The sequence below is a fragment of the Rattus norvegicus genome, chromosome 15 (genome assembly GCF_036323735.1).
Source record: "Rattus norvegicus strain BN/NHsdMcwi chromosome 15, GRCr8, whole genome shotgun sequence".
In the NCBI taxonomy this organism is placed as follows: Eukaryota; Metazoa; Chordata; class Mammalia; order Rodentia; family Muridae; genus Rattus; species Rattus norvegicus.
In genome coordinates, this window is record NC_086033.1 from 22,073,173 (window position 1) to 22,144,543 (window position 71,371).

General features: G+C 46.1%; 1 protein-coding gene and 2 long non-coding RNA genes across 11 annotated transcripts; 2 read left to right on the forward strand and 1 right to left on the reverse strand.

Moving 5' to 3' along the window:
- Window positions 1-25,018: 25,018 nt before the first annotated feature.
- Bmp4 (bone morphogenetic protein 4) lies at window positions 25,019-39,973 on the reverse strand. Of its 9 annotated transcripts, none has more exons than XM_006251751.4 (4): window positions 39,955-39,973; window positions 28,631-28,755; window positions 27,202-27,581; window positions 25,019-26,198 (listed from the first exon to the last, which is right to left on the reverse strand). In XM_006251751.4, the coding sequence occupies exons 3-4, from the start codon at window positions 27,572-27,574 to the stop codon at window positions 25,345-25,347; spliced, it is 1,227 nt and encodes a 408-aa protein (XP_006251813.1). In that variant the 5' UTR covers window positions 27,575-27,581; window positions 28,631-28,755; window positions 39,955-39,973; the 3' UTR covers window positions 25,019-25,344. The 9 variants fall into 9 exon arrangements, with proteins under 9 accessions (XP_006251813.1, XP_006251810.1, XP_063130065.1 ...); XM_006251748.5 differs by lacking the exon at window positions 39,955-39,973 and adding an exon at window positions 31,756-32,099; XM_063273995.1 differs by lacking the exon at window positions 39,955-39,973 and adding an exon at window positions 31,965-32,041 and having other exon boundaries at window positions 27,202-27,528.
- LOC134481955 (uncharacterized) lies at window positions 30,177-30,724 on the forward strand. The gene is made up of 2 exons (XR_010057900.1): window positions 30,177-30,363; window positions 30,474-30,724. It is a non-coding gene; the product is annotated as an uncharacterized LOC134481955 (long non-coding RNA).
- Window positions 39,974-40,061: 88 nt separating the features above from the next.
- Window positions 40,062-51,405, forward strand: LOC102548186 (uncharacterized). Its single transcript, XR_005493906.2, has 5 exons — window positions 40,062-40,201; window positions 46,922-47,063; window positions 50,004-50,147; window positions 50,274-50,377; window positions 50,491-51,405. It is a non-coding gene; the product is annotated as an uncharacterized LOC102548186 (long non-coding RNA).
- The last annotated feature ends 19,966 nt before the right edge of the window (window positions 51,406-71,371 follow it).

Below are 71,371 nucleotides of genomic sequence, written 5' to 3' on the forward strand. Positions count from 1 at the left end.
GTCTTTCTAGGACCATGGGGAAGACTTGAGAAGTTCCCCGTCGGGAAAGGGAAACCAAGTCCATGCAGCTGCATGATTAGCAGGGGAGTCTGGTCATGTCCTTCACATGGATTTACGAGGCTTTCTGCTGACATGAAGTATGTTCTTTACTGAATTCCTCAAGTGAAGCAAAACCGCACGTATCTAGTTCTGAAGCAACACACTGAGTCACTGGTTTACATAGCAAAATGTGAAATAGTCATTTGCAGGCCTGGGGCATACCTGTGAAGTGGACTGAACCGTAACAGCCATCTGGGAAAAGAAGAAAAGAAAAAAAAAATTAATGAAAAAGAAAACTCGTATTTAATTTTTTTTTCCATCTAAAACTCAGCTTAGAAACTCTCCTAACAGTCCCCACTAGTGGAAATAACTCCTGAAGCTTTTGCAGAAAGGACACAGTGCAGCGTGATTTCCCTCAGAACTCTAGCCACTCTGAAGCCACTTGCTATGGCCCTGTAGTCCTGCCTGTCTTGTGGCACCTGGATGTGAAGGTCACATAGGCCTGGTCTCTTTCTGTCACCATTGCGTGGAATTAGTTGCCAAGCTCCCAGCAACTGCTGCTCTGGTCAGCTAAGCCTTGGGTCTAGCCTCCTTCCCGTTCTCACTGTCATGACGGGAGTTCTGGCTTTTCTGATCACTGGTAAAATGCATGCACCCTTTCTAGCTGGGTTTGGGATATCAACGCTTTCCCTGCACACCACATCCAGACGAATTCCCTCAGAATTCCACTCAACATCACACCTTTAAAATCCTAAAGGCTTCCCTACCCACCTCATTTATAGCTTTCTCCTTCCTAGAGTTTATCCTCGAGATAAAAGCATTGCTAGCTAGTCTTCAAACTGGCCTTATCTTTTCCTACCTATACACCCAGGATACCAGTCCCCACTTAGGAAAACTTTACCATGAAGAACTACCCAATTTTGGTTGCTATGACCAAAAATACCAAAAATGGGAGTGGTTTTATCTTCGGGTTTTACTGCTGTGAATAGACACCATGACCAAGGCAGCTTTTATAAGGACATTTAATTGGGGCTGGCTTATAGGTTCAGAGGTTCAGTCCATTATCATTGAGGCAGGAGCATGGCAGCATCCAGGCAGGCATGGTGCAGGAGGAGCTGAGCTCTACATCTTCATCTGAAGGCTGCTAAGAGAAGACTGACTCCCATGTGGTTAGGAGGAGGGTCTTAAAGCCCATGCCCGCAGCGACACACTTCCTCCAACAAGGCCACGCCTCCTAATAGTGCCACTCCCTGGGCCAAGCATATTCAAACCATCACTAGAGGGAAGATTCACCTTGGCTCGTGGTCTAAAAGGTCTCAGTCCATGGCTACTCAGCTCATGGACTCGATGCCCCTCAGAATGTGGTGGAGCAAAAAGGCTGGGATGAGATGCTCTCATCCAAGGCCTGGGTACCACAGAGCACATGGCCTCTTCTCATCCACTAGTCCTACGCCCTACCTTTCAATATAGCCCAATGACGCTACCTGAGTTATGAATCCATCGATGGAGTCAGCCGTTGACAAGGCTAGTGCTCTCACACTCAAGTCACCTGTTAAGAGCACTAAGCCAATTGTTTCTCGTTGGCATAAAATCTAATTGCCACTTAGCTTGATGGTCTGTGTTCAATCCCCAGAACATACGTGGAGGTAGGAGGAAATGACTCACGTGGATCTGACCCATCATACATGCATGGCGTGGCATACACACTATAACACACACACACATACACACACACATACATACACACACATACACACGCGCGCGTGCACACACACGCACACTATAAATAAATAAATAAATAAATAAATAAATAAATAAATAAATAAATAAATAAAAATTCTTTTTAAACAAATCACCTATGAACTGTTCTCTTTCAGAGTACGAACCAGTAACCCAGTGGATTTTTGGAGTTTGAATATGTGCCTTTTAAAAGTACATCCTACCAGGTGGTCCGATGTATTTCCGTGATTAAAATAACCAGAGGAAAAACCTGAGCAAAGAGCTCAAAGACAGATCCCAGAGGAAATATCAACACAGATATTTCCGTAGGGAAGCGGCTGTTCACACCCAGGGACGCAGGGGGCCACTAAGATGCCCTGAACTAAAGACAGAATTCACTCCATGATGATCTCAGCCAGGGCAGGTTCCATGGAGTTAGGGTCCAAGCGCAGGGAGAAGACAGGTTGGAGAAGGTAGAGAATTAAAGCAGGGCAGGGAGGAGGTGGGGCTAAAAGGGCTTGTGGTCTCCGGGGCACCAGGCTTTCGCCACCCGCATACCTCACTCACAGGAAATACCATCTAAAACACTAAAAAGGGGCATCTTTCACAATTCCAAAATAATCTTCAAAACAGAGACATCACCTTGATTTGATTACTTTCACTAATTCCCAAAACTCCAAGTACGCCCTTCCGATATGCCAGACACCCACTGTGTATACCCTCTGTGTATACAGAGAGGACATGGTACGTTTGTCACATACTTATTAAATGGCTGTGACCAACGTGGGCCTGAGGGACGTAGCAGGTCCTTGATAGAAGTGGAATATCTCCAGGGTCTACACTGTAGAGCCCAAGTCTACCGGTCATTTGTTCTAAGAGAAAGTCACTCAAGATGGCTTAGTGGTTAAGAGCACTGACTGCTCTTCCAGAGGTCCTGAGTTCAATGCCCAGCAACCACATGGTGACTCACAACCATTTGCAATGGGATCTGATACCCTCCTCTGGTGTGTCTGAAGACACCGACAGTGTACTCACCTACATAAAGTAAATAAATATTAAAAAAAAAAAAGTTAAGAGCAATAAAAAAAAAGTCACTCGAGACGTGTGGGGTATGATTGTCCAAAGATGTTTTGGGCTTCCTGGTGGTTCCTGTCTACAGATGTGGATGTGTCTTCTCCTGAAGCCACACAGACAGGATAAGACACCCTAACCAGGCAGCTACTTCAGGACTCAACAGCCTGACCAGTCCGTAGGACAGTTCCCAACACCTCTCTGTAGAATCAGCCAGCAGCTTCAGAGACCCAACCTGTCCTCAGCTGGGAGAAAGTTCTGGCCTTCCCTTTGCCTGGAACCACAGGAAGTGGGTAGACAGCGCTCCTGGAGACTTCCTGAAACCACGGAATCACTTTAGCTTGGAGCCCGAAGAGTTTTTCTACCATAATTCAGCAAGGTCTGAAGAGAGGGAAAGGACTTTAGGTAGGATCCTCTTCCAGAGGAGGGGGCCCTCCGCACCTGACTGGGGTCACCTGGCCACTAGGGGGCTTTAGCGACACACCGAACGACAAAAGGAGCAGGTGGCGTGCTCATTTGCTCTATGGAACACAATTTTCTTCTCCACCGAATGGAATCCGCCCAAATTCCGAAGGCCTCATCTCGCCCGCTAAAGATGGCAGTCTAGCTTCGGCTGTGGGGTTAGCGTGGAGCCGTACAGCAGCATTAGCGTAAAGAATTATGGTGAGCAACATTTCCAAGGGACTACCGCAGGAAAGTCACCGGCCCTGAGGAGCAAATCCGGAGGATGTGAGGAGAGGTAGCCAGGAGCTAGCTGCACCCATCCCTGCTTTTCAAAAGGACAAATGCGGCTAAGAACAGAGATTTAGAAAGAAACTGTGTGGGGAAGATGCGTAGGTCATCTCTGGGGAATTCACTACTCCCGGGCATAGCCTGATTCCCAGGCATTTAGAGCTAAGACTCTTGCTTTATAAATGAAATCCAGGCAAATCTAAGTGCTTACTTTAAAAACATCCTTTCCTAGATGTTCAAAAGAGAACAAACTTAGGCTCTGCCATTAAATGGGCCTGGAAACTATTAATGTATCAATGGTCTTAAATGGAAACATTTCCTATAAATACATAAGCTCCAACCCAGTTAACTAAAAGTAACTTTCCCCTCCTCAAAGGATTTCATACTTTATAACTATCAAGTAGCTGACCATACCTTTAGTCAACCCTTCAACCCCCAATACGCCTAAAAAACTTTCTGATATCGTTTAAAAAAAAAAAAAAAAAAGGTATTGCGCAAACTTCGTTATTCACTCCAAGTCTTCAAAGTTCCTCCAACTTAAGGGCAATTCCCCTTTCTTCTCAGTTTTTAAATTCTCTGCACTGTGAGCTTTCCCTTCTTTAGTGAGGCATGCACATAGATAGAAATACACGGAACAAAACAGCAGTTGTTCAGTGTGTGAGACCAGCTGTAACGATGCAGTGTTTCTAGTCCAAATATTTTCATCTAATTAGTACCGCAGAGCAGCTAAGCTGCTATGGCCCTGGCCTCACTCAACCCAACCCACTCTACGGGTGGCCCTAGGACATTTCTTCAGGGTTAATTTTAGGTTTCTACCCTTGATTATCATCTTCAGGCATAACATTATGAAGTTGTACTTGCTACACACACACACACACACACACACACACACACACATACATGTAACCATATGCATATACACATGTACACATACACATTCCCACACTTGTATACGCACACACCGTATTACTGCTCCTTTGAGCAGCTCAATAAAATGTTTTCAGGGTTGTTCATACAAAATATATGTAAGTAACTTTAAAATATTACTAAGTCAAGACAAGAATACCTATGGAGATTGCAGGTGAAATTTGTTTCTGTTTTTGTTGGGAGGATTGTTTGGTTGGTTTTGTTTTGGTCTGAGACTCCTCTCAGTATGTGTTCCTGGTTGGCCTAAGACTGACTGTGTTGACCAGGCTGGCCTTGAACTCACAAAGATCTACCTACCTCTGCCTTTCAGGTGCTGGGAGCAAAGACCTGTGCCATCACACCTGGCTGTGAGGTAGGTCTGTTTGCTATATAGTTTGCCAGGGCTTTGATAACAAAGTACTGTTGTTAAACAACAATGTTTTACTTTCTCATAATCCTACAAGCCCAGAGTCTAAGATCAATGTGTCAGTAGGGCTATATTTCTGAGGCTTCTCTCCTTGCTTGTTGTACTGGCTGGTTTTGTGTATCAACCTGACACAAGCTGGAGTTATCACAGAGGAAGGAGCCTCGGTTGAGGAAATGCCTCCATGAGACCCAGCTTTAAGACATTTTCTCAACTAGTGATGAAGGAGGGAGGACCCAGCCCCTTGTGGGTGGTGCCATCCCTGGGCTGGTAGTCTTGGGCTCTATAAGAGAGCAAGCTGAGCAAGCCAGGGGAAGCAAGCCAGTAAGTAACATCCCTCCATGGTGTCTGCATCAACTCCTGCTTCCTGCCCTGGGTGAGCTCCAGTCCTGACTTCCTTTGGTGATGAACAGCAACATGGAAATGTAAGCTGAATAAACCCTTTCCTCCCTGACTTGCTTCTTGGTCATGATGTTTCTGCAGGATGTTCTTCTCCTCCATCCCCCCATGTATTGGTCTGTGTTCAAATTTTCTATGTTATAAAAATGTCGGTCACTTGTATTTGCCAATCATAGGACATTGTTTTATCTTAATTAATTGCTTTGGAAGGGAGCTGGGGATTGAACCCAGGTCCTCATATATACTAGGCTAGCACTCTATCCATGACTTGTGGACCTATGCTCAAGACATTATTTTAACTAATTTATTTAGTGACACTGTCTAAAGAGAGCCTTATTTGAGGTATGGTGGTTTAGAAGCCACATGTATGAATTTTGGGAGCTAGAACTCAGCCTATAATACTTGTCTTTGATGAATATGTGACATATTCCTAATTTGTTGGAATATTGACCACTATTGGAATGTTCGATACTTGTTAAGGTGAAACTTACAATAAACTAATATCCTAAATGCAAGAATCATCCTATACATAAAGTCAAAATATTTAAGTAAGCCAGCAGTTCTCATAAAATTAGGTGTTAAATGAGATTCTCAGTAAATGACTCAGAAGCACTTTTTACCCAAACTTTGTAAGATTACATTTTCTTGTAATAAAGATATCACACTGAAGAAAATTAGTCTCTACATTAAAACACAAAATTTTTCTAAAATAGTAAAAATTACCCCACGCCCTTCTTTCCACCCTTATCATTGTGAATACCTGAACATTCAGCCATCTCATCTCTCTGGGCCATACATATAAACACCATACAGATGAATGCATACACACACACACACTCACACACACACACACACACACACATACTCACACACACTCACACACATTCACACTCACATTCACACACTCATACTCACACACATTCACACACTCTCACACTCACACACACTCACACACTCACACATACTCACACGCACTCACACATGCATATATACACACTCACACTCACACACTCACACTCACACACTCACACACTCCTACTCACACACACATTCACACACACTCTCACACTCACACACACTCTCACACATACACTCACAAACACACACACTCACACACCATTCACACATGTGTGTGCAGACACACACAGTTTAATAGGAATGGGATTATTTTACATAGTAGTTTTCAACATTGGTCTATCCACCAGACAATACACATACTGAAATATTTTTCCATGCCAATGTGTAGTCGTGGCTCAACCCATTTTTAATATGGCAACATACAGTTCTGTTGTTTGAATGCACAACGCAGACTCTGAACCAGTCTATAACTCTTACTTCTTTTCCTCAATCATCGATGATGTCATGCTAATTCATAGTCATATATATGTGACCGTACACATGCATCTGAGATAAATCGGTAGAAGTAGAATTGTAACCTGTGATGACTCACGCAGGCTACCCTCCAAACACTTCAATTGATACCACATCATGTGAAAATGTCCGCCTGTCCACACTCCGGCCAACAGATCACTAGTCTTTAATCTTTGCTAAACCAAGGTCGGTTTCAACAACTCATGCTCCCGTCCCTTGCAATTCTAGTTGTGTTTTCTACTGACATTCACCACCTTGTTTACACGTTAAATAACGTGTTTATTTTTTTTTATTTTCACCACCAAGAGATGTTATTTCTAAACCATTCAGAAAAACGGGCAATCAAAAGATCATAAAGTACTTTAGGAGCCTAAGTAGAACCTCTTCCTCTACAGTACAACTCCCTAACTTCGTCCATGATAACCTATGACCTGCCCACAAAAGAAGTAAGCCAACCAAAATCTACCCTCCTGCTATTTTAAGTTAGCTGGCCATGGAGCTGAATGCTAGGGGATCACCAGAGGTTTGTCTTGCTATCACCGGTCATAGTCACGAGGGTGTGCAGGGTGCCGGAAAGGTGGCCCAGAGGCTAAGAGCACTTGTTGCTACTGCAAAGGATTCTAGTTCAATCTCCAACACCAACATGGTAATTCACAATGTAAGTCAAAGGGATCCAGTGTCCCCTCCTGACTTGTATGGAGACTAAGCACACACATACGATACACAAATGCATGTAGCCAAAATGCTCTCAAATAAAATAAAATATATAAATCTAATTGAAAAAAGGAAAACTGGGGTGTGGTGGTACATGCTTCAATTCCCAGCACTCAGGACGCAGAGGCAGATGGATCTCTCTGAGTTGCAGACCAGTCTGGAGTTGGAGACAAAGCAAACTGTGGGACAGCCAAGGCTACACAGACATACTGTCTCAAAAAAGAAAGAAGAAAGAAAGAAAGAAAGAAAGAAAGAAAGAAAGAAAGAAAGAAAGAAAGAAAGAAAGAAAGAAAGGAAGGAAGGAAGGAAGGAAGGAGAAAGGAAGAAAGAAAGGAAGAAAGAAAGAAGAAAAAGAAGACATGGAGGGCAGGTTTCAAAGCTGTCTAAGTCTTAAAGTAGCAAAAGGAACAGCTTGAGCCAAGCGTGAGCCCACTTACTTTTGGTTGAGTTCGAGAGAAAACAGCTAAGGAGAAAGATATGAATAAATAAGTTTGGACAATAATATTTAGGTGTAGCACACATGACGCACGTGGCTTCCTGACTGTGTGTGCTGGGAGGCCTGGAAAATGACAGGGTACTTTTGAACGTGTTTCTTTTCCTGCAGATGGATTTAGTTAGGAATTGCAAACGGATTCCTTTGAGGACCAAACGGTTACCGGAAGTCTGGAGACGAGGTGAATGAGTGCCCCACCTTAAAACTCTTCAGAGTTGGCACTTGCTTCAGATAGATGGTGTTTTTAAGGCCCGGTTCTATCTCTGGCTTGCCGAAGTCACACCTGCTTTATGACTCCGGTGATACTAAGAACTGATGTTTGTCTTGGTATTGAGACAATGTCTGAATGCACATAAAACACACAGAGAGCTTTCCGTAAGTTAACGCTTATCTCCGCCACTGTGTCATTCCAGTGGGCTGGCTTGTGAGCCTCACAAAATTCATGTGTTGAAGCCCTAAGCCTCAGCACCTCAGAATAGGACTCCATTTGGACATAGGAGGCAATTAAGTTAAAGTGATATTTTTACAGGTTGAGAATGACGTTTAGGAAGAGGGCACCTGCTTAGCAATTGCAAGGCCCAGTGTTTGGTCCACAGCTGTACACACACACACACACACACACACACACACACACCACACATACACTCACACACATACACATACACACACAGACACACACATACACCACACACACGTACACATACACACACACCACACATACACTCACACACATACACATACACACACAGACACACACATACACCACACACACGTACACATACACACAGACACACACATACACACACTCACTCATATACACACACATACACACACTCACACACACATACATACACATACACACATACATACATATACACACATGCACACGCACACACACACACAAAGGAGAAGGGGTAGGAGGGGAAGAAGAGGATGATCAGGAGGAGTAGAAGGAAGATGATGATGATGAGGAGGAGGAGGAAGAGGAGGAGGAGGAAGAAGAGGAAGAGGAGGAGGAGGAGGAAGAGGAGGAGGAAGAAGAGGAAGAGGAGGAGGAAGAGGAAGAGGAGAAGGAGGAGGAGGAGGGAGAGGAGGAGGAGGAGGAGGAGGGGGAGGAGGAGGAGGAGGGAGAGGGGCCAAAGGAAGAGCACCATGAGGAAGGAGGGGTGGGGAGTAGCAGAGGAAGGAGCAGGAGGCAAACACAGAACCTTTATCATAGGCACTTAGCCTAATCTAATGTGTATTCTTTTAAGAAAAGGAAATTTAAACACACACAGAGTGCAGAAGACTCATCCACAGGGTCCAGATCGATCATGTGAGAGCAAAATAAGAGAGGTGATCTGTGAACCAAAGACAGAGGCCTTTGAAAAATTGTTCCTGATAATATCTTGCTCCTAGACTATGGCCTCCGCAAATTAATTTCTGTTCTTCAAACCACCCCTCTGTGCTGTTTAGTTGTGGAAACCCTAGGAAACGAATATAGCTGTGATGGCTGTGTATGTCAGTGCCCTCAAATAGACCAGCACCTCCTCCGGAGTAGAGGCTAAACTCAGTGCGCTCACTTCCTCACTCAGTCCCAGTGCATGGAGATAGCCACTCAACAACACAGTGAGTGAATGAGTAAAAGAGTTTTCTACAATTGTTTAGCTGTTCTGACTTGGCAGCCAATGTGTTCTAGGGCATTCCCCTCTACCACTAACTGCAGGTTTGACTGAGAGGCTCATCAGGTAGACTGGTGGAGAAAAAAATCAAGCTGTCTGCAAGCATGACAAACTGTGCAAAGGGGAAAAGTATGCTGGACATTTCGTTCAGAGAGACCGGATACTAGGAGAATGCTATGCTGGCCTTCAAGTCTCAAGTCACATTGGAAGCAGCTATGTCTCCCTCACCATAGTAGGGGAGAAAAAGCCAATATCTTCTTTGGAGTCAAAGCCCCCACCCATTACCTACAGGTGAAAAAAACTGTTCAAGCACACCAAGGCATGAAGTGCTCGCCTCAGGCTTCGGCCATTGATCTGCCGCTGTGCAATTACCTAGACTCTATGCCATATTTTCCCAATTTGTTGAGAACTATATCATGTGGGAAAGAATTAAAAGGTTTACTAAGGTCAATACAAACATAATTTATTGCTTCCTCTCCGTCAACCAAGCTCATCTGCTCAGGTCTGTGACCAGTTAGTTAAGTTGGTTTTAGCATTGTCCGCTCAAGGGCAAGGTCAAGGTGTCAATTTACCAAATCTGTTCCTCACCTTCTGTGGCACACTCACAGACCACTGCCCTAATAATTCAGTATTCTTTGGATCTCAGAAGGAACCTGGAGAACAGACCCACCAGGAACAAGCCATGGAAGCCAAGGTTGCTGGCAGGCGTGCTCCTCTGGAGTCCATGCCGGGTCTCACAGGTCGGAAGCTCCTGAGAGGCTCGGTCTTAGTGAGCTTGGGTTGCTATGGCAACCAGCCATATATGTGTATGAGAATGGCGGGGTGGTTTACTTACAGCTAAAGCTCAGGACACCGACAAAGCTGGTGTCTAGAGAAGACCATCTTCCAGGTTTTCTGACAAACATTTTTATTAGGTCCAAGAGGAAGGAAGGAAGGAAGGAAGGAAGGAAGGAAGGAAGGAAGGGGAAGGGAAGGGAAGGGAAGGGAAGGAGGGAGGAAGGGAGGGAGGGAGGGAGGAAGGGAGGGAGGGAGGGAGGAAGGGAGGGAGGGAGGAAGGAAGGAAGGGGAAGGGAGGGAGGAAGGGAGGGAGGGAGGGAGGGAAGGGAAGGAGGGAGGAAGGGAGGAAGGGGAAGGGAGGGAGGAAGGGAGGGAGGGAGGGAGGGAAGGGAAGGAGGGAGGAAGGGAGGGAGGGAGGGAGGAAGGAAGGGAGGGAGGGAGGGAGGAAGGAAGGAAGGAAGGAAGGGGAAGGGAGGGAGGGAGGAAGGGAGGGAGGAAGGGAGGGAGGGAGGGAGGGACGAAGGAAGGGTGGAAAGGAGAGAGAGGAGAAAAGGATAAGGGCCTCTAATCTCTTCCTCCTTTTAAAAAGTTGCTAATCTCATTCTTTTTTTTTTATATTTATTTATTATATTTATATGAGTACACTGTCGCTGTCTTCAGACACACCAGAAAAGGGCATCAGATCTCATTACAGATGGTTGTGAACCACCATGTGGTTGCTGGGAATTGAACTCAGGACCTCTAGAAGAGCAGTCGGTGCTCTTAACCGCTGAGCCATCTCTCCAGCCCGCTAATCTCATTCTTATTGTGGAAACCCCACACCAATTCCATCTGAACCTCATTAGCATCTGCCCTTGTGGATTTAATGTGGACCATCATGGGTTAGGACCCGAAACTTACAAATAAAGAGCAGGACCTAATCAGAAAGCTTTTAAGACAGGCTCACGTTTCAGGTGTCCTACAGAAGCTTAGATCGAAGACAAACTCGAGGATTACTTGAGGATAAACTCGAGGATTTAGGCATACTAAAGCTGAACCGTCGGGCTCATTAATTTCCTACTTAAAGACACATTTATTATCTCATTTAAATATCTCATCAGCTAACTCTGGATTTCTCAGAATGTTTGCCTCACACTCGGAATGATATCACCCTAGGCTGCTCTTCATCAACACCTGCCAATTTGGGTCTGCCATATTGATTATGCACAAATTCTTATGTGTGTCCATTCGCTTTCCTGCCATCCCCCCATCATATCTATTACCTTTTCTAGTCTCTAAATCACAGTGACCAAGTGTTAAAAAAAAAAAAACCCAAGTACCCTAGTTATTTATTATCACTTAGTCTATCCATCAAAGGAAACATCTGGATCGTCTCCTCCTTGACTCCTCTCTCCTCTAATATCATTCTAACTTCCTGCCTAGAAGAATCATGGTTTTCATGAATCTCCTCTTAATCTGGCCTGGTCCCCCATCATGAGGCATTCCAAAGACAGTATTCAGAAGTGCTAATTTTGAAGCATGTAAACACTGTAGATTATTGTTCTGATTGATGTGAAGTAAGGCCATAGAGCTGGGAGTCCAGCTCAGTTGTAAAAGACTAGCATAAAATACATACAACTGCGGGATAGTCCGCAGCAACACCCTGAACTAAAGAGCGCAGCGACCAAGCCCGTCTTCAAGGGCTCTGGGCTTCCCTTAGTCAATTACTTTGTATGTAGATGACCCAAGAGTCACTGAGGCCATTTTCTTTTTCTCTAGCCTAACAGGAGAGCCAGACTTCTCGCGCTCAAAGTGTCATTTTAAAAGGGAAATTAATTGGCACGGTTTTAAAAAGACAGGTATGGAGCCATCAAAACATTCTAACAAAATGTCAACACAGTTGAAGATCGGCTCGGACGTGTTTCGATGCCGCGGAGGGAGAACCTTTTGTTCTGCAGGCCCACTATGAAAGGTGCTTAACCTAACGAAAACCCTTGTGGATAACAGACTGTCAAGTTAAGCATCTTTTACAAGAAAATGACAGCATAATATTAAGGATACTCTAGGCATCTCTTTTAATTACAAAGAAAGGTCATTCTCGAATAATAAATAAATAAATTCTAAATTAAAACAAAGGGCCGAGAATCCTGTTCCCTGTGCTCTGTATACCACATAGACTACAGGGTGAGGAACCCTCATGATATTTTTCAGAGTAGGTTCCATTGAAAACATGGTACAAAGGTTTCTGCATGTAATATCATGTAGACAAGTCAAGGATGTCATGAATATTTTTACTCTGAGGCTTGAATTGTATGCGTTTTCCGCCTTCAGGGTCCAAAGAGTCTCATAACACAGCACACAAGGATTGTTTTCCCATCAAAATTATGGGTAAGTAGTGATAATACTTACAATATAAAATGCTGTGATTTTTTTTTTTTAAAGATTTCATTTCTAACTTTTGTATCTGTGTTGGTGTGGGAGGAGGGGGAGGCACCTAGGCCCCAACAAAGGTGTGAAGGGTCACAGGACAACTTCCTGGAGCTGATCTCTCCTTCCACCTCTTTGTGGGCCCCAGGGATGAAACCCAGGTCGTCGGTGCTTTTACCGGCTGAACCATCTCAATGATCCAAATGGTTTAATTTTGAAAGATGACAAGATAAAAAGTTATACTTGACCAATTCGAATGTGAATTTTTACTGACTGAGTTGCTTTGTTCTCAGGTATAAGTTACCCCTGAACTACACATTACTGCATTTTATAGGTGTATTTGTTTACTATACACACTATAAAGAAGTGATGTGATGGCCTATGTGCTGGGTAATCGGCTGTATGTGTCATTGACGAGAATGACAGTACCTGACATACATTAAGCCCTGTCAAACATCAATTCTTCAAGTTTTATGGGGGCAAAACACTCCAGATAAATCTGACTCATAAAGTAAGTAATCTGCCCAAATTTTTCAAAAGAAAAAAATAAAAAAAGATGAGAACAGATGTTGATTCTGAAATGACAGGACTTCTATTCAGCTCCGGCCTGCAGTTTGGGGAAAAACAAGACATCCTTTTCCCAAACACTGAACCACTTAGCCTATAAAGTACTTTCCTCCCATGAATCTGGACGGATCTTCATAAACATTAATTAATTCTCACTATCCTTATGACGCCCACTTCACAGTACAAACTATTAGGCTGGGCTGGGAGACGCGTCGGACGCTGTGGGTACTATAATTACATAACTGTCCTCCTTTTACCAGGGCTCCTCCGCAGAGCTCACGTACATTCCAATGGATGTTCACACTGCAGATCAAACAGCCCTGTCTGCAGGTAGGAAGACAGGCCGCTGACGGTCTGTGCCTGACTGCAACAGGACCGCAGCGCATCTGCAAACACGAGGCCAATCTCTTGCCCTTCGGTTGAGTTTTCTTCACAGCACGCGTCTGTTAGCTTTTTCTACAACTAACAGAACGACGATAATCAATTCAAGGTCTAGGAACTAATGTTAATTTTCACTAACACAGCTTACTTAACACAAATACTTTATCAGGTGTAGGCGCTTCTGCCTTGAGAAAGACCTTGAGAAGTTGGCTGAGAAGTAGGGAAGTCTTTGGGACCCCAAGCACCGACTTATCTTGAGGCCAAATGAGGCAAGCTTTACCACCTTTAATTCAGGATAGTTAAGTCTCCTCTCTTTGACCTCAGACAAATTAAAGCATGTTCAAAACCGGTTTTCTCGCCTTGGTGCCAACAAGCTCCAATCCTTGGCTCTTTTGTCCTTTTTTTTTTTTTTTTTTTTTTTTTATTTAACATTGCTCAGGCAAGGCTGAGGCAGATGAGATTCAATTTGCACTGTTGTTTCTTTAGTGGACGAGTGTATGATTTTCTACAGAGAATCAGAGGACAGATACTTCGCTGTTCTGCTCTTTTCAGTTAACACAGCTGGACAAACTCGAGGTGCTTGTCCAGGTGTTGACACTATGTCCACTCCGGCCATTTTTAATAGCCTAGAGAAAGTTTCCTCTATCTTGTACTATGATATCAGTTTCTTGAGGAAAAAAACAATATTTTACTCTTCAGATGTCAAAACACATAAGCAATTTTATAGTTCTTATGTCCAGTTGCCTATGTCCCAGAAACCAATAGATGAAGCCATTTACAGAAACAGCGACAACCGATTACATGAGTGGTTAGCAGAACCTGTCCTTGAGCTGTGCTAGAGAGTTGAAGCGCTAATTCACACATGACTACTAAACCACTGAGGACACCATGTAGGGCTTCTTGTTTTTTCCAGGAGATAATTAGATAATTTAACATTTGTACTTTTCTTTGGCATAGCATAGAATTTCCCAAAATGTGAAATTGGTCTATAATATGCTTTCTTATTTTCTCTTTCTCCCTCTCTCTTCTTCCCCTTCCTCTCTCTCTCTCTCTCTCTCTCTCTCTCTCTCTCTCTCTCTCTCTCTCTCTCTCTCTCTTTCCCCTGAATAAAATTGTATTTCTGTTACAAGTACTTTGAAAGACAGGCCGTTGTATCAATGGTGAGGACATTGTCAAACTCATTACAAAGAAAAGATGAAATGTGTCCATATCCAACTACATACAGAAATAGAAAGTTCTATAAAACATTCATAAGTGTCCATGTGTATACGTATGAGTAAGTGTCTGTGTGTACGACTATGTGTGTTGGTATATGTGTGTATTTGTATGTGTCTGTGTGTATGTGTGTGTTTGTGTATATGTATGTGTGTTTGTGTGTATGTGTGTGTTTGTGTATATGTATGTATGTGTGTATGTGTGTGTTTGTGTGTATGTGTTTGTGTTTGTGTATGTATGTGTGTGTTGGTATGTATGTGTATGTGTATGTGTGTGTATGTGTGTGTGTATGTTGGTATATATGTGTGTGTTTGTATGACTATGTGTGTTAGTATATGTGTGTGTTTGTTTGTGTTTGTGTGTATATGTGTTTGTGTGTGTGTGTGTGTGTATTTTTGTGTATATGTGTGTTTGTGTGTATATGTGTATTTATGTGTGTATGTGTGTTTGTGTGTATGTGTGTGTGTATGTATGTGTGTGTTTGTGTATATGTGTGCATAGGGCAGAGGCTGACCTCAAGTATTACTCTCCACCTTACTTTTTGAGACAGAGTCTTTTGCTAACCCTGGATATCATCATCATTTTTTAAACTGGCTGACCATCAAGATCCAGGTATCATCACCCAGTGTCTGCCTCCTCGGCACTGGGATTACAAGCACATACATGCCTTTTCCATATAAGTACATAGGACCAAACACAGACGCTTATACAGCAAGCACTTCACCCACTGGGCCATCTCCCCATCCCTAACATTCAATGAGCAAGCCTGTAAATAGCATGGCTGAGCCTGATGGTGCAGGGTGGGGGACGGTTTTAGAACAAAGCACCGGGGAAAACCTGTAGGAATGTACAGTTGAGTGGAAAACTGATTAACAAGGTGGGGTGGACCTGGGAAAAACCTATATGGTGGGTACTGAACAAACCAAACGCCAATGTGGCTGGCGTGCTGGACAAGAGAAAAGTGACATCAAGTCTCCTCAAAGGGACAGCTATTAGCTAGACTCCATTAACCCTGAGGAGTTGAAAATCTGAGGAACAAAAGAGGTTCTAGGGCAAATGGGTTAAGGTGTCCTTGGACTGGGTTCTCACGGTGGACCGTCTTGAGGCTTTGAGAGTGTGGATGTGAGTTGTAAGTTTTAATGCAGACCTCAGGGTTTTTCAGGTTTTGCACCCCATTTCCCATAAAGGAGATCTCGAGACTGTTATCTCAAGGAGTGCGTTGTCTCGAATCTAAACCATCATTGTCAGTTGGTTGTTCTATCCTTTGTTTTATGGTGCTGGCAAACTACCACTATTTAAGAAGTTTAAATCATCTTTTAGAAATCGAGAAGCCCATTTCACAAAACGCAATAGTGGATGAAATTCAAATGTCCGTGATTCGTACCTGTGAGGAGCGGCCGCGCAAGCCCGTTCATTCAGTGTTCTCTCGCTGCCTTTACGCTTTAACAACAGGCGAACAGTTGTCCATAGCCAAGACCTTCAACCCACAATGCTGAAAACATCACCACCTGGGCTTTACGGAAACCTTTGCCAACCTCTGTCCTGAAGCGTCTCCTCACTTGCGTTTACTATAAACCCTTCTAACTATAGCCATGACTGGCTTATTTGATAGTCAATATCTATCCATCTTATCATATTTTGGACTATGTATTATGTCTTTGTGTGTCACTCATATTTTACCATGCATTTTTAACGTTCACATGTAATGTCCAGTTCTTGACTTCTCCAACGGCCCTCAATGCATGGATGATAGACAATTCACTTTCTTATGCTTCTCTTTAATTTGGTTAGACAGTTCTGTCTGTTTGTTTGTTTGTTTGTTTGTTTGTTTGTTTGTTTGTTTTCTATGACGGGGCTTATAGCCCTGGCTGTCCTAGAACTCACTCTGTAGACCAGGCTAGTCTCAAACTCAGAGATCTGCCTGCCTCTGCCTCACCACTGGCAGGCCCTGTTTAGATGCTCCTTAGGTCTAGAGTAACATGCAGACCTAGGTAACGCTAAGACTGAGTAGCAAGGTCTGGGTGATTCCCGTACTGTGCATTACCTCTATCTTGTCTAGAGGAGCTCTGAAATGGTTTATACTGCCATTCTCTCTGCTTCTTCACTGATCAGTCCATCTCTAACAGTTGCTAACAGAAACAGTACTAAATTGTTACATTATATCATCCCATCTGATATAATCCCATCTGGCCTATCTGAGCATCTTTCGTGTTCCCTGATATATTTAAGATTTTAGTTAGTGTCCCATTAAATCGATCTAGGGAGCATTTGCATTTATGAAAGCCATATTTTTCCTATCAATACTAACACTACTATTATCTTAAATCCACTTGAAAGGAAGAGAGGAAGGGAGGGAGGAAGGAAGGAGGGAAGGAAGGAAGGAAGGAGGGAGGGAAGGAAGTTCCAACATTACACCAAAAGATTCAGTCACTTCTTAAAATAAGTACATTATCTATCTGTTGACATTTCAGTTTGGTTCAAACACCCAACCAGAAGGCATTTTCCTTATGAAGTCCTCTCAGGAAAACAGCAGCTCCTGCAGACTCCACCTGTCCTACCCTGTCAGCTCCTGTCTCCTAGACCAAACACTACCCATCAGGCCTCTGGCCATTTTATCCTGCTTGGTATTTTCTTCAATTCCCTTTTCTTCGTGTCACTAAGGTTTTAGGATGACATTGCTAGAAGCAGATTCTTCCACAGACACTCAAGAGGTTAACAGTATTCGACATTAGCGGTTGCTTCTTCTTGCCTACAGAGCTTATCAAAGGTTTGGTTTCTTCCTTCAGACTCCTGTGACTAATCTCCTAGTTTGGAAAGGACAGATGTTCAAAGAGCTGCCAGTAAGACCCCACGCTAATTAGACTTTGGGAGTGGTCAGTCTTCTAGAATGTTGTAAAGAATCCTTTATTTGTGTTTATTGGGTCTCCAAGGTGGGGCCTATTTGGTGAAAACAAGTTATGAGCTATTTCTGGAGACTCCATAAGTGACAAGCAAATAAACAATAACCTATAGGTGAGTGTAGACCCCAGACACCAGGACTGAAGTGGGTCAATGAGTTCTACTAGATTAGGCAGGGCAGCCAGATGGCAGACTATCAAGATAAACCTGACTCCTTCCCATGCAAAGTGGCCAGTGTAGGAAAAAAGTGCCTTCCTGATCCTGATCTATTTGAGTTATGTAGGGGGAAAAAAGAGGGAAGAGGGGTACTGGAAGAGTTTGGTGTATGGTTTCCCCAGTTCTCACCTGCGAGTCTACATGGACTTGCCAAAATAAACAACGTTAGCAAAACTGTCCTCTTGGCATGCGAAATCCTGCAGCTCTTGCAACCTGAAGAGCAGGTTGGCCTCAAGACAGTGAGCAAAGAGCCTGGGGTTTCGGGGTTTTGAGGGTTTCCAACAGGAAGTTTGATGAAGCCCACTTACTGCACATTTTTGAAAGACTGACGAAAAGTGACTTCCCCTACCAACAGTCCCACTCCCTGCTGGCCAGCTGAAGGGAAAGCTCCACTTTGTAAACAAGTCTCGGCTTAGGCTGCGGGGAGGACTTCAATGAAAAGAGCTTACCTTTTGAAGGTCTAAGGTACCATTGAACAAATGACTTTGCCCTGCTAGACATGGCCTCTCAGTGGCCTCAAAAACCTCAAAATCACCTGAGATTAGCTTGCTTCTTTGAGGGTCAGGCTTCATAAAGAAGGAGTCCCATTGGGAAAACAGCTTTTGTCTGTTCCTATGAAGGCACACAAAAGAAACTTGTGAAAACCATTCAGCAGCTGGACATTGGTGTCTGACCCCAACCAATGTGAAGGTTGACAGTGTCCAAGGTCAATCTGAGACCAATAGCCCACCTGTCTGAATAAGTGGCAGTTCAGCATTTGCTGCATTTCTGTAACTCTGTCTCCCTTTCTCACCACGCTCAATGTCCAAGAAGACAAGTATAAGAAGTCAAGACAGGAACATGAGGACAAAGATGACAGACATCAGGGACTACAAGGGCTCGAGACCCACCCCGTTAGTGTGTTTCTTTCTCTCAGGTCAGACACAGTGGACTTTGTCCAGAGAAAGCACGTTATGAAGATCAAATTATATGGATTCAAATTCCCCAACGACATCCGCCTACAAACACCTAACGGAGGATGTCCACTTTTCAGGACGCTTAAAACACACAAAAGAGTGTTCCTGCTTATCCCCAGACCCACAGTGCACAAGCCAAGTCTTGAGGAGTCAGTAGGAACTTTATTAAGATTTGGCAATGATGCTTAGAGCCCTAATAGGATCTCAAGGATGCTTTAAAAATGTCAAGTGTTAAGAACTTAAATTCTGGGGTTGGGGATTTAGCTCAGTGGTAGAGCGCTTGCCTAGGAAGCGCAAGGCCCTGGGTTCGGTCCCCAGCTCCGAAAAAAAAGAACCAAAAAAAAAAAAAAAAAAAAGAACTTAAATTCTACACTCAGCCTCCTCCTCCTCCTCACAAAGGAGCAGAGATTATCCACATTGACACAGGCACCAAATGCACAGCTGGGGTTTAAAATACGTAAAGGTTATAACCCTGGTCAAAAACTAAGAGAAAAAGGTATAAAAACAAACAAACAGTATACCCAAACCATGCAAATATACAGACAAAAAGGAGGCCAAAAAGCCAAAATAATGGCTTAAGATGATGGGTGGCTTTAAGTAAACATGCTTTCTCATAAAGTTTTTTTAAAATATTATTTTAAGTAAAGACTAGAAATGGAAAAGACAGCAAGAGACAGTTGCAACTGGACAACCCAATTGAAAGATTGTGCACTGACCTGCTACAAGCTTCCTTCAGTCTGAACTTTCTGGGCGTGAACACTTGGGTCTTCGTAACTTTCTCTGACAAATTAAAGGACATTATATGGCATCTTTCAGAAGATGTGGTTTCCTACTTCTGGCTTCTAGCGAAATTCAAGAGTACTGGGAATAGTATTGACCATACCTGCTGTTAGTCCTTTAAAAAGGGATTAATGATTTCCATGTAACAACTGGTACAATACTGAAATAAGTAGGCTTGGAAAGTCTCTCCTCATCCTCTTTCTCCTCTTCTTCCTTCTCCTTTCTCTCTGTCTCTCTGTCTCTGTCTCTCTCTCTGTCTCTGTGTCTCTCTGTGTCTCTGTCTCCCCCCACCTCCTTCCCCTCACCTCTCTCTGTCTTTGGGCCCTTCCCTTAGACTCTTTTCTTGACCCAAACTGCTTTGAAAACCCAGTGGCAAGGATTAAAAGATTAAATGAGCATGAAGCTTGAGTTGAACACAGCCTATGCTCTCTATGGAACCTGGGAATTTTGAGCAGCTACACCAATTGCTGCTATCTTAAGGGGAGAGAAATAGTTCCAGGAGAAAGCGATCAAGTCCAGCAATTTAGTAAGGATGGCTTACACCCCTTAGGAAAACTATGTGTTGGCCAAAGCATTGGTTAATAAAATGGGGGTGGGGGTATACACTAAAGTTATAATAAAAATATGCCCCTAATCTTGCTAAGGTACCTTATCTTAGGAATTCAAGGGATTGGGACAGAGAAGCTTCATGGTTTTCAATATTTCAGGTGGAAACCAAGTTATGTAAACTTAAGAAAACATGCCAATTTCTTCAGAGAGATGGCAAGACTCACAGAAAAGCAACGCTGGAGAGACTCGTTAGGGACATCTCAGCAAGTTACTTTCCCATCTCGTCACCCTTTCTCACCGGACATGTTGTTTAGATTTGAAAAGTAAACCTTTCTGGATTTTTATAACCTTCTATTTTCCGAGCACTAGGGTCTGAGCGGCATTCTGAGCAACATTTGCATCTGCGGGTAGCATTTTCAGGGGCTTTTCTGAAGGAAGAAAAGGCAAAGGTAACAGGAAAACTTCCGTTAGCGCTTTAAGGAACCTGCCAACAGCATTGTACCAATGGCAAACGCCTGAAGCTAATTTCTTTTTTCAAGAGCCGATTAAACATTACACACCTTGAACCCCTGACATCTCAATTATTCTGCCCTTGTGTGTTGAACTCCTGTGATGTCACATTCAAGCCACTCAAACATCTTTTTTCTAAAACCGGACACCCCTCTGCTGAGTGTCACAGTTGGGGACTCTTGCTTACTCTGTTGCTGGTCCCTAAGTGCTGAGCGCATAAGTGATTGGGATCCCCTCACTCTGTCGTGGGCCCTTCCTAACCTAGAGTTTATTTCTAGCTGTAGCTTTCCTAACTGTGCTAATTTGGATCACATGGTGACCCTCATATACATCATGATTAGGCACTGCTGCAACTCATCCTGAAATCCTCTGGGAACCTCCGAAGGTCTTCTGATGCTGGGATAATGCTGTCTCTCATTCATGGTGCTCTGGCCTTCTTTGATTCTGAAAGAGACTGTGTGAGGAGTATAAAATGTGTGCTGGGTAAAGGCAAAGGCATCATTAAGAGAAAGCTGATAATTTGCACACCTGGGCCTCAGAGTGAGCTTTCTTCTTTCCTGAGCTCACCTTTGGAGGAGAAAGCTGGGTGGGTGGTACTGTGGCTTCGAGATCAGGTCAAGTGGTACTGGTATCTCGAATTATGAACTTGGTGTGACCTCTTTAGAAATTAGCTCACTGTGCTCTTAACACCTGTTCTCTTTCTCTTGCTACGTTTGGGAAGAGTAAACCTAGGCTCTCAGGAAATTCAGCCAGGACCTTACGTTCTGTTTGCCCCCAAGAGGCTGAGGTCACCTAGGGCTTCAGTGGCCGGCTACATAGGATCCCCAGTCAGTAGGTTTGTTCCCAAGGCCATGCAGGTCCGCATTAAGTCACTGTAGCGTGTTGACCCACTGTGAGCTTAATGTCAAGAGCTCACTCTCTAATCCCCGCTCTCTGCCCCCACTGAGATCCCTTAAAGATCTCGAAACCTTCTCACCCCAACGCACATTGAGCCTTCTCCCCCCCACCCCTCGACCCTAGTCTCCGCTCCTCTACGCGGCCGAGTGACCCCATTTCACGTTAAATACGCCGAGCAACAGCCCTAAGGACCAGCATGCTCTAATCAGAACCGCCTGTCTTCGCAAGCTTCACCTAGGCTGCGCCGCCGCGGTTGGATGAGCCAGACGCGCCGTGGGCTGGAGCTGGGGGACCTGAAACCACAGCCGGGGGCAGGGTGGTGCTACCAGGTGCTCGCTCCCGCGGGGCGGGGCGGGACCGGGCGGGAAGGACGCCCCCTGGTGCCCCCGCCGCGGCCAGCCAGCAGCGGGAGCCGGAGGGAGGCGGCCGCTGGGGCGGGATCTTGAAGTCCGTCCAAAGCCTGGGGTGACGAGTGGGGTCTGCCAGCTCCGCGGCTGCGCAGGGCCCTCTCAGTGTGGCGCTGGCCTGCGGCAAGAAGGGCGGTGGAATGAAGCACCGTCAAGACAGAAAACAAAGTCAGCAGGTCACCTGGCAGGTTTTAAACGAATTACGCAACGAAAGCCCCCACACAAACGCTTTTTTTGGGGGGGGAAGGGGGGGTCTTAAGTTCCAAGGAAGCCGGTTCCAGTTTAAGGGTGGGCTGGGATCGAGTCAACAGCTCTTCTAATGTGGTTAGGACTTTATGAACTCCTCCTCTAGGGCGATTCTCCCCTCCTCTTCTCTAAGTAATGGAATCATCGTGGGGGGTTGGGAGGGGTGAGACTATAAAAGGGGAGATGCCAAGTTAGATGCAAGCTCTCATAAGGTTCTGGGGCCCAGTCTAAGGCAAAAACCTAATTTAGGTAATCTCCTCACATTCAAGTTCATCTCCCCCTAGGCCTCCTCACTGGGTTTCAACAAGAGTCCAGAGGGTTAAAGCCGATCATGGCACTTTGTTTTCTATGCTAACATTTGTGGCACTTGGACTATTTTGTTAACTAGGTATATGCAATTCACAGAATTTCACGGTAAATTCCCCAGACCAAATATTTGGCTGAACAAATAAACAACATTATCCATTCCTGAAAACAAGCCAGTCGAAGGAGGTTGGGGGGCGGGGTGGGGGGGGGAGTGATTGCTAGAAAACGACCTGAGCTGACAAGTCACCAAGCTAGGACCTTCGGTTCAAGTGCTGGAGATCTGGGGCTGTCTTCCAATGACATGTGCCTCTCAGAGATTTGCTGAAGACCAGGCAAAGCAAAATGAGGCCTCCCAAAGGAGAATCCACGACGGGCTGTCCCCCAGAGGCTTGATTCACGCTCCATACCTTTACTGTAAGGGGCAGTGACCCTTGGGGCTGGAGCAGTGGGAAAGCTCTCTTTTGCAAGGAGTCTGGAGGTGCGGTGGAGTCTTGCTGCCTTCGCCCAGGGCTCTGATCTCCTCTCTCCACCTGCGCTCTCCAGGGAGCTGAGGCTTTGGCAAGCACCCCACTTCTATTTTTATTGGTTTCCACTAAGCTGCTCCTTTTTGCAGGACTGTAGGACTTCAGTAATTAAAAACAAAAACGAGTCCTGCTTCATCCATCAGACTTCCAAAAGCACACGCAATACTGCGTGTAAAAGAATTCAGGGAGGTGCACGCACGACGCACAGAGAAGGCTAAACTGCCCCTGTGCCTTGTGTCTGACACAACTCCCAAACAAAACAACCTTCACCTTCAGAGCGATGCAGAAACAGAGGAATGCCCTTTTCCTGGCCCTTTGCAGAGGACCAGGATCCCCACTGTTTCTACCCTAAATTATTCAACTGGAGCAGGGAGAAGGAGCTGAACTGACTAGGACTTAATTTAACTCTGGTAATGAGAAGTCAAAGGCCTCTCTTTTGTTTCCCTAAATTCCTACAAACATACCCTTTGGAAAGCTCCTTCTGTCCTTAACTGAAGGGGTCTCCCACCTCTAAGCCCAGTGATGTCTTCTTCCCACCTTTTCTTCCTTTTGTTTCTTTCTTTCTTTTTAAGACAACAAAGTCTCATTTGTCCCAGGCTGGCCGGAAACTTCCTCTGTAACCGAGCATGACCTTGAACTTGTGTTCCTTTAGCCTCTACTAGAGAGCTAGGATCACTGGTGTGTTCGTCACCTCTCCCACCACACCCTGACTCCAGCAGGGAATCACACCCAAGGTTTCCTGCACTCCAGGCAAGCCCTCTGCCATCTGAACCACATCTCCAGCTAAGATCATTCCTTTCACTGAGCCACCAAACGAGGCTTTCTCCTTGAAGAACCAACCCCTGCTGCAAACTTCAGTTCCACAGGACAGATCGTACTCTGGCTGGTTCTGGAGGATGGTGGAGGAGCTAGCACAGAAAAAGACAAGAGATCCATGACTCAGTAAATGCCGAGAGGAGAGATATCAGAACACTTTCACAGGCGGGCCCGCTTCAAAACTCTTGTAGTTCATCTCATTGCCAACTCCCCTTCCCTAACACAATACTGGGATTCTGAACTTGAAAGAAGGGGAAGGAAGGATGAAGGTTAACAGCCCCTTAACACTGAAGCATCCCACCACACCTTATATGTCCAGAGTGGTCACTAAATTATTTCAAGGTAGGACCTATTATTGTTATGAAATCCAGCTCGAAAAAAAGAAAAAGGAAAAAGGAGAGAGAGAGAGAGAAAGAGAGAGAGAGAGAGGAGAGCTTTAATCCCAACATTTGAGGGACAGATCTCTGTGAGTTTGAGGCCAGCCTGGTCTATATAGTGAGCTCTAGGACAGCCAGGACTACATAGTGGGACCCCTGTCGGGAGGTGGGGGGGGGAAGCCACTAAACTCAAAGCCCTGTTTGAAAGGAGACCTTGTATGTATGGATTGGATTTGGTTCAAAAGGAGAAAGAGGCCTGCCAGTACTGAAGACACTCCGGGGTATCATGAAGCAAAAGGTGGGAATGAGTCTCTGAGAGTGGAAACCTTTCTCCACAGGGTTGAGGCTCTGACACTCTACAACAGGTGAGCAAAGCCAAGAAGATCCAGAAGTCCCAAACCAAATTCTTTTTCATCTGGCTATTCCTTTCATCCAGTTTCTGCATGGCATGTGTCATCCAGATGGGAGAGGGTGCTGCTTCCTTGTTAACATTAAGTAAGAATGGAGAGCAGTCGCCATCTCGCTGCCATCACTTGGCTCTGGGCCCCCACGGTTTAGACACCTCCAGTTGCCACCTCTGACTTTCATCAGTCTACCCCCAGCCCCATCTCAAAGTAAAACAAAAGGACGGAATAGGAAATAAGATAGAAAGGCCGTAATGTATCTTTAAAATAATGACTCATTTTATTTTCTTTTAATACGTAGTTATAAATATATTTGTCAAAATATATGATCAATATGGTCAAAACATTTGCACGTAAAGTCATAAATAAGGTCAAGGTGGGTGTTTAGGGTTGGTTTTTTTTTTTTCCTTTTCTGTCTTTCTTTTTCTTTCTTTCTTTTTTTCTTTTTTTTAAGATAAAAGTCCAGCTATAGGGAAGCAGTTTGTGTGGTATGTGTGGGTGGTCGGATGGGCTTTGTGTGTGTGTGTGTGTGTGTGTGTGTGTGTGTGTGTGTGTGTGCATCCGTCCTCCGGACTGCCTGATTTCAGCGGCATCCGCACCCCTCCACCACCATCTCCTGATAATTTTTCAACACCACCTTGTCGTACTCGTCCAGATACAACATGGAAATGGCGCTCAGTTCGGTGGGGACACAGCAGGCCTTAGGGATGCTAGAATTAACGGAGTTGACCAGGGTCTGCACAATGGCATGATTGGTTGAGTTGAGGTGGTCCGCCAGTGGAAAGGGACAGTCCCCGTGGCAGTAGAAGGCCTGGTAGCCCGGTGGGGCCACGATCCAATCATTCCAGCCCACGTCACTGAAGTCCACGTAGAGCGAATGGCGACGGCAGTTCTTATTCTTCTTCCTGGAGCGCTGTGGGTGATGCTTGGGACTACGCTTGGCCCTCCGGCGGGTCAAGGTATGACCCCGGCCATCGTGGCCAAAAGTGACCAGGAGGGGCCGGAGTTGGGCCCAATTTCCACTCCCTTGAGGTAACGATCGGCTAATCCTGACATGTTGGCCCTGGTGGGTCCGTGTCTGGTGGAGGTGAGTCACCTCAATGGCCAGCCCATAGTTGGGTTGCTTTTCCCGGGTCCATCGAAGGACTGCAGGGCTCACATCGAAAGTTTCCCACCGTGTCACATTGTGATGGACTAGTCTGGTGTCCAGTAGTCGTGTGATGAGGTGTCCAGGCACCATTTCTGCTGGGGGCTTCATAACCTCATAAATGTTTATACGGTGGAAGCCCTGTTCCCAGTCAGGGCCCTGGTCCACCTGCTCCCGAAATAGCCGGAGCTCTGCAGAGGAGATCACCTCATTCTCTGGGATGCTGCTGAGGTTAAAGAAGAAACGAAAAGCAGAGCTCTCACTGGTCCCTGGGATGTTCTCCAGATGTTCTAGGCACAGTTGAAAAGGGAAAAGAAAAGGCCCATGAGCTTTTCTGAGACAAAAAAGAAAAAAGAAAAACAAAAAACAAACAAACAAACAAAATAGGGGAATTGGTTGAACTCTGCTTGTAGTGGAAACCTAAGGGGAGGAAATTACTGTGCCTTTTAATGGGAAGGCAGAGAAACGGGGCAGCCAGCAAACCAGCAGAACTCAGCTCACATTTGTCAAGCACCAAAGACAGAAAGTATCTCCCGAGCTCCTTTATATGCCTAATAATTTCCATGTGTCAACTCTTTTACTCCACCACCCTCGGACTCCCCTTTGAAAGCCCCCCTCTTGGCTTTGTGTACAGTTTTCTTTACAAGTGGTTGTAAAGAAAAAGAGGGGCCACCCTCTCTCTCTCTCTCCCTCTCCACTTTCGAGTATGTTACCAAACATTTCCCCAGCGATCCTGGAAACACAGAGCATGCCTTGTTGATCATGTTACAGAAGGGAAAATAAATTCCAACACAGTAATGATGCTGGAGGATTAATAACTCAGATTTACTTTGGAAAAGAAACATCCGCTAGGAAACATTCAGATCGTATTACAAGGCCCCTATTGAATAAATCTGACAAACACACAGCTGTAATATTAAATTCAGTAGGTGCTTTGAACAAAACGGGCAGAAACCCCGGCTTTGATATGGCTAAAGCACACCGCTGGGGCTAGCCCACGTCTGAGTGGTGTCACTCCGCTCCTCCTCAACATCGCCCCCCCTCCCCCATCACCACCACCACTGGTCTCCAGAAAGTACCTTCAGAGGCTGCGCTCTGGAAAGTTGAAGGTAAGTGGCCCTGTTCCACAGCCTCCAGGACTTGGAGCTTTGATGTAACCTGAACTCTTCTTCCCCAAGGGCTTCCACAGCCCCTTCAGCTTGCCCTGCCAGCTACCCCCCCCCCGCCCCCCTCCGCCGGGGCCCGGGCGCTCCACCCCACCCTACGCCGCCAGGACTAAGAGCAGAAACTGACCTTCGTGATGGAAACTCCTCACAGTGTTGGCTCTGCTGGCAGGACGCTCAGGGTACTCAAGCCCGGTTCCCTGGCTCTGCTCTTCTTCCTCCTCCTCCCCAGACTGGAGCCGGTAAAGATCCCTCATGTAATCCGGGATGACGGCGCTCTTGCTCGGCTGCGGACGGCGGCGCAGCCCAAACATCTGCAGAAGTGTCGCCTCGAAGTCCCGCAGGAGCTCATGGCTCTGCCCTGAGCGGCGTCCTCCCGCGTGGCCCTGAATCTCGGCGACTTTTTTCTTCCCGGTCTCAGGTATCAAACTAGCATGGCTCGCGCCTCCTAGCAGGACTTGGCATAATAAAACGACCATCAGCATTCGGTTACCAGGAATCATGGTGTCTCTGGGGAAGGGGAGGGGGTGGAAGGTTAAAGAATAAATAAATACCGATCAATAGCGAGAAATAGAGATGTCTCTGCATATGCATATAGGGATAGCAACCGACGGCCAAGATGTAAAACAGGTCCGAAAGATCAAGTTTGTGTTTTCTCCCTCACACCCTCCCCACACACACACACCAGCTGCAGCCATGCACGGCCCGAAAGTAAGAATCGCCCTGTAATTACTTGGTCTAACTTGTTTACACTCAAATAACCCCAAATCAGATAGCCTCCATCCTGTCCCAACGGCTATCTGAGCCATGATCTCAGCGTGGCTTCTTCAAGGATAAACAGTTAACATTGAGGGGGTAAAAGGGGGGTGGGGGAGGGAGAATTAAAATGGCATCGCTCTTCACTTCGGACCTTCAGCCTCCCCCTCTTCCTCCACCACAACCCCCCGCCCTTCCTCCTCCCTCCAGCCCAATTTCCACAACTTCCAGCTGGTTAAGAACAGGAGGAGGGGAGAACAGAGCAGCGACGACCGGGCTTGGACCAGGCAGCAAGGTCCAGTGGCTGGGAAAAAAAGTCAGGGGGGTTGCCCCAGTGACTTTGTGATTTATTTCATTGTGGTCGCTGCGTTGAAAATGTTCAGGAAAAAGTCTTGTTCCCAGGGAAGGGTAGGGGTGATTCCGAAGCGAACACGGGTAATTTTTTTTTTTTTTTTGACATGAGGCAAAGAACTGGCCTTCCCAGGCTAGTGGGACCGGACTGGGAAGGGAGTGGTTAGCCCTCAAGGGACAGCCCGGACCTGCGGACCTTTCATCTCTTTGGTCCTTCGCGTTCCCCACTTTCTTGCAACGCAGCGGATCAGAGAAGACAGTGGGAGCGCTTTAGAAGGACCCCGTACGCTTCGAGCGTCTGGCCTTCAGGGGCCAGGAAAGAGAGCGACAGCGCTGCCTGAGAGTGGGGCGCGGACATTGGAATGGAAGTCCGACGGGAGGGACAGACAGCGATCAGGGGTGGGAAGACAGAATGAAATCCCAAGAGGGGGAAAGAAGAGGTGTCTACTCACTGACAGAAAACAAGGCATATAATAACAGTCCATGATTCTTGGGAGCCAATCTTGAACAAACTTGCTGGAAAGGCTCAGAGAAGCTGCGGCAGTGCGTCGCTCGGAATGGCACTACGGAATGGCTCCTAAAATGAATATTTGAATATAATGAGACTCTGGAGCAGACAGGCTCTGTTTTTCTTCCAGCCCCTAGGAGTCACGTGGACCCAGAGGCCCCGCCCCACTCACCGAAGAGCCCGCCCGCCCCTCCTCCATCCTCCCACCCCGGCTGGGTCCAGCCCCTGCGAGCGAGGCCAACCTCCGCGCCCGCAGCTGGAGCCCCAGCCGTCTGGGAGTTGTCCCCGCCTGCTCGGAGGAGCTCTCGGCGGGACACCAGCCGCTGGCGGGGTTCTCCGTCGTAGTCACTGCACGCAGGGGACGTGGGGCACGTCTCTACCTGCGGCGCGCAGTGCAATGCATCTGGCCAGGTTCGGGGACCGGTTATCTGAAGGTTGAGGGATCAGGGTGCACTTGAAGACGCTTCTCTTTACAGCGCCGACACGGCTTAAGTGCAGCCGAGAGGGCGACCGAAAAGACAGTTCCTTCAAAGCCTCACGACCGAGAGTTACGAGAAAAGGAAAACGCGTAGGGACCCTCCAAGAGCGCGCGCACACACAGGCAAACACACTCGCACACTCCGGCACTTCCTCCACAGGGTCTCCGAGAGGCCAAATAATGCTTCCAGCGACAGGCGCCGACCCCTAGCGGATCTAACTCCCAGCCAGAAGACTCTGACCCCGTCGCCAACTCAGTCTGCCGCGGGGGTGTCAGGGTGTGAGCGGTGTGGGAAAGTCAGAAGGAGCGGCTTCTGAAGCACTGTCTAGTAGCCCCGCCAGAGTCCCCGCACCGTGTCTGCCAACCGCAGCGTCCGCTCCAGCCAAGCAGATCCTTCAGAAACCGGTCGGCGGTGCCATTCAAGGCGGAGGGGGTGGACGTCTGGGTTCCTAGCTCCAGACAGATTCCAAAACAGGCGTCGCCGAAGAGAGAGCGCGCATCACATTTTTTTTTTTTCAGATCTCAGAGTCGCAAAGGCTTTACAACTCCGACCCGGCGCGGAAAGGAAACCCCAGCGCGATCCCAAGCGTCTACAAACCCGAGAACAGCTTTCGGCCTGCACTCGACCTCTCCCTCCGGCTTGGCTTACTTTTTAAACCACCCCCACCCCCACCACCCCCCACCCCCGCGCGCGCCACTTCCTTCCCCCCACCCCTTTCCTCCTTTGCACCAGCTACAGAATCGCAGCAAAGATTCCTCCAAGAAATTCACCAACACACAACTCAGGCAATGACGGGGGCGGGGGCGGGGGGTGACCTGACTATCCCAAGATGCCACACACGTGGGCCTGTTCTAACCTCAGGAAGCGCAACTCTTCTGTTCAAGGAGGTCGTTGCGCGGGGTCCATCCGAGGAGGACCCGAGTCCCGGGACTCCCGCTCCAGAGCCCGCTCCACCCGGCCTCTTTGCCTCACTTAGGAACTCGACGTGTCCGGCTGCTTTCCAGCCTCACCGCCCCCCGCCCCAGTTTTCGGGACGGGGAAAGCTTTCGGGAAACCTTTGAGAAAGAAGTGTAAAGGATGGAGAGTCATGTCCTTCCTGGCGGTGGTGGCTGCCAAGCACCAGCCCACACCGCTGGCCTGGGTGCAGAGACCGCGGGCGCCCCTGAGCGACAATCCGCTCTCACCACCAGCCGCGCAGGTTTCCGAGACAATTTCTCCTTTCCCCGACCAGCGTCGCCGCTGGGAATAACTGGGAAAGCCCTGGAAAGGGCAAAGGGCTTCTTGTTGATGTGTTTATTTGTTTTTAAGGGGAAAGGAGATGGAGATGTGCTAGTGACTGGCGCACGCGGAGCGAGGGCAGAGTGGAACGGGCAGACGCTCGGGGTCCCGGGACAATCCTGTGCCCTTGGGAGTCTGGCGGTGTGGGGAGCGCTCTCGACGTTAAAACCCAGTAAAGAGGCGAAGGAGTTGTTTCAATTACAAGTTCACAAGGACCCCCCTCTAATCACTCTTTTCTTCCCTGATTTTTTTAAATTAAAAAAAAAACAAATTCAAGTTAATTTTCATCTCCTAGTACTCTTTTTTTCTTAATGGGGTTGGTACAGCTCCTGGCGGCAGTTACCCTTCACTTTCTTCCCATAATCTTCTCCCAAAGCCAAAACTTAATATTAGCCTCAGTTTACTGAATATGGCCCTGTTAGCGATTCAACATCTCACAAAACCTTCAGCTCATAAAACGAGATATTCAAAAACTATCAGCCAAAGCCGTGGCGGGAAACTTTCCGAGTCCCGGGGGGTCCAACTACGCTGCGTTTTTGTAAGGACCCCGCAATCCCCGAACCCTTTGGGGCATCGTGAGCCAAGAAAGCTCCTCATTAGACCTGCCGGCTCGTCCCCACCGACACAACACAGCAGAAGACCCGCACAGGTAGCCTTCGGGCATCCTGGCCAGGGCCCGTCGAACCTTACACCCCCTCCCGGGGAGGGGGGGGTTGGAAGGGAGGCTGAAGGCAGAATGCATGGGTGCCCATGTCTAAAAAAATAACTCGTGGAGATTGGAGCGAGTTCTGTAGCTACAGTTCGCTAGCTCTCCGGGGAGGGGGGCGCGTTGGAGATGAGATTAGGTGACACCCCGCTCAAGGAAGCCCCTGTATCCCAGGTCGCGCTTTAGAGCCAAGCAAGACTACATCTTTTTTGCAAAGCTAGCTCTGGCTAGGTTTTCTCTCCCGGTGTCGCAGTCCCTCCGTACCCCTCTCGTGTTGAAACTGAGTTGACTCCCTCCTCTCCCACTCTTTTAGTCTAGGGGGAAATCAAACCCACCAAACCCCACGATTCTTCCCAATGACCTCCATCCAAGGCCTTCTCTCCTTCCCGCCTCTCCTGGCCGGCATCTCCCTGAAAGTAGGTTGGATGGACGTAGTAATACATATGGAGGTGCCTTTCAGCCCCATCATCCCACCTCCAACACTACTGTTGGAGAAGGAAGGAGGAATAGGCCAACTTTTGCCACACTTACAGCCTGAGCCCATCCCAGCTATGGTTGCACCTCGAACCCTCAAACGAGCGCCCCTTGCCAGGATGCCATACTCACCATAGGTTCCTGCAGAAGCGGGCTCGCCCGCAGCTGCTCCTGGGGACCTCTAGACAGCTGCAGTGAACCTGGTCGAGGGCCAGAGACTGGATCGCTGCAGGCTCCAGACGGTTTGGACGAGAATCCCATTAGGGACGGAGACCAGATACTCAGACTGGGTAGCAGCGGCGTCTTAGACTAGGGTCCCTCAGCTCGGATGCCGAACTCACCTAGCTTCCGGGCCAGGCCTCGCGCTCCTGCCTTCCCACCCTCCAGCACCACCCTCTCTCATCTACTCCTTCCTTCTCTTTTCCCTCCCTCTCTTTCTTCCCTTCCTCCCCAGTCTTTCCCCAGCGGCCCCTCCTTTCTTCCCTCCTCCCTTAATCGCCTCCCCTTCTGGGGATGGGAGCCCCGCCCACATCCTCCCATCCAGCCACGGGGCCTCGCCTCGCCTCGCCTCGCCTGGCAGGCCCGGGTCCGGAAGCCTGCACAGCGCCCCAGTCCTCAGTTGCCACCTTGGCTGGGACACCGATGCCTCCAGCTCGGGAAGCAGCCAGGGCTCACCTGGGGACCACGTGCAAGAGGTACTAGAAAGCGTGCACCAACTAGTCTCTGTTCCTTCCAAAAATACCCATGGGAGTCTGGGCTTCCCTGAGTTTAGAGTAACTGCTGCCCAAACTGATGATTAAAACACTGAGTAATCACCATTTACCCCGAGTAATTAGAGATAATGAAACACCTCTAAAATCAGGTTATGGAGAAGGGAGCTGTTGGATTGGTTTAAAGGGTGGCCTTCCGTAAACTGTTAAAGGATTCCCAAACGTTGAGAAACAGGCTGCGAACAGGGCTGTGTGCCCGAAGGAGATACCTCTTCAACTATTAGGAGGTGACTTTCCCCCCAAGAAAACATTCTTTAAAGATGTTTCTTGTGGAAACCCTTGGTGCTGACACTGAGAATCGCACCCCCTTAAACTGGATGCCCTCCATCAGTTCCCCAGGTCTAACTTCTCAAAAAGCACAAGGCGATTTGCAGGCACTTGGCAGGCAAGCAGGCCCAGGCCTTGTAAGACAATTAGAAAAGCATATTTATAACTCCGAAGCCTTCTTAACTGTCAGGTGGTTATTTTTGTTTGTTGGTTAGTTTGTTTGGGACCTTCCGGGAAGGTGACCAAGAGAAGCAAGTGCTTTTTAGGCAAAGTAGAGAGGAGAAAAAAAAAAAAGTGCCTATTGGTCCCTTTTTAAAAGAAGGGAGAAGAGGAATTGATTCTTTCATAATAATAGCAACAACTGTTGGTAATTGTACTATCTGATGGGAGGTGGAATGTGGCCCGCTTTTAAACCTTCCCAAATGGGAGCTAATTTCACTCACTGCCTCGCAAGGCGATGGCAAGGCGCTGTGAAGGAACTATCAGCTTCATCTTTGTTTTGACAAACAAGGATGGGGAGGGAGAGCCAGGCTAAGAGCCCTTGCCCAAAGCACTGAAGGAAATCACAGCTTCTGCTAAATAAAGCTAAAGCTTCAGGGTAGGGGTGAGGCCAGCAGCCCTGAGCTCCAGGTAACTCCCAAAGGGCTGGAAGATAGCAATTTCCGGTTCTTGGTTTCTGTTCTCTGAGGTGGGTGTTATATTCCCTTGTCACTACAAAGCAGATCTTGACCTAGTGCAGCTCATCTGACCTTTGCACTTACACACCTTCAGAATTAAAAAAAAAAAAAAAAAAAAAACAGGAACCAGTTCCTGTATTCTACCGGCCAGAGACAAAGGGTGAGGAGGAATGTCAGGTTGGAAGGACTGTTAGAGCTAAGCACAACATCCTGACCTTCCCCAGCCTGGAGCGCACGTATGCCCCTGGCCAAGTCCTTTCATTCCAATGGGTACCACCTCTCTCATCCACTGAACAGAAAGATCAGGTCAGGGCTCCCGGATCCCTTTCAGTTAGAAGAGGACTCCACTGGTCCACTGTAACTTTAGTGAAGTTACAATCTACCTTCTTTCATTCGAAATCGTTTTCTAAGTATACCTTCTCTTTTAATCTCTGATTAATCAAGGTAAGGCGAAAACACCAGCCAGGAAAGATGACGGAGAAACGTACCCACGGCTTCTAACACAGCCAAAATTACAATTAATTATTTAAAACAACAACACAAAATTAAAACGCCATTACATTACATTACTCTTATTACATTACTCCTGGGGCATCGGGCTCTGTGCTCCCAGAGCAGGTTGAAGGACAGATCCAGTGCTCAATGAGGCCACTGCGTCAGCCATGTGTTCCTTAATCTTTAAACTCACAGACATCGGAGATTCCTTGTCCTTGGAGGCATGACTTTTGCTTTAATGAATTTCGTTGGGGGTGGGGAGAGGGTTTGTTTGTTCATTTTTCTTCTTACCCAACTGTTGTTTGAATGACAGCTATTGTCTTGTTTTGCTGAAACCCAGACAGTAAAAGTGGCCATTGGGCCAACCAGTCTGTGAAACCTAGTCTAGGAGTTTCTGATTAAGCTACCTGACGAACTAGGTGTTCAGTGGGGAGACTCAGAGGCAATCTCTAGGGACAGTTAAACTTCTTTTTTCCCCCATTTTAAATGGATATCTACTGCCCATTAGCTGTCAGGTGTGATTCATGCTTTAGTCCCAGCACTCAAGAGGCAGAGGCAGACAGATGATCTCTAGGTGTTTGGGACTAGCCTGGTCTACCTAGTGAGTTCAGGACAACCAGCACTATGTGGAGAGATGCCCAACCTCAAAAAACAAACAAACAAACAAACAAACAAACACCCTACCCATTAGCATCTCTCTGACCCAATCCTCCTAGTCTTTTTCTTTTTCCCCTCTCAGTTATGCCAAGCAACAGCTTACTTTTGGTTTGGTCTGGGCGGTTGGTTTGGTCTGGTTGGTTTTTGAAGCAAGGTCTCACTGGATAGAATGCAGGTACATACCACCATCCCTGACCAATACTCCTGTCTTCAAAGTTAGTCTGGGTATACTTTCGGAGCGAATAAGTACCATTGAAAAGTAGAAACAAGGGCATTCTTAAATAAGTATGGGATGTTTTTGAATAAAGCTTTATAAACAGTTAGAGTGTGTCCAGAACCCATCAAATAGGTCCACAGCACTGAAGAGATTTCTACTTTCTTACATTTTGTTTTGTTTTGTTTGTTCGTTTTTCTGTGTAGCCCTGGCTGTCCTAGAACTTGATCTGTAGACCAGGCAGGCCTGGAACTCACAGAGATCCACCTGTCTCTGCCTCCTGGTTGCTAGGGTTAAAGATTTACACTTCCTGGCTCAGTTATAAAAACAAAAAACATTTCTGATTCTGCAGGCACAGTACCTTGATTCTAGGGCCCAAATGAAGAATGGTGTGGGGTCTTCAAACTTTGCCATTTAGATGTCTATCGAAACTATAAGGGAATACTTTGAAGGGATCTCCAGCACCATTGCTAACTACTGGGAGTAATAAGACAGGCCGATGTAAAACGGAGTTAGAAGACATTCTTGTAATCACCGAGACCCCAAGTTCACTCACGGGAATATCACCATAATTTCTTCTTTGTTCTTGAGCCCTCACACCAGCCCACGCCAAACCCTTCTTCTGCAGATGAGATTCTGAAACTTTACCGAGATCGTATAGATCCTCCGAGGTCACTGAGCTCATAAGCGATGGGCCCCATATTCAGACCACGTCATTCTCTCTTCCTCCATGAGTCTTGAACTGGACCAGTGGGTGCCTGTGGTCATAGCTCCTCGCTAAACAGGACTTGTCCGTGCAGGTGCATACAACCTGCAGCCTGTGAGTACCCAGGGTAACTATGAGTGCAACCAAACAAAACCCCATAAACTTGCTTCAAACGTTATGGGAATATTTTTCCCCCTTGGATTTATTTTTCCTACCTCGATTGTATGATTCTCCAACAAGAACTCTGCAGATGACAGCATCATGACATGGGTCAAAAAAAAAAAAAAAAAAAAGACACCTCTTCAGAGTTTTCCCAGGCCACGGAATCAGTTGCTACTCTGCCACCAACGATCTCAGTCCTGCCGTGTTCCTCTGATTCAGCTTCTCTGGTGCCGGGAGTGTAGGAGCCAGCCACTCTGCCTGGCTCCCAAAGTTATTAGATGGCAGAAGAAAATAAAGACTGAGAAAGCTGGATTTTTCTTCCCATGTAACCAGCCCATCTCAAGACAACACTTTCCTATGGCCTTCCCTAAAAACAGGCTGTGGTCTTGAGAAAGAAGCCAATCTTCTCTGTGGGTCAAGGTTTCCTCAGAAAAAAATGTAGGGACCAGCAGGTTCCATAGGAATCCCTCAGGGCCCAGGATTCATGGGTAGTTACACCATAGTCAAATTGCCTAATCTCTAGTACCTCAGTTTCCTCCTCATAGTCTGCGAATATTTTTTATTTCATAATGCTCTTACAAGTATTGAGTGAATTAGTAAAAGAAAATGGCAGGTACCACACGATTCAGTAAATATTAGCTAGTGTTATTCTTTGCAGAGCATAAAGAGACAGCCCACTATGGAGATTTATTTAAAGTTTACTTAAAGAGAAAGGCACATACGCAAATGCCAGCACATCGATGCATTCATTTGTACAATTAATATGACAGCAATCGAAATTGAAAAGAAGCTTCTAAAGCAAGGAACTGTGTCTCACGCATACTTTGATCTTTCTGGTGCTGTAGATATCTCAGATATTTACTGAATAAAAGCTGTTGTTTGTGTGACTGGCGTTCCCTAGGTTGCTACTCACTGGGGTATGTCTATGTAGATTTGATCCACGGAAATATCTACACCAAGATAACCCATAGCCACCATCACATCTACCAAGAAGCACAAAGTGATAGGCTCCCTGACATCCAAAATACCCTCTTCTGATATTTCTGATTTTTACATCCTTAAGAAATGTGTCTCTCCCTTTTAAATCATACGGTTTTTACCCTCACCCTACCCCCCATTTCTGGGTCTGAAAATATTTGTATAGTGCTAGGAATTAAGTCTAGAATCTTACACACACTTGGTGAGCACTTCACCACTGAACTATATGTCTGGCCCCAAGAAGAAATTTAAACCCAGTTGTACATTTTTTTCCCTCTCAACATTGTTGTTGATTGTTGTCAACCCTTGATTTACATTAGTCAAATTGAATAATCGGATCTGAATGCATAAACTCAGGGGACTTGTCTAGCCTCTTCTATGCTCTCGGTTTGATTCCCCACACCATAAGAAAAAAGAGAGAAAAGAGAAGAGAAGACAATAGCATGTCGGTCCTGTGCTTTCACATGTGCTGTCTTTCTGTTTTTAAAGGAATGACTCCTTTAAACGAAGCAGCTTAACTGGATGCTGGTGGCTCACACCTATAGTCTCAGCCCTAGAGAGGCAGAGACAGGTGGATCTCTGAGTTCAAGGCCAGTCTGGTTTACAAAATGAGTTCTAGGCTATCCAGGGCTACGAAGAGAAACCCTATCTCAAAACAAAACAAATGTGAAACAAAACAAAACGATTCTTTCAAACTATAACATCAAAAAAAGGGTGGTGAATTCTAATTGGAGCCCTAGTGATTTCAGGCATAAAACAAGACACTATGCTAACATGTAATGCACAGAGGCCAAAGCTTAGGAGCTCTTTTGTTTCCAAAACTGGTCCCCACATGATGAAGGATTCTGAGGCTGCTTCTCTCCGAACATGGTCAGCTGTCCCTGACTAACTTTATAGCAGACCTCCGGTGGAGAAATAAAATTCTTGCCACCAAGTGTATGAAAATGCTTAAAACTCTGGAATGCCTTTGTTCTGGGCCCACAGGTCCTTCTCATTCTCCTTCTCTGCTTGGTGTGCATGGACAGTGAGACCTGGACAAGAATGCAGGCTCATTAGAGGATAAGTTTTAGAAGCAGGACATGCCTAGTCCTATATTGATGCCTGATGACCAAGTGAACCATTGCAGTTTCTCAATTCTGTATCAACTGGGTCAAACTAACGTTCTCCCCTCAGTGGGTTCTAAAAGCTTCCCAGTGTTTCACAAGGAAGGCTTTGCCTAAAGAGATGTGTGATGCAAGGTTTTTTTTCTTTTATCATGTAAATAAAAGTCAGAGATGTTTCTTCCGAGGGCAAGAATCTTAGTGTGGGGCGGAGAGCTTTCCTTGGTGTTCTGGGATCATTCTGTATTGTTTAGAATCCCCTCACAGACTATGCACAGCAGTAGTAACTCAAAAATAGTTCTTCATGTGTGCTTTGGGACAGTTTGTCAAACCGAGTATCTGAGATTTGTAAAATTCTCTCTCTCTTTTTTTTTTTTTACTTTATATGTAATTAAAATATTATTGTATCATTTTTAATAGTTTTTTTTTTTCACTTGTTTGCTTGGGTTGGGTTTGCTCGTTTTTTTTGTTTGTTTGTCTTTTTTTTTTTTTTTTTTTTGGTTCTTTTTTTTTTTTCGGAGCTGGGGACCGAACCCAGGGCCTTGCGCTTCCTAGGCAAGCACTCTACCACTGAGCTAAATCCCCAACCCTGTTTGTCTGTTTTAAGACAAGGTCTTCTGTAGCCCGCAGCCCAGGCTGCCCCAGGAGGCTGGCCTCAAGCTTCTGACTCTGTTGTCTTCACTTCCGGGGGCTGGGATAACAGGTGTGTGTCACCAGGCCATTTTTATGAGGTGCTGCAGACAGAACCCAGAGTTTGGTCTATGTGAGGCAAGCACTCTACTGACTAAATATATCTCCAGCCCTCGCAAGGACTTTTTCTTTGCTTTTTCAAAAGTATCTTTGACCATCCTTTGAAACACTCCCAACAAGGGACAAGGGACAGTTTATACCACCAAATCAGTCATTGTTTATACAGGTCCAAGCTAGCTGGAGCCTGAACTTTGCTGCCCCGGTGGCTGTAACTTCTGAGAAACCCGCCTAAGCCACCTTCTCAAGGCTTCGGGGAGTCTAGTCTGTGGAAGAAAGAATGGGTACACCAACTAAAACCTGGCTTCTAGGCACTAGAACATTCCATGGTAGACAGCTCACGGCCAGCTGCATCCCTGATTCTTCTCTCAGATTCTGGAGGACAGGGTACCAGCTGGGCCAGGAAAGAGTTGGTGCAGGCATCTGTTCATGCTTGACTCTTTCCCTCCATGGTTCCTCTTGGCTCAAAGGTTCTAACAGGGCTTTGCACCACAGCGGGGTTTATATTTCTTGAGGCAGGAATGTAGGACGCCAAAGAGGCAGGTGCAGGATGAAGAGTTGGAAAAGAGCACTCTCTCCAGATCCTGAAAGCCCTGGGTTTAGGGAAATGGTCTGGGGGCGGTGTGTGTGTGTGTGTGTGTGTGTGTGTGTGTGTGTGTGTGTGTGTGTGTGTGTGTGTGTGTAATAAAGAAAATAGCGCTGTGAAGAAGTTATTCTCTTGATTCTTTTCCTAAGCAAGATTTTTCTGTCACCTCCCTAGCGAAAAGATTGTGATCTGAACAAAGACACTAGCTACCTCCAAGGGGACAGGTTCTTTTAGGGGTTCTCAGGCCCTGAGAATACACAGACATATACGTCTACAAATTAGCCCACAGTAGCGTAGCTCATCTTCCAACGTCTCGGTTTCCTTGAGTGTCTATGATCCTAGAGTAACGTTTGCTTCATGGCGTTCTGAAAATAATCGAAGGAAAGCGATGCTATAGCCTGAACTGCCAGTAAAGAAAAAGTGAGGGGCGGATAGAAGCAGGCAAATAGCTCTGCTCTTGGGGATCAGCCCAAACTTCCACAGCGCCCTCACCCTCCCGACAGACGGGACGAAAATGTCGGCATTCTTTCTCAGATCACAGGTAAGCTGGGCAAGTAGGGGACACATCACCGGACACATCGGGTCCGGAGCCTACCGAGCCCTGCCTAGACTAACAGACCTAGCAATTTTTCCACTCTATCTTCGTGACCTCCCCTGGTCAGACTCCCAGCTGAACTTGGCTAACAAAAAGAAACCTGTCTGCTCCCCAGACCTCAGAAGGGCCACAGGGGACCAAAGGCTCTGAGAGGCTGCCGCCCCCACTCCTTGGAAGTCTCTACCAAGACACCAAGTGAAATGCTTTCCCCAACCCCCCGCACCGGGTGGCCGGGTGCAGGGTCACCCGGACGACTCCGCACCACCCGCTGGGGCGCTTCCCAGTTCCCCGACACCTCCAGCAAGCGGCCCCAGCGACCGCGGCACGCCCGCTTCTCTGCCCTTGTTATTTTTAGCTCTCAGGCTGCACCCTCCTACCTGCAAGAGCTCGCCCCGCTCGCAGACTTGTTTTGCAGGATTTGTGCCCCAGGAGGCTAACTTGACCCACACTTGAATAAACAGCAAGCTGCGGGGCGATCCCGCTGAACGGCCCGCACCGATCTGCATCCACAGCAGGAGAGACTACCGATACACGGGGCGTTCCCACCCCCTTGAGGTCTGCCGCCGCTTGGAAACCCAGACAGGTCTCCCAGAGTCATAAATAAATAAAATGGAAAGACTTAAGGTGAGACTCCTCCGCCCGCCCGAGATGGAGCTGCTCCTGGAATGATTTTGCCCCCCGCGGGGGATGATCTCCTAGAAGGTTAGACTGCAGGGTACAGGGACTAGGGTGATTACCCGTCCTCCCCTGCTAATTCCATCTAGCCGGCAGGTAGACCCGGAGTGTGTTTTTCCCCACCAATCAAGAAAAAGTGCCCTCCTTCTGCTCCCGAGAACTCTCTGTTTGCCAAGCCCAGCAGCTGCCCCTACCTTGATGCCTTCCTAGAAAGTGGGATTTGTAAGGCCTGGAGGAAGTTTGCGGAGGGATCTGAGTTGAAGAGAAAAGGAGCAGAGAGGTTGAGAGGTCGCTTCAGACAGTCCCTAGCTGGTCCTTAGGAACCTGAGCCTCCCTTCCATCTAGTTAATGAAACCTAACCAGAGAGCTCCTTCCTTCTGCACAAAAGGACCACGAGCTAAGGTGTGAGCCTTGCTGCCCTGGCTCTCACTCGTTTTACAGGGACCAATAGGACAGTCTCTATTGTTTGTTTTTATCTTTATAGTAAGAATGTTGTGACATCCCGCATAGCTGAAGCACTAGCCTTTCAAAATTAAATTTAAAACTTAATTTAATTTTGCTTAGTTTGGTCAATGGTTTTTCGGTTGTTGTTGTTGTTTTGTTTTGTTGTTTTATTTATTTGTTTTTCTTAAGACAAGGTCTCTCTAAAAAAAGGCCTGGCTGTTCCGGAACTACTCACTCACTATGTAGACTAGGCTGGCCTCGAACCCACTGAGATCTCCCTGGCCTCTGCTAGGATAAAGGGCATGTGCTACCACACCCTGGGATCTGAAGGATTAGTCTTAAGGAGAAATAATAATGGGTGTTGGCTATCTTTGTTACATTTAAATTAAACGTCAATCTCTACATTAGAGACTCTTAAGTCTGGCTGGGATATGTTCGACTGATAGAGTGATTCCCCAGGTCTTGGTATGGTAGAACGCACTGCTAATCCCAGAAGTGATTTTTGAGGCCATCCTGTCTGCCCCCCAATAATTTATTATTAATTGCTAATATATATTAATTATTATTGTCCTGCTATGTTGTCTCACTAATAGTTCAAACGGATTTTAGAGAGAATCTGTAACAACATTCACGATGAAGCATATAATTTTATTGCGGTTATAAAAGTTGGTAAAAAAAAAAAAGATCTTTTCACTTATGAATTGGGAATTAGAAAATTTAAAAAAAGAAAAAAACAACCCACCAAACATCATGACCCAGTATACTCTGGAAGGCAGCCCTTGGGCTCTTTCCTGGAGGGCTATGCCTCCAGCACACAACTTTCAGCACCATCAGGAGAAAGGAGCCCAGGATCACTCAGCTCAACTCCTACGTTAACTGGATCAGCCACTAATCCACCTACACGTGTGACTGCTAGCACAGGGGATCAAATGCTAGTGTGTATGTGTAACCAATTTACGGATCACAAAATACATGGCTAGTGGCACCTATGGAAAGAAATGCTGATGGGTTTCCACAAGCTAGTTATAATTAAATGAACAATTAGGGGAATAATTATAATCGTATGAGTATTTGCGTGTTTTCTCCAACCATATATTTACAGGGAAAAAAATCAGCGTACTTTGGATCCCTGACAATTATCAGGCATTTTTGTGTTTCATTATCTTAATCCCTGAAATAAGGTATGGCTTTATATTTAATGCTATGGTTACCACCACCGCCACCCCCAACCACCACTCCCAACACACACCTTTTTTATTTTTGAGGAAAGAAACAGAGAGAGATTCAAATGTCTAAGGTCACCCAGCTAGCAAACACCAGGTTTTAATTTTAGATAACATCCCTTCTTTGAAGAGAGGATATTAGGAAAGGAGGAAATTTTGTTCAGATTTAGGTAGAGTTGATTCTCTATATATTTTGCGCAAAGTACAGTTTTAGAGAGGCGTACCTGCCTTGGAATATCCATAATTCTTTGACAGGAAGTTTTTTAAGATTTATTTTACACACACACACACACACACACACACACACACACACACACGCTGTCACTATCTTCAGACACACTGGAAGAGGGCATCAGATTCCATTACAGATGGTTGTGAGCCACCATGTGGTTGCTAGGGTTTGAACTCATGACCTCTGGAAGAGCAGTCAGCACTCCTAACCCCTGAGCCATCTCTCCAGCCCCAGGAATTTATCTTTAACCTGCTCACTTTCCTTTTCCTCTGTGGTTCAGGTTACTAGCACTGAACTGCAATTTATACACATAGTTTCTTACTAGTAGCTATTAGCCTCTTTAACTAACATCTAACTACACTGATGAAGTCCTTTACAAGCTGACTTCTGAGCCTGTGTCTTCCACTCCTGCAAACCCAGGAACCTCCATGTCCAGAAACTAATGGAAGCTCAGAGACTGCTCCACACAGTCAACCCTGTCAAGGTTAACAACAAGACGCTCCCTTTCGGTCTAGAGTAGTGGTTCTCAGTCTTCCTAAGGCTGCCACCCTTTAATACGGTCCCTCAAGTTATGATGACCCCCAACCATAAAATTACTTTGTCGCTACTTCATAATGGCAATTTTGCTACTGTTATGAGTCATAATGTTAATATCTGATATGGAGGATATCTGATATGTGACCTTTATGAAAAAGGGTCATTTGACAACCCCCTAAGGGGTCTCGACCTGCAGATTTAGAACCACTGGTCTACAGTATTATTTTGCTAGGCGGAGAAAACCAAAGTGGGTTCTTTGAAGGAGCCAATGAAGCTCCGTCTACTTCCTTTTAAACCTCCCTTGTGACTTCAATGTTGAAACGTGGGCTTGATCGATGGGCAGTTCTCAAGTTTTGTCTCTTCAATCTAAAACGCTCAATGGCAAACTCAGTGTGAGACAGTTTGTGGGCGCTTCAGAAAGCAGGCAAACCTTGGCTCTTGACCTTCCCTTATGCCGTAATTATGACTGGAGAGTGAGTATCCGAAGAAATGAGCTACTGGAGTGCAAAGCAAGAAGCAAGACAAGCAACGACAGAGAAAACTTCCTCAAAACCAGCAACAGTGTGCTCCTTCGTCATATTTTGGAACCTACACATGAATAGGCCGGTGAAATGAGCTTTTACAGGACTGTCATCAGTATGTTTGTCTTTATGAAAAACACAGACTTGAAGTCAGATAGCTTAGGTTTGGGGTTCAGCTGGAACCAGTCCATCCTCGTAATGACTGAGTACGTTTTGTGTTGTTTACTGGGATACCATAGGCTGGTGTGGTGGTTTGAATATGCTTGGCCCAAAGAGTGGGAGGTGTGGCCCTGTTGGAGGAAGTGCATTACTGTAGGCATGGGGTTTCAAGACCCTCGTCCTAGCTGACCATAAACCAGTCTTCTCCTGTCTGCCTTCGGATCAAGATGTAGAACTCTCAGCTCCTCCTGCACCATGCCTGCCTGGATGTGGCTATTTCTCCCTCCTTGATGATAAGGGACTGAACCTCTGAACCAGTAAGCCAGCCCCAATTCAGTGTTGTCCTTATAAGAGTTGCCTGAACTTCAAGCTTTTACTAGAACGGGTTAGGTACTGAATGTTCAGGCCGGTGGGTCTCAATCTTCCTAATGTTGTGACCCCTTAATACAGTCGTTGTGACCCCCCTCCCCCAACCATGAAACTATTTTTATTGCTACCTCATACCTGTAATTTTGCTAGAGGTATGAATCATAATGTAAATATCCATGTTTTCCAATGGTCTTAGGTGACCCCTGTGAGAGGGCCATTCATCCCCTAAGGGTCGAGACCCGACAGGTTGAGAACCACTAGTTTATGCTCTGAGAGGCACACAGCACCCTCCTCTTCATTTCTTCCTCTTTCCTCCATGGCTTCCTTCTTCTACAGCTGTTTTCAGATGTATAGACAGACCTTTTGTCTTAGCTTTCTAAGGTTACCACGGCAAAGTACCACAAAGGACGGCTTAAACAATGCAAATCCTTTGTGTCTGTGTGGAAGCTGTTAATCTAAGACCTCATGTAGGTGTCTGCAGTGGCAACTATGAGAGCAAGCCTTGTTCTTGGCCACCACTGGCCATCTTTAGTATAGCATTTTTAATATATCACCCAAGTTCATATGTTGAGATAAGAGAGTCTCACTCAATATCCCGGACTGGCCTCAAACTCACTTCAGCCTCCTACCTGCCCCAGCTTCCCAAATGCTGGGATTACAAGTGTGAGCCTCAGATCCTGACCCCCCACATGTTCTTAAACACAACAATTGGTACTTTTCCACCCTAGAGACAGGGGGATGTGTGTTTCTGCCTGAATCTGGGTACACCGGTTTTTCATAGCTACTGTGCCGAATAGCCAACACATCTTGAAATGACACAGATGTATTACAGTTTAAAGGTCGAAGTTCCAAAATGGGTCTCAGCGGGACAAAATCCTTCAAAGAGCTATCCTTTGTGGGTCTGTTTCCTTGCCTTCTCCAGCTTTGAGAGGCTGCCTGCATTCCTGGGCTCGTGGCTAGCATCATTCTGGTGTCTCTTTCACCATCTCTTTATCAGATTCTGACCCCTTTGGATGCCTGTTGTAAGGGCTGTTGGGATTATATTGTGTCCACCTAGATGATGCAGGAGATTCTCCCCACGGGTCCTAAACTTAATCACATCTGTGAAATCCATTCTCCCAGATAAGGTAACATATTTACAGGTCTGGGGATTATAATGTTGTCTTTGTAGGGGACTATTTTTTCTGCCTACCATTCAGAGAAAACGGAGTACAAAAGAATCAATGCTGTATATACCCAAGGCTAGCTCATGATGTGATCGCTTCCAACTGGTTATCTTGGGTCACTTGCTTTTAGAGACCAACGGCCTCTCCATGCTATCAGGAGTCCCGATACAAACCAAGAACAAAGTCTCCCTTGAGGGGCCATGTGTCCATATGTCCTAGGCAGCAGCCAAGTAACCTCAGAAGATAACACCGTCCGTTTGAGTGACCATAGCTGTCACTAAACCCCAGTTGTCTTAGTTGGGGTTTCTATTGCTTCAACAAAACACCTTGACCAAAAAAGCAATTTGGGGAGGAAAGGGTTTATTCCACTTCCACTTCCACATCACTGTTCATCACCAAAGAAAGTCAGGCCAGGGACTCAAACAGGGCAGGATCCTGATGCAGAGTCCATGGAGGGGTGCTGCTTCCCGGCTTCTTATAGAACCAGCCCAGGGATGGCACAATGGCCTGGGTCTTCCCTCATCATTTATTAAGAAAATGCCTTACAACAGAATCCTATGGAAATATTTTCTCAGTTAAGTTTCCCTCCCTTCAGATAACTCTTGTCTGTGTGTCATGAGGCCAGCTAACATGCCTAGCTTTCAGGCCTGTCTACCTGAGATCCTATACACTGCAACAGAAATACAAGTACCTTCACTGTGCTATGCTCAAAGCTTGGGTACTGATAAAGATGTAGCAGAATAACCCATAAATGTCCCCAAAGACCAGTGTTAAAGGTCTGGCCCTCAGTCTGTTGGATGATGGTGGAATCTTTAGGAGGTAGGGCCAAGTGGAAGAAAGGACACTGAGGGTGCCCTCTTCGATGACTTTCTGGAAGTGCTATTCTTTGCTCCCCTTTTGCTCCTCTGTGCCACGAAGTGAGCTGCTTTGCTCTGCCCCATGCTCCCTTCCATAATGGCCTGTGTTGCCACATTTACCAAAGCAACAGGCCCAACTGACTATGGTCTGAAACTACTGAACTTAAGGGGCAACATCAACTTTCTAAGTTGATTTCATAAGGTGTTTAGTCACAGCAACAGGACACTACCACACTCTAAGACAGTGGAGCTCCTAACATTCATTCCCTTGAGCATCTCCACTCTGCAGCCTCATTTATCATGGCCAGCACAATATCACATAAGTTGGCAGCCTCCGCTCACCACAGTGAGTCTTGGAGGATGTGATGGCTAATCGTGGCTCAACTTGACTGATCAGAAATCAACTAAAAGATACGCCATGGGGTATGCCTGTAAAGGATTTATTCTGATTGGATGGCACAGTGGAAGACGTACCCTGAGTGTGGGTAGCATCTTTAAGGAGTGCAGAGGAGGGCTGGAGAGATGGCTCAGTGGTTAAGAGCACCGACTGGGGGCTGGGGATTTAGCTCAGTGGTAGAGCGCTTACCTAGGAAGCGCAAGGCCCTGGGTTCGGTCCCCAGCTCTGAAAAAAAAGAACCAAAAAAAAAAAAAAAAAAAAAAAAGCACCGACTGCTCTTCCAGAGGTCCTGAGTTCAATTCCCAGCAACCACATGGTGGCTCACAACCATCTGTAATGGATCCAATTCTCTCTTCTGGTGTGTCTGAAGACAGTGATAGTGTACTCATATAAAATAAATAAATAAATAAAACTTAAAAAAAAAAAAAAAGGAGTGAAGAGGAAGGAAGTCTTTGCTTACTTGCCTTCACATTGGCTTCTATCTTTCTGGCCAAGTGCATTTGCCCTGTTTGTATTTTGCTGTCTAATTTATCTACCCTCTGCTGCCACCACCATGGCTGCTACTGCTTCCGTTCTTGGCTGACGTCAGAGACGAGGTTCTTTAGCCTCTCTGGGAATGCTTCAGGCCCTCAGTGTCAGCCACATACAGCCTCGTGGGCTGAGTGGGGACTGGATGCTCAGCCTCTCTAGCCATTTTCTTATTGGCCGCTATATCATGTAGCACAATCTGAAGAATTCACCCTTTGTTGTGTTTATTCTTTCAGTTCCAGTCCTTTAGAGCAAGCTGAGTAGTACAGAGGAGAAGGTGCAATAAGGAATGTCCTCCTGTGCTAAGAATGCATTCAGAACGGGGATGCTCTGTCCGGATGCCTTCATGGAAGAGGTCACGATTTTCCTCATAGCCTGGTGAGTTTCAGAGCACTGACATTCTCATGAGAACTCGAGAGACAAACACGCATGAGAAGTTGTGACCGTAAACTTTCATTTCCGGCCGTGGGCTAGAAAGTTTCTTTCTACATAATTATAAACATGGGCTTTCCTGGTGTGTTTGGAAAGCTAAGCTCGAAGCAAGAGGAGCACTCCGTCTTACAATTGTCCGATTGTCTGTGAATCTCGCAGTCATCAGCCCCTGTAGATTTGATTTCCAAGAGTGACGATCACAGGTTATCTGGGGACGATTGTGTGACTCCTATGTTCTCTCCCAGTCCTACAGGCAGGAGAGCAATGTAGTAGCTCTACTGTGAGATAGGCAAGCTGCGCAGAGCAACGCCCATGACAGATTTAATCGAGAAGAACTCAAGGCCTTTAATTTTGTAGGTTTTTAGACGATACATTTATTTAAAAAAAAATAGATATGTCAATGTTTTGAGTTCTGGGCTTTATCTAAGACTTGCTTTTCCAGATGATAATACTAACATTATTCTTTTCTTTCTTTTTCAATGTAGAAAACATGTGGGGTGGGGGGAGCGCTCTTGTAAACCTTTCTTGTAAACTATTTCCTGATAAAATGCTGTTGGCCACATAATTTGCAAGTATACATATCAAAATTTTAAACAGCGGCTGGGAAGGCAGCTCCGTGGTTAAGAGCACTTGTTGCTATTTCAGGAGACCCAAGTTTGGTTCCAAGCACCCATATGGCAGCTCACAATTGTCCATAACCCCAGTTCCAAAGGATCTGATACCCTTTTCAGACCCTAAGGGTATGTATGTGATATGCAGACATACATATACACACATATATACAAGCACAGTCACTCACCCATGTAAAATAAATAAGTCTGAAACACTTTTAACTAGAACAATCCAGTACTTAATAGTTTACAGTCTGATTTATTGAGGGGGCGGGTTCAAGACAGGATTTCTCTGTGTAGCCCTAGTTCTCCTAGAACTTACTCTGTAGACCAGGCTGGCCGCAAACTCAGAGATCCACCTGCCTCTGCCTCCTCAGTGTTGGAATTAAAGACTTTGTCACCACTGCCTGACTATAGTCTGTTTTTCTTTAACTAGTTTTTAAAACAATATATCATGAGTATCATCATATTAGATTATTTTTACTTGACTCCTGTTATAATCTCTTCCTCCTCCTCCTCCTCCTCCTCCTCCTCCTCCTCCTCCTCCTCCTTCTCCTCCTCCTCCTTCTCCTCCTCCTCCTTCATGAATTCAACAAGAGTTTGATCACAGACTTGTAGTAAGCATGGCTCTAAGCACTGGGGATAGAAAAGAGGAAAAAGCAGAGCTGGCTGTGATGCCTTTAATCCCAGCACTCCAGAGGCAGGTGATCCTCTGGGTCAGGCCAGCTTGGTCTACAGAGGGAGTTCAGGATAGCCAGGGCTACACAAAGAAACCCTGTGCCAAAAAAGAACAACAACAAACAGAAAGAAAGGAAAGAAGGGAAGAAGGAAGGAAGGAAGGAAAGAAGGAAGGAAGGAAGGAAGGAAGAAACAAAGAAACAAAAAAGAAACAAAGAACAAAGAAACAAAGAAACAGACAAACAAAAGAAACAAAGAAACAAAGAAAGAACAAACAAAGAAAGGAAGAAAGAAATGTAAACAGAATTGTAAAAAGTTTGCAAACCATCTCTATCTCCTGAGGAGTTTAGTTTGCACATTCACCTCCACCTTTCCTGGAGTGAAACAGCCTCCCATCCTCACATAAGTTGCACTGATTGTGCTATAACAGCACCAACAGCTTTCTGTCCTCTACTGCTTTGTAGTAGGTAACCCTCAAACAGAGCAGAGTAGAATGAACAATTGGTTGCTGCCTCTCATGGTTCTGCAGGTAGACTGGGCATAGCTGGGTAGTTGTCCTCAGGTGGCGACTGTGGTGACTATCACCTGAATGATCACCTGAATTGAATGTCCTTCTTCCTGTGTTTAGATCCCATAGATAGCGGGATTCCCAGAAGTGGCCAGGTATCTCCTTTCTCAGTTTTGGTAGCTTGGTATATTCCCACAGCCTGGTAGCAGCTAATTGTTGGTACAGGGAGCTGGTACACACAAAGAGAACTTGTGTTTTGTTTTTTTCTTTTTGCTTTGTTCGAGTCAGGTTTCTCTGTGCAGCCCTGGCTGTTTTGGAACTCCTGATTTGTAGACCAGGCTCTCCTTGAACTCAGAGATTCTGCTGCATCTGCCTGAGATTAAAGGTGTGTACCACCATGCCTGGACCACAAAGAACTTTCTGAAGATGCAGGGTAGAGGCTACTGGTCTACCTCCGACCTTGCCTCAGAAGTCACCGGATGCTGCTTGCACTGTGTTTCACAGATTGTGCAGAGATCATTTAGACCCAGTGTAGCAGGACTCTTTATAAGGGTGTGAATACCAAGGAGCCTGCGCTAGATTACCCCTTTGAAGATGGTACCACTGTGGGGGAAATGTGTCCTAGACAAAATGAATTTGAGATATCAATGGCCATCCACAGAGCTCAGGATGAAAGGCCCTTTTCAAATTGGTTCCAAAATTACTGTCCTATCAAGGTTGGAAGTGGAAAAGAAATTCTGCAAGGCTCCTTGTATTTCCAACGTATTCTCTCCCATGACTGGGGTTGCAAAACCTAAGGGGTTCTTTTTTGTGACTGGGAGTGAGAAAGTGGTTTGTTTTGTTTGTTTGTTTGTTTTTTTTAAACTTGTCTCCAGAATGACCAAACTACATCTCTCATCAACTAGATTCGTTGAACATCAAGGGTGTGCTGGCCTATGCTATGGCTGCCATGTCAGAGGAGTGAGTAGCAACCCTGACTCAGAGCTATTGAATGTTTGTTCTGGACCTGTTGCTAGGCAGGACTCTGCCATTGCACTTAAACCTGGTGTTTTCATGAACTCTAAAGCAACTGTTGTCTCTATATTACAGATAAAGGGACACCGTGGAAACTAAACAACTTCTACCAACACCTAGACAAATGACAGCCTGGGGACTCAGATGCTCACAATCTAACCAAGATCCCTTCCTCCTAAAGGCCAAACATTCTGCTCTACACAAAGCACTTGACTTCCGGTTGGTTTTCTTATCTGGAAATATGAGTATGAGCTCGTACCTCTCCCTCATAGGCCATTTATAAGCTATGGAACCTTGCGAGACTTGCATTCTGAGACTTTTTTTTTTTTTTTTTTGACATCATAGATGAATACAGTGTGTTTTCCTGAGAAGTTGGCAGATGGCGATGTATAGAAAGTGCAGTGTCTGGCACACGCGGAGCTGCTGATCCGTGCTACCCATTGGCATTGGTATAGCTGTGTTTTATGCTGTAACACAATTTTGAGGTTCTTAAGCCCCAAATCCCCTGCTGAACCCGTTGTTGTTTTGTCTGATTTCCAGTGTTCTTTCTTTCCCACCCAAGGAACAGCTGCATTTTTGAGCAGAGACATGAAAAGCATGGGGGGAGATCGTCACGCCGCCACCACAGATGTCCCTGCCTTGGCCGAGGACAGAAGACAGCAGCCAATATTCACAGTGGACTGCAGATGTTTCCCTTCACCATGGATCAGAGGGGCCATTATGGACAGCGTGGGCTCTGCAGGAGTTTTGTGTTCCAGACGGAATATTACAGAATATGCATGGCTCCATCCAACATTTATTGAATACCTACTCTGTGCTGAGCTGCTTTCTAAATACAAAGATGAATAGGTCACATTCCTTGTCCCCTCAGACACTGAATTACACACAAGGAGACAACACACATAATTAGCCGTAGCGTACTGAGGAGTTCTGTGTGTGGCAGAAACAGTGGTTGATCTCAGGAGAGATTTCTGTCAGAGGGCCTTGGAGGAAGATGCAGACCGGGAGGGACATCCAGAGTCTTCTAGGGACGGTAAATAATGAAAGGACTTCAATGAAATGAAGAGCAAAGGTCATTTGAGGTGGTAGAGTGAGGTGCGCAGACCAGCAGGCTTCCTCGCCCCCCAACCCCCACCTCACCCAGTCACTGCCCACCCGTGACACCTTCTTTCAGTGTCTGAGTCATACCCAGTAGATTGCTAGGTGAGGACACCAGAAAGGCTTCGCCCACACAAATATGACATGCTCCCTCAGAATACATGTTCCTCCAATGTTTTTACCTGTCAATGTCTTTCTTCTCTTCTGAGACTGTGGGCTGGATTCTAAGAAGTGAATCCGAAGGTCATGAGGTGATAAGAAGAATAAAGCCACAGAAAACTAAGAGTAGCTTGGTCCCAGCCCTGCTGGGTCTTCAAACCTCTTTTAAGTGCTTACTGTGTAAGAAACGTAGCTCTGTGCTTAAACCACTATGCCAAAAGTGTTTCGAATTAGTGGAATGAGTGGTAACTCCTGGGATATGGGGGGGAGGGAGAGACTGTAGTATGAAGGGCCCGTTCCTAGTCTGCTGTGATGGGGTGTAATCCTAGCATGGGGTAGGGAAGGGGGTGTGTGAATGAGGAGTGGCATGGGGAGGACCAAATGAAAATGTGGACTCCTAGGTCAAGCTTGTGGAAAGGGTTTTATTACAGATATGTAAGAACAGCTAGAGGCATCCAGAAGAGTCTAGACTGAACCGGGCCGGCAGAATATACCTGGCCGTTGGAAAAAAAAAAAAAAGGGAGGGAAGGACGGAAGGAGGGAGAGACGGGGGGGGGGGGGGAAGGAAGTACTCCTAAAGTACAAAGAAATTTTTTATTGTTTTTAATTGTAGATAATAAGAGAGAAAACAGGCAGAGAGAAGAGTCCGGGCTAAACGTGGCTAGCAGACTAAACCAGACCATGAGCCTCCGCTCATGGAGGGAGCTGGGAGGGATCAAGAGAGTAGTGGCAGACCAAGAGAAGCAGCCAAAACATAGAGACCAAGAGGTCAAGAGAGTGACATAGCCAAAATGGCTGAGTTATATAGGGATCGGCCTGGGGGTGCGGGATGGAGAAGGAAAAGGGAAGAAGCCCCGCCCCTGGGAGGGTGAGGCTAAAGTGGGGAGGGGGCGGGGTGAGAAGTGCTGAAAGGAGTCACACAGATTACGGAATGATTCTGGGAAAGCAGGCCAGCATATGCTTTAATATGTTAATAGGCACCAAGGGAGGAGTCCTGAGAGCTAGTGGCCAAAATGACTGGTTTATGTAGGAAAGAGAAACCAGAGGAAGGAAAGAGAAGCCCGGACTGGAGGAGGTTTAGGGTAGGGGGTCTGGTGAGACGTGCTGGGAGGAGCCATAGGTAATGAGTGAGTCTTGGGTTGCTTTGGGACCAGACAAGTATCACCTTGAGTTCCGGACTAGCTGAGGTTAGAGTGAGACCTTAACTCAAAAAGGAAAACACAAATATCTGGTGTAGTAGCCCAGGGCTTTAGTCCCAGCACTTGGGATGCAGAGGCCAGGGGATCTCTGTGAGTTTGAGGCTAGCCTAGTCTACATAGTGAGTTCTAGACATTATGACACATAGAGAGACCATGTCTTCAAAACAAAACAAAAAGAAAAAGAAAAGAAGGAAGGAAACAAAATAAACAAGAATGACTTTTTCTTCAGTAGTAGGCTCTAGAGTCATAGCTCAGGTGTAGAATACCTTCTTAGTATACATGAGAGCTTGGGGTCATTCCCAAGAAATGATGAATTAGGGAGATGTATTGAGCAACAGAAGAGAAAGTGCTTGGAGTCAAAGAGACTGAGGAACAATTTTGATTGCTCCGTGAAATCTGGTCTCCTGTTGTAGTATTCTCCTCTAATGCATACATATGCGTGGATAATTTGATATATACAACACTTTCTCAGTTATTTAAAAGGTACTCATAAAATTTTCCTGCACTGCCCACATATAATATAAAAATTTAATCAAGTGATAGTTTTCTTTGCTTTAAACCCGGTACCCTAAAAGCCTTTGCATCCAGGCTGTGGTTCCTTCTCCCTGGTTTTTCCCTTCTTAAAATGTTGGAGAGCTGCCACTAAGGAAAATAACAACAGACATGGAGGGTAGAGGCAGGTGAGGGCGTAAGGTCTTGGTTCAAATTTAATCATGGAGGGAACAAAAAGAAGGAGCACCGAGAGACAACCCTTAGACAAAGCTTATGTCAGGGGAAGTTTCAGGGAGAGAATGAAAAACATGAAGAAGGGGTATGTTTGGGTGCTGAATGGCGCAAGACACTGGGCTCCTCAGGGCACTGACTATCAGAGCCGAAGCATTAGGGTTTGACAACTTTAAGACCTGGAGAGGTGGCCCAATGGTGTGTGCTGCAGAAGCGTGAGGAGCTGAGTTCAGATTCCCAGCACCTACATAAAAGTCAGGCAAAGGGCTGGGGAGAGATGGCTCAGAGGTTAAGAGCACTGACTGCTCTTCCAGAGGTCCTGAGTTCAAATCCCAGCAACCACATGGTGGCTCACAACCATCTGTAATGAGATCTGATGCCCTCTTCTGCTGTGTCTGAAGACAGCTACAATGTACATATATATAATAAATGTTTTTAAAAAGAAAAAAGTCAGGCAAGGGTGCACACGTCTGAATCCCAGAGCCGGGATATGGGGTAGGTGAAGGCAGACAGACAGACAGATTCTGGATCTTCTGTGGTCACTAGGCAGCCAATCTAACCCAGTCAGTGGGCAGCAGATTTAAGGAGAACCTCTGTCACAAGATAAATAGATCAAGGGAAAAGCAATAGTGGAACACACTGGGTGTGGACCTCTGAGATCCCCAACCACATGCACTCACGTGTGAGAACACGTACATGTAACACACACACACACACACACACACACACACACACACAGGAGTCCACTTCAGCACATCCGGTAGAGAACTTCCAAGAGGACCTCCGGCCATTGCTGCTCGGATTGGAGGCTGTAAAGATCAGAGAGATACACTTGAGGACTTCCCAGTTCATTCACTACCGCCAACAGGGCGTTGTGGACATTCAAATGCAACACTCCCAGCCCTGAAGGCATTTGATAAAAGAGGAAGATAGTTAAGGTGACAAAGGTGAACTGATGACAGTAGAGACACTTTGGACTAAGGAGAAAGCCGAGAAGGGCACCGCCATCACGCGTGATCTCCCATCTCCGTGAACTCTACCGTGAAGAATGTGTGCGACTCAGCGGATGAACGAAGTCCCAAAACACAATGCGCAATTGCATTCACCTCTCTGAGTCTCTCTTTGCTGCTCTGTTAAGTGGGAACAATTTCATCGGGATTTACAAGGGTTGGGTGACAGAATGCGTACTTAGTGCGGTGACAGGCATAGTAAGTGCTCAATAAACATCAGGGCTCGCTATCTAGTCAGTATCAAGCCAGGGTCAGAGAGTGGTGTGGGTGGACAAGGCTGTAGGAGGCAAACCACAACAGGCCAGGCCAGAAGCCAAAGCCCAGAGAGGGCTGGGATAAGCTTCTAACAGTGGGCGGAGTCTTTAGTGGGCGGAGTCTTTAGTCGCCGAACTACATTTCTTAAGAAAAGAAGAAAAGTGAAAATGTGACCGGCATAATAAATAAGAATGCAAATTCTACACCGCAGTAACATGAACAGACTCGTGGCAGACTGCAGAAGATTTGTAGATTTAATCCAGTCGAGCAATCGAGGTATTGTTTCGAATTGTATTCTATCGAACTGCGGCCATTTTTCAAAAGGGGAGCAAGCACGTAACCGAGTATAACGAGTGTTTTCTGAATATTTACGCTGCAGAGCACTGGTGAAAGCGTCATGATTTTTAGCCCAAGGTTCAAGTTTGCTGTGGAAGTTTGTTTCTGTGCTAAAGAGCCCCAAGGGGGGGTGGGGTGGGGGAAGAGCCCCAGGGAACTCAATGATGCCTGATTCTTGAATCTGGAGACATGAAAGCAATTGAACTTGCAAGCAATTCCGAAACCTTAACCCCCTGATCCTTTTGAAAATGACACCTCACACAGAACCAAACACAACGTTGAATTCTGAAAGCGTGCGTGAAAGTCTCCTACATCACCGGGAGAGACAAGATGGAGCTGTCAGCTGCCGGGTGCTCACTGGATACATGGGTCTTGTGAGCACACATGACTTAACGTTCATCAGTTTTCCACAGTTCTCACAGAGCCTAGGAGGTACATGAAAGAGGACTGCCCACAGATACTACAGCTTCCTCCTGTTCACAACCTGCTCCGTGCCACACGACACCACGAAGCTGGTCGGTTACCTTGATACCCATGCGTCACCGCATCCATCTTAACGTAAGAGGTAAACTGCGCTCAGAAGCTAAGTTCAAGGCCAAGGTTGACAATGAACTCTGGGTGCTGACCCGGTAGTCAGGCTCTTCCTAGCTCTTGGGTGACTTCTTGTTTATTTGTTTGTTTGTTTTTCTTTTCTTTTCTTTTTTTTCCGGAGCTGGGGACTGAACCCAGGGCCTTGCGCTTGCTAGGCAAGCGTTCTACCACTGAGCTAAGTCCCCAACCCCCTCTTGGGTGACTTCTTAAGTCACCCAAAGGCTATCCCGAGCACTTCAGGTGACAGTTTGATTTTGTACAAAAATAATTACCACTCCTGCAGAAAATTCAGACAAAATAGAAACATAAAGAAGCACTATGCTGGTTACTTTGATCATTATGTGCAGATTAGGCTGCCAAAATGAAATTACACGTCCTCCTTTCAAAGGCAATGTCCTAGCTCATGGGTTGAACTGAGGAAGGAATTCAAGGCTTGGGAGATGATTTAGTGGTAAAAGTGCCTGCCATGCAAGCACTAGGTCCTCAGTTCAAACCCCCAGCACATCTGTAACCCAAGTATAGAAAGGTGAAAGCAGGTGGTTCCTAAGAGCTCAGTGGTTCATCAGCTTTGTCAATCAATCAGTGAGTTCCAGGTCCAGTGAGAGACTCTTTCCCAAAATAAAACAAAATGGCAGCAAACAACAGAGGATGGTATTTGATGTCAACCTCTGGGCCTTCATGCGTGCACAGTTACACACATGCACCCATATGCAGTTCCATATACACACAAAAATTAATCGATAGCAGGAAACAAAATGACAGAAAGGGGTTGCTTCTCCCCTGCAAACAAATTTTAGGCACAATAAATAAACAAATAAAATCTTTTGTAAGGTCAACATTTTTCTTTTTCCTAAACGAGAATGACAGGCGGACCACAGGTGATCTATGTGAGAAGACTCTTGTGCATGACGACATGGGTCACACATCTTAGCAACTCATATATGTTAGGTGCACATCACAACATATGGATTCCAGTCTACGGTGATGTGGTTTCTTTGGACACTCAGCTGTGTCCACAAGTGTTTTTCTGAAAGCTGTCTTATGAGAGGATGTTTTACTGAGGCGGACACTTGAGAGGACACATGACGTTTGGAAAGATTCTAAGTAGAACCCGGACAGGGACAGTGAATGATGGTCTTGCATTGGTTCACCTTGCAACACTGTGCTGGTCTTCACTGATCTTCTTGTGGGATTCTGGCTGCTTCTTGCCACTTCCACAGACTCAAGCAAATTCGGCAGAGCCTCATAATCTCTTCTGGATCCAGCTGCTGCTGCTTCGAGTTTGGAATCGACCCAAAACATTATGTCTAAACAGATCCACACCCCCCATTTCCTGTTAACCTTTCTTCTCCCCTACTTTTGGTTAGGGGGCTAGAAGGGAGGTCGAAGCGTTTAAGAATCCTTATTAAGGTAGGTTTTGAAAAGTCTAAGAGCACAGTTCTTCCCCCGTTGGCGCGTCGATTATAAACTAAAGATGCCGCCACTGGAATCATGTTTCTTTGGAAAAGAGGAGACAGAAGGCCCGGCAGAATATGGAAGTCAGAGAGTGGATGTCCAGCGTGTTCAGTGAGCCCTGCACATCCATGACTGCCAAGTAGCACTAGGTTCTGAGAGCAGTGTGAGCCCTGGGGACAGTGCCTCTTTCCTCTGTCACCGAGGTCTCAGCTACGGCATTTTCGTTTCTTGTACGATCCTCAGGCTAGATGGCTGGCTCTGCGACCTCCCTTAAGGATGACAACTTCCTGGATCCCAGAAGGCCTATTACTTATTGTTTGTTTGTTTGTCTATTGGTTTGACCCATACATTGGTACATTTGCCTCAACATTTTTAAATTGGACACTTTCCACACACTCTAACTCTTCATTTCTTGCTTCTCTTGCGAAGTCCTAAGGTCTGCCAGTGCTGGGGTGAAATGCTTTAGACTGCAGTAATGTCTAGTGTTGGCAGTTCCTTGAGATGTGGTAGCTCTCCCTCCTTAGGTGTCCCCCCACCCACCTCCCTGGGGCACTGGGGTCACAGGCTGTAAATTGATTTTTATGGTCTCCATTTTGTTGCAATTTCTTTACAGTTGGGAAACATGTCTCTATGTCCATCGCTCTGTCTGAGGCAGGAGAGTGAAAATAAAATGACAAAAAGCAGATGGCAGTACTTTCTGGAATAAAATGTAGCTAGTCTCAGGCACGAGATTCTGTCTAGTCCCTGGAGCGCATCTGTCTCTGCTGCTGTGGTGATGTCCAGCATCCCAGCATTCGTTGCTCCTTCAACGGGTTCTAATCCCCACTCCATCCCACACTAGTGCTAGGCCCTTGAGCAAGGCACTGCACCGTTGGGACTTCCTGCATCCGTAAAAGGATACTTCAGAGTCCAAAGCTTTGCCTCTCATTTCCAAGGTGTTGACTCTACTCTAGCATTGTGCCAGCCCTAGTAACAGTCTCCCATTCTCTGGTTTTGGGTTTTTGTTGTTTTGTTTTGTTTTGTTTTGTTTTGTTTTGTTTTGTTTTGACAAAAGCAGTCCAGGGTTCTATAAGTACTGAGGTTTGGAGGGGGGCATCCTGACTTAAGACTGACCAGGAACCTCAATGATGATGACATGACAGGAAGTGAGAGGAAAGCCACTCTCTTGAAAAGAATCCACCCAGAGACAACCAAAAGTGGGTTTCAAATTTTGGATTTATGTGCCCGACAGCGAGACAAATGCCACCAGAATATTTTTACATTTTCAATAAAACTGCATTAAATATTTAAAACAAATAGTAGTGTGCCTTTCTTCCTTTTTCTTTCCCTCCCTCCCTTCTTTCCCTTCCTTTCATTTCCAAAGAAAAAGACTTCCTTTTAGGAGCGATTGAAGAAGGATCATTTCAGAGATTCCGTATTCTTTGGATATTCTCTCATGGTGTAACTGTTTTGTATTGTATAACTTTATTGCTGGAGCAATAAAGGGTTGGAAAGAAAGTCCCCTTAAAGTTTGATGGCCCTGTGGCTTCCTTGCCAGCAGCCTGGAGACAGCATTGAGTTTAGGTAACCACTTTTTTATGTAGAAAGGAAAGATAAGATGGGGTTTTAAAATATCTGTTAATGTGAGAGAATAACAGCATTGTTCGAAGAAGTTGGACCTCTTCTAGTCACTGAGCATCCCGGGAGAAGGGTAAGGAGGCCAGGCCTCGGGTAGTACAGGGAACTTGTTCAGCTTACCTTTCAGATCTCCAATCTCATCCAAACTGAACTACTGCCTTAGTCCTTCTCTGCTTTGTCAATATGAGAACTCCTCCTCCTCTTCCTCTTCCTCCCCCTCCTCCTCCTCCTCCTCCTCCTCCCCCTCTTCCTCCTCCTCCTCCTCCTCCTTCTTGCTTTGTCCCCTCCTGAGAATGTTGATACCCCGGACATGCCTCTGGGTGTTCTCAAGACTTCAATGGCATTGCTTAAAGGGTTAAAGATCTCTGAGGCCCCACTGGAAGGTTGATAAGGCAAACCACTCACCCTCTGGAGATGAACCCCGTGTCCTTTTCCAAAACAAGGTCCGAGAAGCATGGAATGCATTCAGCAGTTTGGGAATTCTACCTCGGGGAGGCCGAGATTAGCACCCGGATCTTACAGTAGGAGAGAGTTCTCATTGTAGCCCTTTATCTTTGAGAGTAGAGTTTAATTTCGTTTATCAAGGGCTTACCATTTCCTTCTTAGGAAAAATGCTTTGGATGATACACTATACCACCAGAGAATATAACAACATATTTTTAGTTTATCAGTTCAAACCAAAAACTCTTCCTAGGGATGGAGACACCCCCTTGCCTGAGTCCATGCAGGTGACAGTTTAGGTCTTGTTTATAGCACCAGTAACTGCTTTAGCTCTGGGTAAAGGACCCGTTATCCTAATGAGAAAGACCTCTAGAGGGGAGAGAACAAAGGGGGCCTCATATTCATTCTGCTCTAGGAGCTGCTGAGTCCTGCACCTTACTGGAAGCTGGGCGTTCACAAAGTCAGAGAATGTAATGCTCCCTATTTGTACTGGGGACAACTTTAAACCGTTGGTTATTTATTAGAAAAGAAAGAAGAGAACACGGGGAAGGAAGGAAGGAAGGAGAAAAAGCTCATTTTTTTTTAGGAGCTGTGGTCAGATAGCAAGATACACCTAAAATGTTTGCATTCTGATTAAACAGGAATTTGGTTCTCCAGCGTCCTTATAGAAGGCTCGAATTATAAGCAGGTTGACTCGAGGTTGAGAGAGCGATTTTTGGAAGAACTTGATCCCTAAATAAAACGGGTGGGTGCCTCTCTCTGTTCAGCAGTCTCTTTTCCAGAGAGTCTGGCATCCAACACTCTAGACTTTATGGTATTTGCTCACTTTTAAAATGATATCTCCCCCCTCCCCGAGGAAGTTTGCGCTGTGGGATCGCCGTGTTGGTGGGAGGCGAAAGCCCTCTGCAAAAACATTTGAAAATGAAACACTCCCGTGCGTAATCCCTTTCTCTGTGGCACAAGAGAAAAGTGCACCTACACTCCTGCCTACCAGAGGGCTGTGTACATGAATCTCCCGGCCGCGGAGTGCTGACATTTGACACTGCTCTGAACCCTGAAGGCAGCTGGTTGCTGGCCTCTGCGTTCTCTCCCACCCTGTTCAGACTGGCTCTCTCTTCCGCCTCTGGCCCAGTGCCCCAGCCTCTCCTACTGCAGAAATGACAAGCTGGGAAAGCCTAAGCCAAATCCACGCCAGTTCCATCCGTTTTCCGCTCTCATTATCAGAGGCCTTTCGATCATCAACGGCCACCAAAGGCACCGCTGGAGGAGAGAGGAGAGGTTACTCTGCGACCACTCCACTAGCATCTGCGAGTTTGTAAACAGTCGTTATTATCGAAATCCCAGTCACAGTGCTTCCAAGAACTCCATGGGTGCAGAAGCACGACTAGAGATGTCCGGGCTTCCATGGAGCGGTAGCCATGGAAGCATTAGGGTGTGGTGAGAGATTAGGCAGCAGCGAAGGCCATTGTACCTTGCCAGATGGAATTCTGCTTTGATGTACACTGGGGTCTAAATTGTTTTCCTTCCTTTGGTACATTTAAAATTAAGATTCCGTGTTAATCCCTAATTAATTCCGAGATCAAGCTTCTATTTTGGCTACTTGAATGAGTGGTGTCGGAATGGTTTTAGGGAAGTGAGGCCATAACAAAATATTTTCCAATTACATTAAATACCTTAGGGGCATGGTTATTAAGCATGGCTGAATTAAGTGTGGGATTTTAAATCAGAATGACATGATTTGAAATTAGAAATCATTTTAAGTGCTCTGGGGTGGAGTAGAACAACAGTTATACAAAGAAAGGAAGGGGGGCTGGAAACTGCCATTAACAAAACAAAACAAGTTCACTTCGGCACAAAAGACAGAACCAAGGATCCCAGAACTTTAAAGGATTAAGCATTAAACACTCACTATAAAACTGGGGGTGGGGGGAGGGACCAGATCAGGTGGAAAAGGTAGAGACCAGGATGTGGGGGCCATGGAGGCCTGGATCTTTGTCTACACAGCAAGCTGCAAAGAACGTGGGACTCACGTGGGACTTTTGCAGGCTCCTGACATGGGTCAAGGACAGCTGACCTGGGCTGAATCCAGGCAAAACTATGAGCTTAGTTCAAACATAATGAGTTACCCTTGCAGGCATTCCCAGCATTCTCCGATGGTCTCATCAGGTGTTTGTGTCCTAGCCCAGGGAGGAGAGGAACACCGTAGTAAGAAGATTAAAGAGCACGGTAATAAGTGCTAGCTAAATTCTTGTGGGGATAGTCATGAATTAAGACATGGAGACTCTTATCTCTCTAGACTGCAAATCTGAAACATTTAGGAGGGGGGAAAGTATCACCATTCTTACATTCATTTAAGAACTCCCCTTCCCTCCCATTCCCTTCTCCTTCCCCCTCTCTCTGGGCATGGGTGTGTGTGTGTGTGTGTGTGTGTGTGTGTGTGTGTGTGTGTGTACATGCTTGCATGCCTGCCTGCCTGTCTGTCTGTCTGTCTATTCTGGGGAATCAAATCCATGTCTTGTGCTTGCTAAACACCTGCTCTACTGTTGGGCTGAAGCCTCATCCCGAGAACCAATTTTGTAATTCAGCCATCTATCTGGACCCAAGGAAAGAGCTGTACGTATAGTTATATGTATGCGTTACATGCAGTTATATTTTTTTGTACCGTCTTCTGTCTGTTCTCGTTTCCTGGAAATTGGGTGGAAGCAATTTGCTTTTTCGTTCCTATCCCTAATTAGGAGCCTGAATCTCCCGTGATAATGTCTTGAGGGATACTCTACCATCATCGTTGGGTGGGGCTCCGAGGCCTGCACCAGCTTCTCCTGTAACACCCCAGCTCTCTCATCCACATCAGTTCCAGCAGGGCCTGCTAAGTGTCTTAGTGTCACCTGCCACAAAGACTTCTTTTTATGAGGCTCCCATGGCTCAGTGAGACACATACGTTAGGTTTGGCATCATCCAAAGATTTGGGTTCAGCCGGGTGTGGTGGCACATGCTTATAGTCCTAGCACTCTGGAGGCCGAAGCAAGAGGATTGCTACAAGTTTCAGGCCAGCTGGAGTTACACGATGAGCTCTTGTCTTTAGAAAAGAAAGAAGTGGGCTGGAGAGATGGTTCAGCGGTTAAGAGCGCCCCACTGCTCTTCCAGAGGTCCTGAGTTCAATTCCCAGCAACCACATGGTGGCTCACAACCATCCATAATCAGGTCTGGTGCCCTCTTCTGGTGTATCTGAAGACAGCTACAGTGTACTTATATATAATACATGAATAAATAAATCTTTAAAAAAAAAAGAAACCTGCAAGGTGTATTTAAAAAAAAAAAAGAAAAGAAAAGAAAGAAGTTTGAAGAGTTTGTGTTCAAAAGCTCACTCTGCCAACATGCCAATCAAGCACTCTTCTTGGAAGTTTGAAAGCCTAAAAATATTCTTAAGGTTTGCCATGATGTCAATAAGAGGAAAATTCCACAGTAGCCTCATGGGACGAGCTCTAACCAGAGCACAGGTTCAGGATCAGGAGGTAGCTCTGTTTGTAAAGAGCTTGCCCTTCAAGCACGGGGATCTAAATTCGGACCCCAGCAGCACTTAAAAGGCAAGGTACAACGGAGGGGTGTACCTATAACTTCAACTCTAAGGAGTGAGGCTAAGAGGAATCCAAGGGCTCATTGGCTAAATCTGTGACTTCCAGGTTCCGTGAGAAACCCTAGCTCAAAAAGTAAAGCGGAGATTAAAGAAGACATTTAATATACTCATCTGAGCTACCCAATTAGGTGTGCATGTGCACACACACAACATATACATGTGCGTACACACAAATACACACATGCACTTACCCACAACACAAACACTTATACACATACAGACACACAAACATGGACACAAACACATACAACCATATACAGAGCCCGGTCCACTGAAAGCACTGTGTGAAATTATCATTAGTCTATGGATGCAAGGCAAATAAGAAACATTAATACATTTTAATGTTTAGACCTGGATCTCAGTAACCGGATATCTCATTGTATAAATGTAAATATCTCCGAATCAAAACATCTAAAAGCTGAAGTGTTTCTTATCCCAAACACTTCAGAAGAGAATACTTGACCTATGTGTTCCTGACTAAGCGTGAAGATCTATGTCAAACAGATGGTACACCTGCTCACCTCAGGTACAAATGCATAAGGGCAATTTCTCGATTTAGCCCCTATGACAGAAACATGGGAGCCACACCAGAGCCTCCAGATAAAGACAACCAGGCTACAGTGACCTCCATGTCTAAATTACAAAATCCACTCACTAAAGTCTCATTGGTTCAGTGCTAAAATTTAAGTAGATGTATTTGACGGCTTAAAAAGCCGTCATGTCTTTAGATCCAAAGATCTCCTTTTATTGATCTGGCTGTGAAATGAAGATTTAAGAACTCAAGGCTCTGCCCAGACATGCGGAGTCAGTTTCTAAATTTCCATGCAGGGCATTTTAAACACCATGGGAAATTTTAACAGACTTACCTAAAGGTGAGAACCTCAGGTTTAGGAGTCAAACATTGAAAGTCACTCATGTACAGTGGTGATGCCCAGTCCTTTCAGTCACTCACCCCAGACATCAGCACAGTTGATGGAGGGATTTGTGAGTGTGTTTGTGACTCTTTGTGTGTGTGTGTGTGTGTGTGTGTGTGTGTGTGTGTCTGTGTGTGTGCATGTGTATCTGTGTATCTGTGTACCTGTGTGACTGTGTGACTCTGTGTGTGTGTGTGTGTGTGTGTGTGTGTATCTGTATGAATGTGTCTCTGTGAGTATGTGTGTACATGTATATGGTCTGTGTGTGTGTGTATGTCTGTATCTGTTTGAGTGTGTGTGCAAATGTGTATGGTCTATGTATTTGTGTGTCTGTGTGTGTTTGTGTGTCTGTATCTGTGTGAATATGTGTCTGTTTGAGTGCATATATATATATATATATATATATATAGTCTGTGTGTCTGTATGAGTGTGTGTGTGTGTGTGTGTGTGTGTGTGAATATATAAGGCACTGTGTCTGGTATAGTATGTGTGAAAGTGTGTATAACTGAGAACGTGAGTTCTGAAAAAGACGGTCTGAGGCTGTGCATATATATGTTGGGGATTCCTGTGTGCTTGAGTGTATGTGTGTCCATGTGCCAATTTACACTGGAGATAAGCTTCTTGTGTCAGACCTTTAAGATTTATGGCTATCCTACAGATTGCATCTGACTCCTTGGCTTTGCTTCATCTGGCACATAACAGACCTGACGCATGTCAATTTTAACTTCAGTGGATTGAATGAACAAGTGAACAGGCCATTCTGAGTTTTTTTTTTTTAAGATTTATTTATTTCATGCATGTGAGTACACTGTCGCTGTCTTCAGACACACCAGATGGTTGTGAGCCACCATGTGGTTGCTGGGAATTGAACTCAGGACCTCTGGAAGAGCAGTCAGTGCTCTTAACCGCTGAGCCATCTCTCCAGCCCAGCCATTCTGATTTTTAAAAAGTTGGTTTTAGCTCACGCAAACTTAAACATGTCAAGCAACACATGGTGCAGCTTCACATAAGTTTCTTAGAGATCTTTGGCCTTGACACAGACTAGAACTGGGTCCTAGGATATGAAGGCTGGCCAGGTCACATTCCCTGAAGAATTATGTGCACCCCAATAGACTCAATGAGTTTTTGTTACTTCTCAAACAGAACCGCAGGGCTGGCTTCCATTCAGATACATGGCAGTACCTCAGGACAGCTTCTCCTTTCTCCTGGGTGGGCCCAATCTTCACATATCAATTCCATTTGGCCCAACTTAACAAACATTGCTTTAGTGTCAGCCAAGATCCCAGTGCAACCCAACTGCCACTGAACTCCTTTGCCAGTCAGGGAGTACCCGGGAAGGGCCAACGAGAAAGAGGAACCAGACCCTATCCCTGCTGCCAAGGAGATCCTGAGATGTTTCCATATAAACTACTGTTTGTGTTGTACTGAGACGCAGTGAAATGCTAAGCACTTATCACTCCAGCCATTAGGGAGAGCAAAGGCTCATTGGGATTCACGGGGAAAGTACACTTAATGAGGGTCTTGAAAAAGAATCAACATTTTGTCCCAAATTTCCTTGGGCCTTGAACAATTTCATACATGGTTTTGTTGTTTTGGTTGTGTGTGTGTGTGTGTGTGTGTGTGTGTGTGGCCTGAAGGTGACATCAAATGTCCTTCTCCATCACTCTCCACTTCTATCAAACACAATAGGGACAGAGTACCGGCTTTACCATGTGTAGGCCATTCGCCTATTTAATCCTCTTGCATATTAATTTATTCCTCCGTGACAGGGGTGAGGATACTTCTCCCACAGGAGGAACACATGTGTGTGACGTGTGTGTAGGTGCCCATTAAGTAAATGACACTTTCAAAATGCTTTGTGCAATGTGGGCCTCATAGGAAGCAAGCCATAGTTTTCATTTTGAGATTTAACTTGAGGGGGAAAGCCGGGGATACTTTAAGAGCGGGAAGGAAGGGAGCAAAGACAAGGGACTCAGAATTGAGCCCTGAACATTGGGCCACGCCCTTTGGCTTTTTGCTTCCATTAAAACCAGTGCACTAAGGCTTGTTCTGTTCTGTAAAGAGATCACTTTGAAGAGGAGGAGCTGGGCAGTCATGGGCAGCTGTGGGCAGCCGTGGGCAGCTGAGGAGCTAGGATCTGTCACGGGGTCCTAGACCCCAAACTCTGTGCCCCAGCCCTCAGCCAGCTCCTCTCTTGCTTAAGCCTCATCCCATTTCTCAACTGTGTCCCTCCCTGGGGGCCCTGAGGACCTGGCTCCTGTTTCTATTTTACTGGCAAGCTATGGCAACTCTGCTGGGCCACACCCTGTCCTGGCCTCCCTCTAGGTAGGCCTTCCCTTTGACCCACATGGTATTTGAGAGGGTGTCTTCTAACCTCCAAATATCTTAGAATTTTCCAGATAGCTTTCTCTTCTTCATTTACATTAACTCCATGATGCTCTAAGGACAGTCTTTATGTGATTTCTTGTCCATTCATGGTGATGAGATTTGTTTTACAGCTCAGAGCACGGTTTATGTTAGCTAGCTCTCTAGGCCAGACCAGATGACCAACTCAGCCCAGGCAAACTCCTCTCTCCCCCTCCAAAGTGCTGGGATGACAGTGTGTGCCCCTGCCCCCAGATTTCTCCCCCATCTCCCAGCAGCTTCTTCTCCCCCGGCCCTCCACTGTTCCCACCAGCCCCAAATTACAATCCTTTATTTTGTGTGGGAAGGGTGTGCGCGTGCCACTGTGAACCTGTGGAGTCAAGATGGCCACTTGCAGGATTCAATTCTTTCCTTCCGCTGTGTGGATTGAACTCAGGTCACCGGGTTTGTTGGCGGGTGGCTCTACCCACTAAGCCAAGCCCAGGTTCTGCACCTAGGTTTTTATGGGGGGTGCTGCGGGAGCTTGAAACTCAGGCCCTCTCTCCCATAGGGTGAGCGCTTTACTGACTGAGCCATTTCCCCAGCCCTTGTGTGCTTATTTCTGTCAGTCTTTGTCTTGCTGGTTTTGAAGGGCTGTCGTTAGGAGTGTACGGTTTAGTGTTGTTATGTGTTCTTGAGTAACTGACTTCTTTGTCACTGCCAAAAGTCTCTTTAAGCTGGGAATGGTGGCACATGCCTTTCATACCAGCACTGGGGAGAAAAAGGCGGGCCAGCCTGGTCTACACAGTGAGTTCCAGGGCAACCAGAGCTACATAGTGTGACCTTGAATTAAAAAAAAAAAAGTACTTTTATATTTACATCTATTTATTGATTGGCTGAGACCATCTGGGTTGTAGCCCAGGCTGGCTTTGAACTTTTGATCCTCTTGCCTCTGCCTCTTGAGTGTTGGAATTACAGTGGTGTTTCACCTTGGCCTGCCATCCCTGTGATCTCTAGTACCACGGGGCCCTCTGGTCTGAAGGGGTCTAACCAACCTTTACTCAAGCTTCCACTCTGTGCTCTCACATTAGATCTCGTTCAGTCCCTCTGCTTTCCACCCAAGTCTTCGGATTTAAAGTGGATTTACATGTAACCGGGCCTTGTTTTAATTCAATTAGGTCATCTCTGGTCATCTAATTCAATTAGGTCATCTTTATCTTAATGGTGTGTTTGGGGGTTGGGGTGAGGGCCCCAGAGCCAGCTCAGTGGTGAAGAGCGCTAACTGCTCTTCCAGAGGACCCTTCCTCACAGCCATCATGGCGATGGCTCACAATCATTTGTAACTCCAATCCCAGGGCATAGGATGCTCTCTTCTGGCCTCTGTGGTCACATGTGGCCTATACTCACACACACACATACACACACACACACACACACACACACACACGCACATCATTCAGAAAACCAAGTCTTTAAATGGTGTATCTGGTTATTACTTACACTTAGATTACGGATATCATTAGCTTAAACTCTACTCTCTTGCCAGCAGAATTCACCAAACTTGCTATTACTTTCCACCCCGCCCCCTTGCTCTTTCTGGGCTTAAGTGAACATTTTTTTTTCTTTTTTTTGGAGCTTGGGACCGAACCCAGGGCCTTGCATTTACTAGGCAAGTGCTCTACCACTGAGCTACCTACCTACGCAAGGTACCTTAAGCAAGGGCTTGCCCCGTTGTATTCCTGAAGCCTTGTCTGGAAAAGGCCAAGATGTTGTTTCCATCCAAGAAATCTTTGAGACGCTTTGTTTAAAATATTCTGAATTCTGATTTAACAAAATAGAACAAGACATTTTTATGTATGCAGAGATTTTCGCTTGTAACCAGAAAACTAGTTCACATAAAATATGGAATATTAAATCTGGTGAGCTAAAATACTGTCCTATAACTTTTATTACATGTACTATTTTGTATGAGTGTGTGTGTGTGTGTGTGTGTGTGTGTGTGTGTAAGCCGGAGAACAGCTGTGGGGAAGTCACCTCTCTTTTCTGCCATCTGGAATTCAGGGATTATTGATCCCAGGTGACTTGTCACACTTGGTGACAAGTGCTTTTGCCCACTGACCCATCTTATCAACCTGTGTTCTGTTCTTATTTATTTCTTTATTTTTATTTCAGGAGTAGGCCAAAATAGAAGTCTGCATACCATATGCATGCTGTGCCCAAAAGGACCAGAAGAGGGCAGGAGATCCCCTGGGAGAGGAATTGCAGACAGCTGTAAACTGCCATGGTGGGTGCTGGGAATTAAACCCGAGTCCTCTGGGAGAGTGGCCAATGCTTTTAACCATTGAGCCATCTTTCCAGCCCCTCCATGGTCTGTATTTTTAAGGACTAAAATTTCTCCATAAATGAAGTAATAAATTATTCAGATTCATTTTTGTGAAAAAGAAATAGCCAAAAACTGTGGAATTTTGCCTTCTGGAAACATTCTAGGAAGTTTCCCTTCTAGAAAAATGCATTTGTGTCTAGGGAGGGGGTCACGATGCTTTGATAAACTTGGGGGTTGTACTCTAGGACAACATGGATGTTCAGATATCTCAGCGAAATCCCTGCCCACCCTGATCTGCCTATGTAGGACAATCAAACTCTTGTCGTCCACTTAGAGTTTAAGCAGCCCCAGATCTCTGTCGCACCCAGCGCCAGTTCTGAGTCTCGTCACCTGCTCCGACTCCCGTGCCTAGTGTGACAAAGTCGTAGACTCTTCACTGGCCAAAGGAAACTGAGATGCTGAGAACCAGCTAATGACCACGTGCCTGGAATGTGTTTATCCCCTGCTTAACACAGACTTTTCCACACACAACGCAAGCAACGCTCAAATTGAGATCGTATATACCAGACAAATCTGTTGGCGGGGGAACTTCGACACTAATAGGAAACTGTCCTGAGGACAGAAAGGGGTTCAAGCGATTTGTTTGTGAGTTTTAAGACAAGTCTCTCATCTGTGCCTTTAAAAGGAGACAGTGTTCAACAATAGCGAATTCCAACAGACCTACCACCCAGTCCTCCCTTTTTCCTCCAAGTTCAAAATCTCCCTCTACTAACGGTCAGTAAAATTCCCATCTATAAGCAAACCTTCGAGCCTTTTCCTCGACGAACTCATTTCACGCTCACTCCCTTTAACTCCACGGTTGGTTGTGTATCTCCAAGAGAGTCATCTCATTCCTCCCAAGTCCAAAGCCTCTCAATAGTAGTAATCGACCCTGCTAGATCACGCTGTGTCTGTTCCCTCTGTCCTCTGGCTCCCTTGTTCACACTCACTCAGCTGGATGATTTCCCGAATCCTATGTTCCTCCCAGTAGACAGACCGCCATGCTTAGGCATCTTAAAAATGGAGATTTAAAAATCGTCATCTTTGATGGTTATTACTGTCTTAATTTGTTGAAAGGGGAAAGTTTTGGGGTGTTTACACTAGGCCAGCTGAACGACTCCTGTGGAACCCTCGGTTTGGAAAGGCCAGCCTGTGGCCCAGTGGCTTTGGTGCTTGAAAAGCAGCCTGGAGTTCAGCAAGGCCACGCTTTCTCTGAAACTTCGGTGACAACTTTGTAAACCTTCCACATCCTTGAACAAAGATCGATCGTCACGTAAATATTACATGTCATCTTGCTAACAGATTCATGGGTATAAGTGAAATTTTTGATGTCTAAGACTTCCATTTTTCAGAAAGTCTCCAGTCCCAAAGGAAAATAACCCCCAACCTGTGCGCGCATGCGCATGGCCCCTTCTACGCTCAAGTCTTTTCAGCGTTCTTTGGAATAAGCAGACTGCCAGGGCCTTGGCACTCCCAAGGGGCCGTTCTCGGGTACTCCGGGGGACCGTTCTCATTTCTCTGTAATAGTTTATACTCTATAAAAGATAAGCCCTCTATCAGCTGCTCTTTCCTCTAGATAGCAATGACGTTTCTTAACGTCCTCCCAAAGAAACAAAAATCAACTTAGATCCATTTCAATCCTCCCTATTTATACACAAAAAGTTCCCTACTGCAAGGATGCCATCTAACAGAGCTCTTGTAGTTACCCAGCCCCTCCCCGGCAAAGCATCTTCTCCAGAGACAATAGGCCTTTTCAGTTGCTGCCCAACCTGAGGAAGAGCGTTTTCTTTTGGTGATAAGAGTGGGGAGGAGGGAATAAAACGAAAAGAAAAGAAAAGAAAACCACCTGAGGTTTGATTCTGTTGTTCTGAAAACATACAAATTAATTAATTAATTAATAAATAAACGTAAAGGAGCATTTGAAACATCTGGTGCCCTCCTTCCACACACTTTAGTTTTCATCCTAAAATAAACCATGTTATCACATTCTCACGGTCTAATGTTTCCAGCATTGACAGGCTGCAATATTCTGGCAGAATTCTTCCTCAAGGGAGAAAGGCAGCCCTTGGTCAAAGCTCAGTCACGCAGGACTGCGTCCATATTAGCCATGGACACCTGTGATAAATCGGACCAGGAATGTCTTCCAAGACTCCCGAGTCACGACTCGGACCTTGATGGTGTTCTTGGGAGTCGGTAGGAAAGTTAAAGGGACTAGCTCTGGCAGAGCTGTGGTTCTCCAGGACATGCCCTTGAGGACTTTGGGACCCTTGCCTACAGATCTGTCTTGTTGCATCCCAGCCAGGAGGTGCCTGGTTTCATCTCGTGTTGTTGCTAATGAGCCGTCTTCCTACAGGCCTGAGAACCGAGGACAACTTGACTGTGAACGGAAGCCTCCAAGGCCCAAACCTTCACCCTTTCCGATGGACTACCTCATGTATTTTCTTAGGCCACAAAGGGTTCAACACAACAATGTGATGCTCTGTGAAGTGGAAACTTAAGGGTTCTTTGGAAAGTCAATTGTGTTGGATGGTGTTTTCCTGAAGCAGACTCGTGAAGGAACACTCAGCTGAAGCAGACACAGGAGAGAGGATGCTCTGCTAAAGCAGGCATGCAAAAGGGCACGTGAGGAAGGACTCTTTGCTAACAACAAGCATGTATTGGTCAGCCTTACCTTGGGTAGTTGAGCCGCATTTGTTAGGACTCCGTACATCTGGTGGTGTCCTGCGGTTTTTTATTGCTTCTGTAGACTCGGGCTGATTGGCAGAGTAATGTCAGCTGAGACAGACTCACATGCTAAGGCAAGACACAGGGAGAACGCCGGATGTTTGGAGGAACAGACAGGGACAGAGGCTAAGTTTGACTTGCTTGCATACTTAACTGCTTGTTGGTCTTGTGTCTTCACTGATCTTCGCTCCCCTGAGAGAGGCACAGCCCAAAACTTCCAGAGTTTTTCCTGGTCCCTCCTGCTGACTCAAGATGAGGCTGAGGCCTGGCTGTTTCTGCTAGGTAGTACCACCTGCTGATTCATGTTTGCTATCCTGACTCTACCGAACTGGATTGCTGTTGTATCCATGAAGTGTTTGTGAATGGATCCAGCTGCCACTGCCAACCTGTGAATTGAACTGCTGGTTTCCAGACAACATAGATGGGAGTTGTTCCAAGAACCTTTCTAAACAGGTCCACCCCCACCCCCGCAATCCCCTCCATCCTTTCTTTTCTACTACCTCAGGTGGTTGGTGGACTACGAGGGGGGTTAAAGCATTTAAGAACCATCACTAAAAGTAGGCATTGAAAAAATTAAAAATA

Coding starts and splice junctions, on each gene's coding strand:
- Bmp4 (XM_063273995.1), bottom strand. CDS start 32,026: ATGAGAGAGGGTGGTGCTGGAGGGTGGGAAGGCAGGAGCGCGAGGCCT. Junction 28,756..31,964: donor AGGCCTGGCCCGGAAGCTAG/GTGAGTTCGGCA, acceptor TATTCATTTTAG/GAGCCATTCCGTAGTGCCAT. Junction 26,199..27,201: donor GAGGAGTTTCCATCACGAAG/GTCAGTTTCTGC, acceptor AACTGTGCCTAG/AACATCTGGAGAACATCCCA.